Here is a 70,476-nt window from a genome sequence, read left to right as displayed (position 1 = left end):
CCCCAAATACATTCTGAGATGTTTTACTCTTATTTTATAGGTCAAAATGTGCATGCCTACAGCTAACTGAAAGAGGCTGTAATAAAATTTCTCTGTCTTCAAGTAGTAAAACATCCTGTGGATACAGTTACAAAAGACTGGATGGACCTATTCCTAGTGGGTAAGAAAGACCAAGCTATTAACTGTTGTTTTATTTGTGTGCTTTTATTTTATTCCTGTACTGTAAGTGCTACAGAACTAAAATAACTGCAGTTGCTGGCTTGGTGAAACCTTCCGTTTTTGTCACAATTTTACTGACAGATCAGGGTGATTTAAAAAAAAAAAAAAAAGTGGCTTGAGTAACAGGATGAAAAACCCCCACTTTTGTACTACAAATACTACAATTTTTACAGCTTAGTTCAAGGTCTGAGAAGAGTGTGAAGAGTAACATAGTATTGGTATTGGTCCATGACCTCAGGCCATATCTGGCTCATGTACTGGTCCCATGGGCCATGAGCATGTGGCCATGCCAAGGGGAGAAGGGAAGGAAACCTGCCACGAGGGAAGGAGGTCTATCACAAGACCATCACAGTGTGTAGCAGCAGCCAAAGAAGTGGGAAGCAGTGGCCACCCTTGGGTTTTGCCCTGTATCTTGTCCACCCGTTTGCTTTGTAGGACCAGAGTCCTAAAGAAATATCAGCGAGCTGCTGTTGTCAGACTTGGTTATGTGTGACTCTTTCAAGAGTCTCCAGTGCTGCAAGTGTTCTCCATTTCTCTTAGGCATCTGCCATGGATTAATATGTGGCCTGGGGAAGGTGCCAGTAACCTCAGGTTTTTGTAGAGGCATTGTGCAAGGTAGCTTTCTGCAATAGCTAAGGGCTGAACCCACAGGCTTAAGGAGCCCCTTTCAGTCCTTTGTTGCTTTGTGTGATGTTAGTTTATGGTTAGTGTGCAGAAAGCAAGCTGCCGGTGAATGCAGAAACAAATGCAAAAAAAACCAAAGCACAATTGTGAATTCTTTTAGAACTACTTTGTTAAATGCTAAAACTCATGACAGCTGCAGTGAGGTCCAAGCAGACAGGTTGTCTTTGCTCCAGTCTGTTCCAGCATAGAATGAGGTGCTTCGTAGGGATTTTTGCTTCTGTTTTGTGACTTACTCCTATAAAATAAAAAGGTAGCATTTATTTTTCTTGTCTACTTATATCAAAGTCTGGCTGACAGACTCTTAGAATTGATGAATCGTCAGTCAAGACAGTCATGAGCTTCAGAGCACTGCTGCATGATCAGTTTTAGCCAGAGTCTTTATCTTTTCAGTTAACTCCCTTATTAGTGCTCAGGAGGGAAATTAATAGTAGCGGCTTTGTTTTGGTAATGCATTCTTTTATGTTGTGTTTTGTTTTGCTTCCTCTTGACAGAATTTATGAGTGTAGTGTGTTGTGCAGGTGTGACAAGATGATGTGTCAGAACAGAGTTGTACAGCATGGCATTCAAGTCAGGTTGCAAGTGTTCAACACGGAGAAGAAAGGCTGGGGCGTCCGCTGCCTAGATGATATCGACAAGGGGACATTTGTTTGTACTTACTCAGGTAACAGGAGGTGACCTGGTGGAAGATCTATAGCATAATTCTTCCTCCTCTGTGGCCTGTGTCTTGGAATTTTTTTGAGAACCAAACAGGGAAATACGGGCTTGGAAGAGAAGTGAGTCAATATAATTTTAACTTGCAAGATGATCAAACGGACAGAAGAACCTTGAAGAGCTCTGCAGTGCGATGGTGCCAGACAAACTATCAAAACACTCTGGAGCAAAGCCTATCTCAGACTGTTGATTTTTACCTCACAGGTCTGTGCATCCTGTGCCAGGGCTAGTTTTCCTTCAGCATAAATGCAATCATATTTTGCTTTACCGTATAACGTTCTTGTATTTTGTTAATATAAGTTTGAGCTGCAACAGTGAGTGTGACCCATCTTAGCAAACAAACAATTTTAGAAAAAAATCTTTTGTTTTTCTTCTAGGCAGATTAATGAGCAGAGCTGAAGTTCAAGTATTGGGAGATGCTGGTCAAGAGCTGAAAGAGAAGAGTGCTGGGAATGACGGAGGCCATGGCTCTTTTCTCAAAAAAAGGAAACTTGACACTGATTGTTCAGACTCTGTGGTTGAACCAGTGCAGACTGGCAAAAATGACATTGCTGAGAAGCAGGAATCTTTGTCTCAGACTGTGGATAATGAAAATAAATCAACTGTGTAAGTTTATCAAAGCAAACTTAAGTATAATGAAACTTAGAGTAGAACGGAGTGTCCTCAGCTAAGGGTGTTCTTTTTTTCTTTGTCAACTTTTTTTTTGTTAATTCCTGATTATTTCTTCTAGTGGGATGGAGTTTTTCCTCTATATTGGTTTTACTTACTGTGTATACTGCTTGGTGTTTTCTAGAAATCCAGTTCATTTCCTGAGTGTACTTAATCAGTTCAGGGCATTAATTATTGTGCTAACTAGAAAAAATTAATGAAAGATACTTGAGATAAATGATTTAAAGATACTTGATGATGCTGAAGGGTTTGATAACAAATTAGCTACTAACTATCCTGTCCTTTGCTCCCAGTCTCTAAACCTCTTGTTCTTTGTAACATAACCTTTCCTGCTAGGGGTCTTAACCTTTCCTGTTGGGAGTCTGACACCACCTCGCTTTTACAGTGAATTATGCAAAAGTTCTGGTCCTCTTTGCATTTTACGATCAGGGTCTCATAGCCTATGAGGATTCCTAAAATAAAATCACTGCAAAATAACCGTGTGGCTTTGTCAATAGCATGCTGTAGTCTTCTCAGAAAGAAGTTGGCAGCTTGTTTTCTTAAACTTTATTCCTTGCTCTGCCATGCTACTTTGTAAATGTGCTTTGTACCACTACTTTGTGCGTGTAAATGCTTTCTTTGTACTACTCATAAATGGTTGCAAATTCTTGCCCATTTCGTAGTAGAAGACTATTGTGGATCCTTGAGAAGCACCATGGAATTGCAAATGGGAACTTTTAAAAATACCTGCCAGTGTGTTCTCACTTGCATTTCAGTATCTTGGAAACGTAATAAATTCCTAATTTTGGAAATTAAGTAATTATCAGCAATCAGCTAGATCTTGCTTCTACTAAGTGCTGTTACTAAAAATGCAGGGAAGCCCACTTTTGAAGTTGTGTTTACTGCACTGCTACCTTAAATCTCATAAATTTCCTTTCCTGAGGATAAAAATGTTTCACATGTGGGCTGTGTTTAAAAAAAAACCAAAAAACCAAAAAAAAAAAAAAAAAAACCACACCACCAAAACAAAAACCCCACAACTGTTTTTTGCAGAATGACAAATTCTGCTTCTTAAGAAATGCCAATCCAGCTGAACTGAGAAACCTTTGAGATGATACCAGTGTGCTAAGTTTGACAGGTCAGTCACCTAAGCAGGTTGCCTTTAAAAGGACAAACAGTGATATCGAGTAATGATGTCACAACTTCTTGTGGCTACTGCACCTTTGGAATTTACAAAGGAGTTTAAATCTTAAGAAAGCCTAAAGAGTAGCATTTGTTGCCATTATCAGTAGCCCAGAGAAGTACCATGATGGTTTTTTTTTTTGTCAAGAAAACACATATAAATGTTTCATGTTTGAAAGTTTTCTTCAATAAGAGCTGTCACTTATTGCTAGACATTGTACAGATAGTAAGATTAGTTTTGAAACTGGTGGTTTTCTACTGCACTCTGAACATAATCCACATGAATGTGATTGTAGATGTTTTATATGCCAGATACTGCTTCCCATCCTTCCTCAACCTTTTCCTAATGTGAAGGAGTGAGGCTTTTTTGTGGGAGAGTATTTTCTTTATCTGCCATGTGTTGCCTGTCTCCCTCTCTACCCCTTGTCCCTGCAACATGTTTGCTTTCCTATTTGAAAGCTGCACTGTCAAAACTGTTGAAAGTGATAGCAGGAAAAAGGCAAAACTCTGTAGGTGCTTTATTTGGAGATGATCTGATACAATAGTAGTAAAACAACAGAGAATTTGGTTCTCAGCAGGAGAACTGGGAAAAGATGTAAAAGCAGCTGCTGATCTCTCAAAGTACAAACAATGTTTTTTTACAAATGCTGCTGAGAACCTAACAGAGGTCCTTGATTCTTAAAGGCAAAATAGTCACAGAACTTGGGGCGAGGCCAGACTTCAGGCTCTGGTGTAGCCTGTTCTTTATGAACTAGAGACTGTTAAAAGAAATGTATGTTGCGAGAGTTACTTATGGGTCTTTTTGTGTTTTATAATTTCCTTTTGACCTTTCTGTACAGGGTTCATCCAAGGAATTTAAGTATTGCAACCGCGAGACAGCCTGGAACTGGAACAGTTGTTTTTCATAATCACCAGCTAAAAATGGTAATAATAAGTGGCTTTAATAGATTCATTTTTTGCTCTGCTGAATATGTATGTTAATTTTGATCTTTTCATCTTATGCATTTAAATAGTTCTAATGATCTTTCTTCATGAGATTGCATCACACTAAGAGCTAATCTGGTGTGCTGGAAGCTATACCCCATCCCTACTCCATTATCAGTCCTTCGACATGTTCCTTGAGACCAGCACTAACTACTCTTACAGCCTTCCCTTCTCCACCCTTCACTTACACTCCAGCCATGAGAGTCTTAAGAAATCATTCTCCCTTTCCACCCCCTGTTGTAACTAACTGCAGGATTAGGGGGTTAGAGTAACAATATTTTTGTGATGTCTCCTCAAAGAATGACGTAGCAGGGAGCGAAGAAAATCTCAGGAGCTGGACGCGGTTTTCTCATGCAATGGCGCAGTTGAGAGAATTTGATCTGACCTGGGTGTGAAGGGTTGCCTGCAAACGTGTGCAAAGGAGGGAAACTGGGGTAAACTTACTCTATAGGTTTCACTGGTTTCATTGCACTTAAACGTGTGTGGGATTTTCATGCTAACGTTTGGCAGTGTTGTCCGTTCTGGAGCTCCCATAACTAATCGCCTTTTTGTAGTGGGAGAGGAGAAATCCTGCCACATCTGTTCATTTTATTGAAACTATGTAAAAAGCACGTTTGGGCTTTGGTTCAGCAACTTACACAAACATGTTTAAATTCTGCTGAAATTGTTGGCACTTAAGCACTTACCTGATTGTATTATTCTGGTTATTCTGAAGGATAATTTGAAATTAACATAAATATTGCATTGCAGTAACTGTGAACTTTTGAAACTCAGCCATAGCCATGCATTACAATAGGTTTGAAACATCAACCCGAGCATCCTGAAAGCCACTTGCTGTCCTCTGTTGACCCAGAGTTGCATACAGCAACGATACATCACAGCCTTTTCATTATCTTTTATTCTGTTTAAAGGAAATTGATACACTGGTGCACACTGCCAGCTCAGATGAAGATAATAGTTCTCAGATTCATCAGTCAAGCAAAACAAAACTAACCAGTGGAACAAAGAAAAGAAAAAAAAGTAGGTTTGCAGAGCTAAAAATACAGCACTCTTAGTACAGTTGTGCCCCATCAGGTGGTAGACTTAAAATGCAGAAAGTGATCTTTGGATGTGGGCAGGCCTATTCTCAGAGCAGAGTGATGTTTTCCCCATAATGCGTAGGCTGCCTTAAGAGAGCTCAGCAGGACAGAAATTCTTGCTGCCTTGCATAACACGGTGCATTAGCTGGTACAGGGCAATCTTTTGCCTGCAAAGTTGATCTTGGGACGTGTTGTACAGTCCTGACAGCAGCTTCTCAAATACAGTGCAGTCATAGGAAAGTCAGTCTTGCAAATCTTACTGTGTCACACCCAGTACATATTCCAGTCAAAATTTGAACAGCATGTAACGGAGGGGTGGGGGGACCTCAAGCTGGAGAGGCAGTGTGAGACTGATGCTGTTTGCATATGCATCTTGTTTTTGTCTTAATTACAGTTTGTAATTCTCTTGGGGATTAAGGTGGAGAATGATGATAAAATGCTATGTGGAAGAAATCAATCTGGAGTGGGATTTGAGAAGAATGAGAGACTAGGTCACTCACAGGAGACTTGAGCAAGTGCTTTAGGCACCGCAGCAGGAAACAAGTCATTTGTGGGAGGATTGATGAGCGGCAGGGAAAAGGGCAGTTGTGTTACGGACTTGTAAATAGCAAGGAAGCTGCGTACATTTAAGAGAACAAAGGGTGGGTGGTTAAGAGTTCAGGGCCAAACAAGGGAAAGGCTTTGGCCTTAAACTGGTGTTAAAAAATAACTTATGTGTCCGTTAACAGAACCCACTCAGCAGCAGAAGGAAGACCTTTCAATGGAAACTGGACAGACTGAGTCTGCTGGCATGGACAGTGCAGAATGCAAAAGAAAGAGTCTGTCTTTGCAGGGTGTTGATTGTGACAAGTCAGGTGTGCTGGATGACACGTGTGTTGTAAGGCCATCCAAAAATGTGCCACTGAAAGCTGACTGCAAAGAGGAAAATCACAGGCAGTCAAAACAAGACAGCTTTTGTGAGGAGGCTGATGGTGACGGGACAGTTCTGAAGAATGCTGATGAACATATTTATGTACTGGATGCCACAAAAGAAGGAAATGTGGGTCGTTTTCTTAACGTAAGTAAAAAGCTGTATGCCTTAGCTTAAATAACTAAATGATGTATTTGCATAAACTAGAAGGATTTGCCTATAAACCCTATACATGGTAGGTGCATGACAAGGCAGGCTATGTGGGCTCCTTGCACTCTGTAGTGACAGAACAGCAGGTCGGGTCACGCTGGCTGTTAGTGCCTCCATAAGGTGGTGCATGCTACATACTAGCTGTAGGTTTTGGCACCGATAGGTTCCTGAGTGAAATATTCATAGAATCATAGAATGGTTTGGATTGAAAGGGACCTTAAAGATCATCTAGTTCCAACCCCCCTGCCATGGGCAGGGACCCCTTCAATTAGGTCAGGTTGCTCAGAGCCCCGTCCAAACTCTCCTTGAATGTTTCTGGGAATGGGGCTTCCAGTACCTCTCTGGGCAGCCTGTGCCAGTGTTTCATCACGCTCATTGTAAAAAAAATCTCCTCCTTGTATCTAGCCTAAGCCTGCCCTCCCTTAGTTTAAAACAATTACCCCTTGTCTTACAACAACAGGCCCTGCTAAAAAGTTTGTCACCATCTTTCTTACAGGCCCCCTTTGAGTACTGAAAGGCCGCAGTAATGTCTGCCCACAGCCTTCTCTTCTCCAGGCTGAACAACCCCAACTCTCTCAGCTTGTCCTCATAGGGGAGGTGCTCCAGCCCCCTGATCATCTTTGTGGCCTTCCTCTGGACCTGCTCCAACAGGTCCATGACCTTACGCTGGGGGCCCCAGAGCTGGATGCAGCACTCAGGTGGGGTCTCACCAGAGCAGAGTAGAGGGGCAGAATCACCTCCCTCGACCTGCTGGCCACACTTCTTTTGATGCAGCCCATGATACGGTTGGCTTTCTGGGCTGTGAACACACGTTGCTGGCTCATGTCCAGCTTTTCATCCACCAGTACCCCCGAGTCCTTCTCCGCAGAGCTGCTCTCAAGCCCTTCATCCCCCAGCCTTTATTGATACTGGGGGTTGCCCTAACCCAGGTGCAGAACCTTGCACTTGGCCGTGTTGAACCTCATGAGGTTCACAAGGGCCCACTTCTCAAGCTTGTCCAGGTCTCTCTGGATGGCATCCCATCCCTCAGGTGTGTTGACTGCACCACTCAGCTTGGTGTTGTCTGCAGACTTGCTGAGGGTGCACTTGATCCCACTGTCTGTGTCATTGATGAAGATGTTAAACAGCACTGATCCTAGTATGGACCCCTGAGGACACCAATAGTCACCGATCTCCACCTGGGTGTTGAGGCATTGACCACTACCCTCTGGATGCGATCATCCAGCCAGTTCCTCACCCACCAAACAGTCCACCCATCAAATCCATATCTTTCCGATGTAGAGAGAAGGAGGGGGGGTACCATGTCAAAGGCCTTACAGAAGTCCAGACAGACAACATCCATAGCTCTTCCCTGATCCATGGGTGTGGTCACTCCATCATAGAAGGCCACTACGTTGGTCATGGAGGACTTGCCCTTGGTGAAGCCATGCTGACTGTCTTGAATCACCTCCCTGTCGTCCATGTGCCTTAGCATAGCTCCTGCGAGCATCTGTTCCGTGATCTTCCCAGGCACAGAGGGGAGGCTGACAGGTTGGCAGTTCCCAGGGCCCTCCTTTCTACCCTTTTTAAAAATGAGTGCAATGTTTCCTTTCTCCCTGTCACCAGGGAGTTCACCGGACTGCCATGACTTTTCAAACATCATGGAGAGTGGCTTGGCAGCTCCATCAGCCAATTCCCTCAGGACTCTGGGATGCATCTTGTCAGGTCCCATAGACTTCGGTATGTTCAGGTTCCTCAGGTGGTCACAAACCTGATCTTCTCTTAGAGTGGGAGGAACTTTGCTCCCCCAGTTCCCATCTTGTGGCCCATCCACTCAAGAAGTGTGGGAAGAGAGGTTGCTAGTGAAGCCTGAGGCAAAAGTGTTATTGAGCACCTCAGCCTTCTCCTCGTCCATTGTTACCAGCTTGCCAGTCTTGCTCATCCGGGGGGCGTACGCTTTCTTTAACCTTCCTTTTCTGGCTGACACACCCGTAGAAGCCCTTCTTATTGTTCTGTGCATCCCTTGCCAAGTTTAACTCCATCTTGGCCTTCCTGATCCCATCCCTACACAACCGGGCAGCGTCCTTATACTTTTCCCAGGATACCTGTCCCTGCTTCTACTGCCTGAGCATTTCCTTCTTGCCCTTTAGTTTGACCAGCAGGTCTTGACTCAGCCATGCTGGTCTCTTGCCTTCCTTGCCTGATTTCTTACATCTGGTGATCGAGAGCTCTTGCCCGTTATGGAAAGTGTCCCTAAAGATCTGCCGGCTCTGTTCTGTGCCCTTGTCCCTGAGGGCAGTTTCCCAGTGGGTCCCATTGACTAACTCCTTGAAGAGCTGGAAGTTTGCTTTCCTGATATTCAGGGTCCTGACTTCACTCTTTTCCTTGCCCATATCCCTCAGGACTGCAAACTCCACCAGTGTGTGATCACTGCAGCCCAGGCTGCCTCAAATCTTGATGTCACTGATTAGCTCACTTGCATTGATGGCCATCAGGTCCAGTGTCGTATCCCCTCTGGTAGGGCTGTCTGTCACCTGGCTTGAGAAGTTTTCTTCAATGCATTCCAGGAGTCTCCAGGATCACCTACAGCTTGCCATGCTACTTTTCCAGCAGATGTTGGGGTGGTTGAAGTCCCCCAGGACGAGACTTCGGAGCGTGAAGCCTCCTGTAGCTGGAGTAAGAAGGCTTTGCCCATAGGCTCCCCTTGATCAGGCAGCCTGTAGTAGAACCCAGCCACAAGGTTCCCTTTGTTGCTTCTGTCTCTAATTCTTACCCATAAGCTTTCAGCCTCCTCATGGCTATTCTTCAGAGACAGCTCTTCACACTCTATCCAGTTCTTGATGGAGAGGGCAACCCCTCCGCCCCTCCTTCCATGCCTGTCCCTTCTGAATAGCTTGTAGCCATCGATAGCCGCACTCCAGCTGTGGGATTCATCCCACCAAGTTTCAGTAATGGTAACCAGGTCGTAGCTTTCTAGCAGCATGGTGGCTTCCATCTGCTCCTGATTGTTGCCCACGCTGTGTGCGTTGGTGTAGAGGCACTTCAGCTGGGCTGTCGGCCATGTGACCTTCTTGCAGCAACACTCCTTAATTCCTTTGAGGTATTTCACTGGTGTTTCCCTGTTGGCTCCTGTTACCTCAGGAGCCCCTAGCTCATCTCCATGAGACTTCAAGTGATGTGCTCCAGTGTACCCAGCATGCCTCAGAGCAACAGGCTGAGGGCCCTCACTAGCACCCTGTCTCTAACTATGGCGTGTTTTCCAGCAGCCTGTCACAGGTGAGCCTGTTGTTATCCCTGTCCCCTTTCAAGTCTAGTTTAAAGCTCTCTCAGTGAGCCCTGCAAGCTCCTGAGCAGAGACCCTCTTCCTGCTTTGAGAAGGGTGAGTCCCATCTTACCCCAGCAAGCCTGGTGCTGCATAGGCCGTCCCATTGACAAAAAACCTAACCAGCCCTGGAGGCAGGTATTATGGGTCCGTCTGTTTCTTCTAATGTTGCTGGCCGCGACTGGAAGGAGAGAGGAAAAAATAACCTGTACTCCAGATTCCCTCACCAATGGTCCCAAGGCCCTGAAGTCTCTCTTGATCGCTCTTGGACTACGTGTTGCAGCTTCATCACCACCTACGTGAAAGAGCAGTAATGGGTAATAGTCTGAGGGCTGTACCAGGCTAGGGAGTTTCCTAATGACTTACTTAACCTGTGCCCCAAAGAGGCAGAGGACTTCCCTCAGAGGGGGGTCTGCCTGCCATATTGGACCCTCTGTTCCCCTCAGAAGGGAGTCTCCTACAAGTATAACCTGTCTTTTCTTCCTCGTGGAGCTGGTCGCGATACAGGGGCTAGGCCTTTCTGACCTTGGCGACACCTCTAGTGTAGATGGCCTGTTATCCGTATCATCCATTGACTGGCCTTCCACATCCAGAGCCTTGTACCTGTTGTATATTGCCCAGTAATGAGTGACATCTTTCTCCTGAATTTTTGAACAGCCTTTTTTGGGGGTCCAGAGAGCAAACAGCATATTTTGTTGAATCACAAGCCTTCTCCCAGCCTCATTTTTAGTTCCCCAACCATTGTAAATTCTGTCTTGCGCTGATTTAAGATACATGTTGTGATGTTGTAGGAAATTTTTCTACTGTTCAATCGTGGGTTCAGAAAATGGTCTGTCATACTGTGTACGTATCTGCTAAATAAGCCTGTCAGTTTTAACTTGCCAAGAAATAGTAGTACCAAGTACCACCAAGATGAACGTTTCATAGACACGTCTGCATGTACTCTGCAAGTAACTTCTCTTCATTGGCCTGAATATGCGTCTTACAGCAAAATCCTTGCGTATGTTTAGGCTGTTCTTCATTGCAGAGGTAATACGGTGTTAAGATTAGTAGTGCATCTTGCTGAAACCTTTCTTCTGCATCCAGGCCCATACATGTATTCCTACATGCACCTGAATAACCTTTCACATCTTGTATCTCTGCCAACATACGTAATCATTTAACCTATTGCTTGCTTCCTAGCACTGCTCCCCTGGCTGACAGCGAGATCACATCTGTCACATACTGGTTATTTGTGGTGCATCCTGAATCAAAGATGAATTCTCACCATAAATTTCTGGAGGATGGCTCAGTAAAAGAACTTGGTTTTCCTAGGCAAGAGTACTTTCATAATAGGATGGAAATTACACTTTCAAGAGACATAGTTACTGCAAAAATAAGTGGCAATGGGACTGAGTAATAGAGATTCTGTGTGGGCCGAAGAAGGGAAGGAGAAAACCACCTTTGCTAGTGGCAGATAACTGACACAAAATAGGTTCTTCAGCCAGCGATAAGGTGTTTCGCTGTTTCTAATTCAAATATTCTTTTCTTGCAGCACAGCTGCTGCCCGAATCTCTTTGCACAGAGCGTGTTTGTAGAGACTCACAACAGAAGTTTCCCATGGGTGGCATTCTTCACAAACAGGTGAATTTTTGCAAGTTTGATGTTGTTCATTCAAGGCACTAGGGGAAAAAGCAGTGCTTAGTTATTAGGAAATAATTATGCTAAGGAGGGACAGATGAAACCATAAAATACCTTCTTTTTGGTGACTTTTTATTGTAAACTAAAGACAGAGGAATACAGCTGGTGCTTATCATTAATGAGTCTTTCTTCAGTTCTGCACTGAAATGTAAAGTGGAGAAGCTTAATTTTGAAGCATCCATTTCAATGATAGTCGTCTTCAGTGGGGAAAAAAGGTTTACCTCAGCATGGTCATTTTGAAAGCCAAGGCTCACCACTCCCAGTGTTGTGTCTCAAGGAATAGCCAGCAGATCTGGGTCCCGTAGGGCAGGGTCAGACTCTGCATCTTAATGCTGAGACACTTTGTGGGCTAAACAAGCTGGCTTCAGGCCTTCTTGCAGCTACCAAGAGAAGCAGGACTTTGTGTAGCCCATCATGTCCTGGGGAGGTGGCACTAGGATACTCAAGAGGTGAAAACTTCCTCTGAAAGCAAAAGATACGGGTCTTCCCTTAGTGGATGACAGAAGGGGAGGTACAGAGAGCTGGTGACAATGAGATACAAGAAGACAGCAGCTAAACCCGGGAGGGGAGGGGTAGATGAAGCCAGCTCCTCAGGAAGCACCGATCTTCTGTGAAGCCTTGAAGCCCTGGTCCATACTGGCGCAGACGCTGTGGATTGCACTGTGAGGAGGGCTTCCAAGAACTGTGAAGACAATGTTTTGAAATATGTCAGAAAAAAGATTTTGTTTTAGTGAGTCTTTCTTGTTCAGGTACTTGGTAAAGAAGTCTGTAGCGGGGACTGAGGCCAGTGTAGAGAGGTAATAGTGGTCATCAGAAGACACTTAGGAAAGGCAGCTATTGAAGGAATGTTCCCCTGGCTGGCCCTCTTGCTTTCTGGAAATAACCCTTTTACAACTTTTCTACATCAAGGACTGCCTCTGGATCATTGAGCTTAACTGTGTATCTTCCATGAAGTTGCACAGTGACCTTTTTAATCTGTTTTACATTTCTGGCCTCTAGAACATCCTAAGGCAGCAAGTCCCAGATTGCGATTATGTGCTGTTTGAAAAGTCCTCATTTTGTTTGTTCTCAGCTGGTAATTCACTGAATGTCCCTTACATCGTATCCAATAAGAAATATCAGAGAATGACCCTCTTTTTTGTAATACTTGTATTCTATTGTATTTTCCCTCAGTTGTCCCTCAGCATCTTAGTCTTAGGTATTTAGTTTGGCACTCACTTTGGGCAATGAATTTCCTGCCTTAGAAATTTCTTGTCTTGTACTGTCAGAGATGCTGATTCATGAGGAGCATGTGTTTAATTCTGAGTCTTAGGCTTTGTGCATATAGATGGTGCAGTTGCATAAAAACATAGCTTGTCAGACCAAAGATGAGTCTTCAGCACCACTGTCTAGATATCTGTTCAAACCTTGGTGAAGCACTGTACATAGTGAAAATAACAAAACTGCCTGTGTTCTCGTTTAGATGTATACACTTACATGTTTTTTCTTTTTTTTTTTTTTTGTTTATTTTTGTTACCCAGAATTTGCCTCAAAGTCAGAGCAGATTGTTTAGACTCTGATCCTATGGCACTGCTTGATAAATTCTTTTCTCCTAGGTGTGGGTATTTACATTCTCCATTGCTCTGGAGCTCATGTATGTGCCAGAGACTCCTTGTATCTCTTGGTTCTCTCCCAACAAGCTGCCCACGTGATACTCCCTGCCCTCTACAGTTTTGGGGTTTGCATGCGAGTCGTTGGTGACAAATTGCAAGCACAGTACTGTTTCACTTAGTTCAAACAAATTGACCAAGCGTTTTCTTTCTTAGGCATGTGAAAGCTGGAACTGAACTCACGTGGGATTACGGTTATGAAGCTGGAAGCATGCCAGAGGCAGAGATTTCCTGTCAGTGTGGAGTTCAAAAGTGCAGGAAAAAAACTTTATAGGCAAAGCTTTCCTACTGTCATCACGTACCTGGAGATTTAGATGCTGGAAGGGAGTACTATGCGGTACTCTTAAGTCTGTGGTGCTGATTACATTAAAATGCCTTTCACTGGATTGTTTTTTAAATTTACATTTAAATGTCACTTTTGTAGTTTACATAATTAGAACTGTTGGTCATAGGAACTTTCCCTAGATAATTTCTGTGCTCCTAGTCTTCCCCCCTCCTCCTCTTTTTCATTCACAAGAAAAGTTCACGGTGCGCTGGAAGAACTCGTGCTTCTGTGCCATCTGCAGCAGAGATGAGTGATGCAGAGCAACACTTAGCTGATGTTTTCTGTGCCCTTCCACAACGCTGAGTTAGCAAAACTTGGTTTTCTGAAACTCATTGCAAATGCAAGTCCCTGTTTGGGGGGCTAAAAATTATTAAAATATACCTAAGTCTAATGGATCCAGTGGGAGAGATGGTCTTGAACAGGAGTGAGATTAATGAGAACAGTTTTGCAGAGCTGTGTTTATGCTACAAAGTGAGCTAGGCAGGTCCTGCTGCTGCAGGAGAGAAACAGCTGGGGTTTTGTTGCGTTGCATCCTTCTCCACATTTGTAACACATGGAGAAATCCTTGAGGAATCCAGCGTGCCTCTTTTCAGTGCCTTATTGTGCAGCGTGGGACAAGTCGGCCACAGAAGTCCTTGCCACGTGGTTTGTTGGTAAGAGAGAAACAAGCTACCTTTGGTGCCCCTGAGTGCAGATGCAGGAGACGGCTCTGAAATGGAGCAAGGGAGGGGTGTGCAGGTGTGTGGCTTTTAAATGTCTTGGAGCCTCATGCAAAGAAGGTGATGTTGCAGATGGGTGTTTTGAACCGCCTAGAGAACCACCGCCAAAGGCATCAGCAAAGTGGTTTTATTGAAGTAAAATGTTGTAAAAGTGAGACTTAACAAGGTTCGATGGCACGGTTCACCCTTGCAGGGGATATAATGATGACTCAGAGTTACCAACACAAAACCAGACTTACCAATACAAAATCCAGTGTGCTGTAATACAAGGTTATGTGTGACACCCGTCACTTGCCAAAGATCTGCAGTCGGTAAGGGGTCTCCCAGCCTCGAGGAGCAACCTTGAGAGGCGTCCCAGCTCAAGGGGAGATTGCCGCCGTGCAGCCAGCTGCTCAGCAGGGAGAGCTCAAAGGCAGCGCGCTCCGGCTGTCGTGTTTGTGGAGTAAAGTGGTTGGCTGGAAGTCAAATGACCTGCGATGGAAAAGGTAAGTGTGAGACTCCTTGTACCCACATCTTTGTTGGTGCCTTGATAAATGAGTCTTGGAAGAACCACCTGCTATTCAGGTCTTAATTGCATGGTTTGTGTTCCACTTTCCAAGCCCCTACGCATCGGTGCTCGCCATGTCACCCTGTTCCTGTGGGGGTTTCCAGAGAACAGGTTGGATCTAGAGAAGTTCTTGGCTTGATTATGGCCGAGGCCTTTCCTTCCTTTGGAGGCTGAACCAAACTGCCACGAGTTTGGTCAAGGAGTCGAGCGCACTGTCACAGGTGGAGCTAAAGCTGGCCCTGCAGTTCACCTTACCTTCACTTGCTGAATTTGTGGGAGACTCTGTGGCAGATCATGCAGAACTATCTGTTGATGTTAGCAGATTTTGTCATTGGATTTCTTGTTGTACAGAGCAGAAAGAAGTACTATTTGCAAGAGTTGGTGATAATTTAGGCAATTGTATATGGGAATGAAACATACCTGTGGGAGACTGCCATAGCTATGGAGTAGAGATTTCAAGCCTACAGCTCTACTGCAAATAAAGGAGAAACAAGAACCAGTTCTCAGCCCTGAGGCCAAGAGGCAACGGATGGCTTATGTCCGTATGGCTTAGGGTTAGTCCTCTTTTAATTGCGTGGCATCTGTGCTGTGTAACTGTGGACAAATGTGGTACCTGTGGCCAAATGTGATACCTGTGGCCGTAAGTTGGTTTTTTGAGTTTGTTTTGGATGCTTCAGGCTTAAAAAAATGTGGGGTTATGCTGCAATGCACAATGCCTTTGAATTTCTCAACAGTCTCGGCGTGCATGAGGAGTTTAAGCCTGTTACAAATGGTCCTCTAACAGCAGTAACAGACCTGTGAACCATTCTGCTCACAATGGAACCTCAGCTTTTCTCTGTCAAGGCCCTGTTTGAGAGCTTGGCATACCCATCAAGCAAACCCCTCCTCAGCTTTTCTCCCAGTCATCGCACTATGGGTTTGTGTGTGGTTTCATCATGCGTCTTCAGGGCTAAATGCAGAAGAGCAAAGCTACCCCCAATGTTGCCACAGTACCCCTCTTCAAAGGGTCAGAGCCACCTACTCGTGCCCTGATCAGTCCCTTCCACCCCTCTGTCACTGAAGAGCATTCAGCTCGGTTGCTTCTTGCTTTCTTGAAGATCTGCCTCAGAGTATGCCTTAGGATGATGTCATGCAATGTAAAAACCTCCAGAGACATGGCCAACTGCATGGCCAGCCTGCTGGTAACCCAGCACAGCCTTTTAAACAAGCGAGGCTGCAGAAAATACTTGTCTCTAAGCTTGGCTTGAATGTGGAAAAGCAAGATAGAAATGTCATTAAAGCATCAAAGGGGAAAAAAAAAGTACATTTTACTGCTGTTGATTATATTTCCCAGATCAGTGGTAGAAATTACGGTACCGGGCTGCTGAGGAAAAGCTCTGTTTCTTGCTGCAGAAAACAGACCTGATGTTCAAAAGATAAAGCACTGACTTGGTCTGTGTGATCTGTACCTATCTGAGAGCCTGCTGTCAGTGTGGGGTTTACAGTAGGTGTGTGTATGACAGGGCTTTTTGGCTAACTGTTTATCAGGTCTGTCATCAGGTTGGTGCTTCTTCGTTCTCCTCCTCCACATCTGGAGTGCCTGATGGGAACTAGTTGCATCGAGATGTGAAGCAGAGCTCTGGAGATGCCCTGAAATCACTGTTTCTATTGACCCGCAGGGGGGCATAGGTTTTACAACACTGATGGAGGACCAGCAGAAGGGAATTCTGAAACCAATTTAGGCTTTTTCAGGGTGGTAAGTACCTTGTTCCTGTGAAATGGTGCCATTCAGCCATGCAGTGTGGAAATTGCTGATGCTGTTATGGTGAGCAGGTTAGTGAGCATGAGTGTCCCAATAGAGGGACGCTAGGGGTGTGAGGACATACAAGGGCTCCATGACCTCCAGGGAAATAAATATTAGTACCCAAGGTAAACATACAAATGCAAAGATAGCTGAAGATCACCTAATGATACAGGTATAAAAGAAATTAGACTAGAGCACATTACACTGATTTTTTTTTTACTTTAATTTTTTTCAAGAATGTTACTGAACACTGATTTCCAGCTCCACCTATTTCAGCAGAACTATATGGCTCTATAGAGCAGGGGTTTGGAAGAAGAGATCACAAGGGATTTGCAGTTGGTTTTCCTCCACAGAGAATTATTTTTGCTGTGTTGAAGAACAGACTTGTGTTAGGAAAATTTTCCTAGCTTAAGATTTACGCACTTGTGAGGGCGCTTGAATCCAGTTGACATATTCAAGTACCGTCTAGATAATACATTCAGGAGCTGGTGTTGCGTAGCAGCATCTGGCTAATAGATGCAATCCGATTGCAAGCCTGCACACAGAGGCTGACCTTAGCTCTGAAATGCTGCACTTGGGCAGGCGCAAAGGGATTTGGGAATTTAGCTGGAGTAACGCCAGCAGTGCTAACAAGCCAAAGCTGTTCTAGCCGGTAAATGAAACGGGTCTTCTTCGAATGCTCCATGTTGTGTTTGGTGTGGCCTCCCAATGGGCCAGAACATGCCTGTTGTGTTGTCTCTGGTGAGCTGTATGGGGGTGGAAATCTAGGGTTTGTTTAATTATCCCATGCAAGGCAGAGGAACTTCCTGTAGGCCTAAACCTTGGTCTCACTGGCACGATTTTGCTGTAAGCCTGGTGTTGCTGATATTCAAAGGGCTTGTGGGAACATTGCGCTTGGGTATAGCAGGAAGAGGAAATCTCTCGGTGGTGTGTGTTGTGTTGAGACCTGCAGAGCAGCGAGCTTCTCCCAGCGCTGCTTACGCTTTGTGGTTGGCTGGTGTGCAGCCGTGTGTTCACACAGGCAGCGGGCAGCTGTTGGGGATCAGCCTAGGTGTGAACCGTTGGGTTTATGAGCAAGGAAGCACCAGCAAAGCCACTCAGCGAGGAGCTGGCATGGTAGGAAGTCTTAGAGCCCCAGTTGCCCGAGGACAAGCCTGTCTTTGAAGTCCTGACCAGGGAGAGTGCTGACTAGTGGCGCTGGAACAGTCCAGTCCTTCTTGTGCCGGGTGAGCACTACCATGGCCAGGTATGAAGCCGGCATACTGCAGCAGCCTCCTCCTCTACCACGGAAGGGCTGACTGACCAAAGGGCCTGATGGCTGCAGGAGGCATGCCACCTTGTCCCAGCCTTTCCTGCCCATCTCTTCAATCGTCTCCTTGCTCAGGTGTCACCCTGCCAGCCCCACATTAGGCACTGATTGCCACCTCCCCATCACATTGGGCCCCTCACTGGCTGTCCTGCTGTTGTGGTTAAGGGACATGCAAAAATGAGTGAGGAGTGACAGGAGGATGCAGGGTGGATATCAGAAAAACTTTCTTTACTGAAAGAGTGGTCAAGCGTAGGAACAGGCTGCCCAGGGAAAGCGTGGAGTCGCCATCCCTGGAGGTGTTCCAAAAACATGTAGATGTGGCACTTTGGGACGTGGTTTAGTGGGCATGGTGGTGTTGGGTTGATGGTTGGACCTGATGATCTCAGAGGTCTTTTCTAACCTAGTGATTCTAGGATTCTAAGTCCTCTTCCCTGTGGGGAAATCCCTTGGGAAATGGCTGCCCGACCGCGGCCACCGGGAGTGCCGGGCGTCGGTATCGAACCCGCGGCCACCGGCCCCGCCACGCCCGAAACCGCGGGCAATAGGCGGAGCACCGGTCCCTCACCACGTGACCAGCGGAGCAGCGGCGCGCGCCCACCCCTATCCCCTCCACGCCTGAGCCGCAGCCAATCAGCGCCGGCTGGGGGCGTGCTCACCATGTAGAACACTCTTCCCTCTGCCCGGCGGGCACCTGCTGCGCATGCTCTGTGCCGCGGCTGGGCACGCCCACTTCCGCGCGGGAGAGTTGCGGGGCGGGTGGGGGGGGATGCGAAGGGGAAGGGGAAGGGGAGAGATCGCGGAAGTGGCTGGTGGTGCGGGCCGGACCGTGAGGACGGGGGTGGATGGTTCCCACCGCCCCGCGGTAAGTCTCACTGCGGACGCAGGGGGGGGGGGAACTGGGGGACACCCGCTGCTTGGCCCCCCCTCCCCCCGGAGTCTCAATGAATGGGCCCGGCTGGAGCCCGGGGAAGAGCGGGGCTGAGGTGGGGGGGGGGGGGGGGGAGCTGTCAGGGCGGCGCAGGGTTTCCCTCGGCGGCGGTCGTTGTTCTAGAGGCCCCCTGCGATCGGGCCTGCCTCGGCCCTGAGCCTCCCGGGGCGCCGCCCCGGGAGGCTCAGGGCCGAGGCAGGCCCGACCAGGTGATATCTCGCCCTGCTAGGCCTTGAAGCGCTGGGGCGTGAGGGAATACATCGCCTCAGCAGGCCCCATCGCAGCCCCGCCTCAGTGCCCAGGTGTCCAAATCGATCCACGCCCTTCCTCCTCAGGTTCTGCCGTGTGGCACTGAGCGGTCATAGCAAGGCAGGAACTGTGAGTGTGTTAAAAACGACCCTGCTGCGTTTAAAGTGCTGGGAGCGGCGTGTCAGTAGAGGGTAAGGTGTTACTGTATGAAGTGTGTCAGGGAGCAACTGAGGAGCTCTAGTAATAGAAGTCCAAACGTCTCCCACCTGGAATGTTGCGTCTGGTTCTGGGGTCCCCAGTACAAGACAGACATGGAGCAGGTCCAGAGAAGGCCACAAAAATGATTAGGGGGCTGGAATACATATTCTGTGAAGACAGGCTGAGAGAGTTGGGGTTCAGTCTGGAGAAGAGAAGGCTCCAGGGAGACCTTATTGCAGCCTTTCAGTATGTGAAGGGGGGTTATAAGAAAGACTGAGACTTTTTTTCAGGTCTTGTGATAGGATGAGGGTTAATGGTTTCAAACTGAAAGAAGGCAGATTTACATTAGATGTTAGGAAGAAATTCTTTACTGTGAGGGTTGAGAGGCACTGGCACAGGTTGCCCAGAGAAGCTGTGGCTGCCCCCTCCCTGGCAGTGTTCAAGGCCAGGCTGGATGGGGCTTTGAACAACCTGGTCTGGTGGAAGATGTCCCTGCCCATGGCAGTGGGTTGGAGCTAGATGATCTGTCAGGTTTCTTCCAATGCAAACCCTTCTATGATTCTGTGATCTTGTGAATAGGTGAGAGTTTAGATGTGATGAGGAACCCTCCAGTCACCCCTCTCACTTGGATCAGATATGTTAAAATATACCTTTATAATGAAAATATTTTTTTATATTCTTAAAAATATTTCCTCCGTAGCAAGTGAAAGGTGATCAGAAAGACAGATTTCTTTGTTTTGTTCTGAAAGCCTTGCAAAGGCTGGGTGTGTTTATGCTGCTAATAGCTTGGGGGAGAATGGGGAGGGAGCTTGTGTAGGTCATGCCCAGCAGCGTTGCTTTCCCCACAAAGTGCAAATGGAGGACACAGGGAGTGTAGGGTAATAGGTGTATGGTTTCCTTCTCCCTACTTCAGTAGTTCAAATCCTTCACTGTACTGGGGTGAAGAGGAGAGCAGAGCAGGAGCTAGAGCTGTAGGTTTCAGCAGTGCGCTGGTAGTCAGGGGACTTGGGTTCTTTTCCTTACCCCTACTGCAGATACACTGAGTGACATTCTGTGCCTTAGTTTCCTCCTGTGTAGAATGTGTGTGTTTACATGCAAGGATGCTTTCAGAGTTGGTTCTGGAGAGGAAATGCTTAGACTAACTGGTAATGTTTCAGCAAGGTGTACTTGGAAATGGCACAATCCCCGTGCACTTGCCAGCAATGTTCCTGTCCCTTTTTACTTTCTGTTTCGTTTCTTGTTTTCTTCCATTTTGTCACTGTTGCACAAAAAAAAAAAAAAAATCCACCACTTGCTTGTGGGAAACGGCACAGGTACCAGAGAAGCAGTCAGGGGCACATGACTGTTTCTTTCCCTCAGCTGCTGCCTCTCTGTCTTCTGTTTTGCAGCTTCGTTTGCTCTGTCATTAGTAGGGGGCAGTGGAAGGGCCTCCAGCTCTTACAAATGAATTAGTCACCTTAGGTGCCCACAGTCCACTTCTGTGGCAGTGAAAGTGAAAGCTGGCTGTGAGGAGTTGCAGAAGGACTTTGTGACAGCGAGTGATTTGACTGTAAGGTAGCAGGTGAAAATCCAGCACTGATAAGTGGGAAACGATGCATGTGTTAGAGCAACAGTCATAATGCTTGTGCCCTCCATGCTGTCTGATACCACTTGGGAAAGAGATCTGGGGGACTGTAATAGACAGTTCTATGAAAGTGTCAGCCCCAATGCTCAGAAGCAGTCTAAAATGTGATTGGAATATTAAGAATTATTAAGAAGAGAAAAATATGGAGTGCCGCTGTGACTTTGCGTTGTAAATGGTAGCCCACCCTTTTGAAGGTCCTTTGCTCCTCTTGGGGCAAGGAGGAGTAGAGAAGAGATTGAGAAGTGACAGGGATGATCAAAGATGTGGAGCAGCTTCTGCACAAGGAACAACTAAATAGTTTCAGGTTCTTCAACTTGAAAAAGAGACAATAGGAGAAAGAATAACAGATCTAAGCTGTCATGGGTGTTACTGGAGGAGCTGAGTAAGGAATGATTTGTTGCATTTTCAGACAGATCCCAGGGTGTCAAATGGAATCCGTGAGCAGCAGGCTTTTAAGCCCTGTGAGAGGAAGGGTTGTTTGGGTGAAATGTAATTAAACTATGGAACTGGAACCATGCCCTTAGCCTCTCCCTTCTCGCCTGAGAACAGCCAGTCAGATCCATCGCCCCATCTAGCTCAGTATCCTCTGCCTGGCAGTAATCTGTAGCAGAAAGCTGGGGAAGAGTGCAGGGCCAAAGCAACGCTCCTGTGGGGACAGGATACTGAGCTAAACGGGGCAGCGGGTGCAGGCTGGCTGCTTCTGCAGTGCGGAACAGCCAAAAGCTGTCCTTCCACTGCTTCAGGGTTCCTGCAAAGGCCCTGGAGTAACCCCACGGCTGACCTTGACGGAGTATCCTCTGTTCTCCTGCAGCACCAGGATTTCTCCTGAGCCTGTGAGAACACCAGGGACTGTAGACTCCATCTTTAGCCTCTTCCTCACGAAATTCCCAGAGCCCCCAGAGCTGGATCCTCTGACTGGGCCTGAGCAGGGCCTATGTATCTGCATCGACTCCAGGTATCAGCTTGCTACAGAGAACTTTTTCTGAGTTCTAGACCATTGAAACTCTAGCTTGGTCTGCTTTTTCATTTCTTTCTGTCTTTTTTTTTTCCTATTGTATTTCTGCTATTTCTATTTCTATACCTTTCTGTTTGTTTATATCCTATTTATTTAATGCTGAAGTTCTGAGACTGATGTGACGGTCACTGTATATTGGAAATCAGTCCCTACCCTAACTTGCTTACAAGAGGTAGAAGGGCGGGGAGGAAAAAACCCAGATGTGTGTGGAGGCAAAGTGACTTGCTGTGATTAAGTAAATTCTCAGTGGCAGAGCCGGGGGGGGGGGGGGGAGGGGGGAATCCCCTTCTACTCTGGTGGTGTTCTCACTTGAGATCAGCCCCTCTGTTTTACGGACAGGAGATGGGAACTAATAAAAACAGAGGTTGGTTGTTGAAAGGCACAGAAAGGTTGTGAGATTTGCTGGACTGTGAAGTGTCCTGCTTGTTTTGTACTTGGACCTCACTGCCTCTCTCTCACTAGAATAATTTAACTTCAAATCTTCTTATTTCTTGAAAGTAAAAGCAGGCTTTTCTCACCCTTATCCTACAGGAGTTTGTGCTGTCAGAGGTGACGTCTCCAGCAAAGGGCAGTTTGACGTGTCATACCTAGTAGGAGTGGGAAATTATTGAAGATTTCTGCGGTGGACTTGCACAGAAACCACAAAGTAAAATTTCTGCTACCAATGTATGGTGTGATGCTCTAAACTGCTAGTGGAGGATGCGGGTAAAGGCTTATCCAGAAGCATTTAGACTGTTTTGTGAAACAAGTGGCTGGCCTTAAAATTTTGCAGCTGCTGAGGGAAAAGAGAGACTGTGTGAAGAAGAACAATTAAGACTTGAGTGGATATGGCCAGAAAAAGAGAACAGATGTCCATGGGGCAAATCCCAGGGTATAGAGAAAATTGTGTCGCTCTGTTAGTGCTCTGCCTGACTGAGAGATTGTTCAGATCTCTCGTTTCTGACTGTCTCCTGCCCCCTTTTGCTTGCAAGCCTCTCCACGCTTCTTTGCTACATCCTTTTCTCAGTAAGGATTTAGTGTTTCTTCCTTGTTTTCTGTGAATTCCTGGAAGGCACTGGAGAAGTTTGGGGACAGCTATTTTTCCCTCATCAGTTGACTTGCCGACCCACATGTGGCGGAACTAGCTGAAGGAAGGCACTGCTATGAATGATTGACCTCCTCCAAAAAAAAGAGGTTTCACATCTAGGGCACGATTTGCTGGCCTGCTCTTGGGCCTGTCGTTGGGGCAGATATTGCCGAGCGAGCTTGAAAACTCCTGTATTACCCCTTATGACTTGTTAGTGACTTTCCAAGAGAAAATAAACAGTTCTTCTCCTGCTGTAACTGCTGGAGCTCCTGGGAGCTGGTTTCCATCCCACTGCTGTCCCAAGAGCGGGCTTTGCCTTTTCTACTGGTAGTTGTTGCTGGAGGAGCAAAGCACCAACATTCAGGGGATGTAGGTGAAGGAGCAGTTAGAGGGCAAATGCTAGCAAGCTCTGCTTTCCCTTCTTCGTCCTGCTTGACATATGATCGTTACATCCATTGCTTTGTGTTTTGTCCCAGTTTTCCTACTCTAGGTGTTTTCTGGATAATGGCGAAGATGGTGAGAAGAACGTGTGCGTTTTGTTCAGAAGGGGAGGCTGGTTCTGTAATGTATATTGCCAAAGAGCGAAATATTGCAGCTCATCAGGATTGTCTGGTGAGTTGCTTTTAGTCGGTCGGTACTGAAGAGAAATGGAGAAGAAGGGCTAAAGGGGAAGTTTTCCACTGCTTGTCTGTTTTCGACTCTACAATGGTCTCTGAATTAAAAGGCTGATTACCCAAACCAGCAAGCTTATGTTAGACTGAAAAGCAACAGGGCTTGGCCAGAATTTTGGAGAGGGGGAGGACACAGCTGCACAGCTGGACTTGTTGGTTTGTGGTGTTTTCATGTGTGTCTGTTCAATGGTTGTAGACACACATACAGCCTAACAGCAGGAATATGTCTTCTTGGGACGCTAAATTGAATGAGGCTTCTCAGACCACAGAAAGTTGTGTACTTAAACCTTTGCAGGAGAATAGTCACATCGCTTGATGTGTCAAGGTAAAAAAACTTTCCAGTCTGTGCCTTATATAAAATAAGGAGTAAAAATATTGGAAGTCGATTATATAAAACCATCTGTGAAGCTGTAAGCGTGCTGTGATCCTAGAAGTTATTTACGCTTCTGACTGTCAAAATGCCTCCCCTTTATTCTGGGATTTTAGTGGAGATGGTTCTTAGTGTGCAGAATCAATTACAGGTGCCATACTTTCCCTTTCATCGTTTAGTCATTTAGTGCAGGAGATGCGTCTGCCGCTAGAGGAGCTTTGAGTTTCACTGTTCCAGTTGTCTTATATGTTCTCGCAGGTTTTCTGTTAACATTTTTATTTTTCTACTACTTTTTTTTCTTTTTTTTTTTAAGCAGAATGTTTCAGAAACGTTTGGTGCCTGTTTTACAGTGTTACTTGGATGTTTTTGTTTGAAACAGGTTTTCATGTTTTGCTAGGGCTACGATGTTGCTCCAGTGTTGAAACTTTATCCCGCCCCCACCCTTAACTGATTTCTCTGCTTTAGACTTCTCTGCACTGTTTGGGTTTTTTGCAGTTAGCTATCGCCAGACTGTGCCTGCCAGTTGCCGTGAGAGTAGCTCCCTTTTGTTTGGAATTAGCAATATATAATGATTAGAAAAAAGTTGCTAAGAACTCCCCCTTCTTCACTTATTGTCATGGCTCAGCACTTCTATGGGAACTGAAGTGGCCCAAATGTGCGTGTATACATTTTTTGTGGGTTTCTCCCAGGCTTGTTCTGCGTTTCTCATGCAGTCAACTGTTGTCAGCATTGGACTGTGTGGAAATGTTATTACAGAGGCGTGTTGCGTCCAGCTGTAAGGCTGAAAACTGAGCAGATAACAAAATGTTCAAGGTGTGGAGGTCTGTCAGCTGAAGAGCTTCTCCTCCTTGCGCTGGGCAGCCTGGACTTCCAGACTTTCTGCATTCATGCTTCTAAGTTCACTTTCTCACCTTGTTGTCTTTTCTTAGTTCACCTTCAGGTCATGTGAAATCTATATAGACAGAGGAACTTCTTTTGACTGTGGAAAGGTTTAAGCACAGCTCATTTTTCAATGTAGGTGAAACCTCTTAAAAACACAGAGAAAAATCAGCCTTCTTAGGCAGGGCAAATGCAAGAAGAAAAGATGTACCCTTCCTCTCTTTTCTGCACTGGTGACTGAGTCCGTCTATTAATTTTTAATATCTCTTTTGTCTTTAGTTATTTTCCTCAGGATTTGTGGAATCTGAAGAGTATAACCCAGAAAATCTGGATATAAGGTTTGATGTGGCATCAGTGTTGAAAGAACTCAAGAGAGGAAAGCGGCTGGTAAGGAGTTTCTTTCTGAATCTGCACTTAGTCCTATCTCATAGTACTTGAAGCTTGTCTGGCCTGTTTTATGCTTGGGGAAAAAAAAAGCAAACAGTACTTGGTCCTGCTCTACTAAGTTTAGGGAAATTACAGATTTAGAGTTAGAAGCATTGATTTGACATTATATTTGGTGAAATGTAGTTCATTTTGTATTAAAATGTGTTGAGTTTTCTGGCCTTTAGACTAAGTTTCCTGAGACGCTTTGGTAACGGACTAAGCCAGTGCCTGAAACAAAATTATGCAATCCTTAAGTGTGAAGGGAAACACCTTCTGGTTTTAGCAGAAGGAAGATTATTTATATGAGGTTTTATTATTGGCTTTGTCTTTAGCTGCCCACCTCCCTTACCTCCTGGGTGGAACTCTCTTTGTTACAAAGTTAGCCTGGAAAACATAAATACAAGCACTAATACCAATAGGTATTGAAATAACTTAGGCAAGATTTAGAGGAGGGGGGGAAGTTGACCGCTGCCCTCACATGGCTCTTTGCATCATTTTACAAATTCATCAGTATGAAATAGAAGTAAGATAGCAAAAAAGTGGCTGAAATAATGACAGGGGTAGGAGTTTGCAGGAGTGAACTTGCCTGATGGGTTATACAGAGGTGACTTGCAGCAAAAGATTTGATTTTTCCCACAGAGGATAGTATTTGCCTCGCATGGCGAGGTTTGCAGTAGCTGTCTGTAATGCTTCCCTGCTAAACCTCGTCCTGTTCTAGGTTTGCAACTTCTGTCGCAAGAAAGGAGCCACCGTGGGATGCGAGGAAAGAGCCTGTCGCAGAAGTTATCACTACTTCTGTGCACTCTGCGATGATGCAGCAATGGAAACAGATGAAGTAAATGGAGTCTACCGGTATTTAACCCAAGTATTTTCTAACTAATTATTGTCACGATTTTGGTGGTAGTGTCAGGAAGAGAGACTTAAAAATTGTGTGACTTTTAAAGTTTCTTTTAAAAAGGAAGTGTGTTCTCCTCTCTTAGTGATGCTTGATCCTCTGTTCACAAGCAATGGGGGCACTGGTTTCCTTTCACAGGAAAACATGACAGCAGTGGGAATGAATCTATTCATTGTTCAAGCCTGCAACACACCTGAAAGATCCCTAGGCCAAAACTGAGGCAGTCAATCCTTACTAGCTGTCACTAGTGTTCAAGGACCAAGATTTTTGTTAATGTCACTGAAGTTCTCATTTTCTGTGTTCAGCGGCTTCAGTAAATGTGGTCTGAGCACAGAGCAGGCTATAGCACTTCTAGGTCTGTTCACATTAGGCAAATTCTGGTAATTTTCCCTCCATATGCTAGCAGAGAACTTTGCATTCCCTCCGAAGACCACCTTATATTTTAAGTACGTTGCTAGCAGTAACGGGATTGAGCAGACTTTAAGTAAATTTTCTGTCCTGATCATGCACGTCCTGGTGTCCGCTGCCCTTGGGCTGCCTGCGTTGCCATTAGTAGCTGGAAGGATTTATTTGGAAAATGCAGGCAAAGGGGTTGAGAAATTGCGATTTTAGGGGGACCTTGTGAAATGCTGAAGCTGTAGTAAAGTCTGAGGTGCATAAAACCCCCGATGTCCATTTCTATGCAAGGCCAGAGAGATCACAGCCCATGTTCGCCTTAAGTGTAGACCATCTAATCACTACTTGTCTCGGGAAGAGATGGACTACTGCAATCCTTAGTAGCAGTGGAAGATGGATCTTGTGTCAAAACACTTGCACTCCTGGCTGCTTCACTAGGGCGCTCAGTCCAAACTAAATGCATTTTTCTGCACGGCTGTAAGCCAAGGTGATCTGTTTAGTTTATGCTTATAAAGTCTTTGGGAGTCTGCAAAGCTCATGAAAGAGTGTAGCTGGGAAGATGGGAACTTTCTATGATCACAGCTTAAGTTGCTCTCATCATACAGCTTTAGAAAGGATAACTCAGGCTGAAGAAGACTGAGCTTCTCAAGATGTTGAAAAATGAACAGTGCTGATAACAGTCTAGGTATGAACCGGTAAAGAAGTGGTTGAATATATAGTTTGATTTGGTGGTTTTCTGAGCTGGAGACTGTGGAGGTTTGGAAGAAGGACCCTTAAAAATATGTTGTATTAAGTCACTGTGTGAGATTGGTTGCTTGTCCTGTATAGAAATACAGCAGGAAACTAGGCTGTAGCAACCTGTGTTGAAGAGACGAAAAAGGACTGGATTAGAGAAAGATGGTGAGTCAGGTTTCAGGGATTTGAACCCAAGGACTTTTGAACAGTATCCGTGGCATAAATAAAGCACAAAATTTGTGGCTAGCCTGAAATCATTAGAGAGAAGATGAATAAGATTTGAAAAACAGTGGACATGGATTAGCAGCCGCTGCACTTTTTCATGGTGAAATACAACATACTGAAAAGCATATCAAAAGAAAAAATTCCTGAGAGAGAGCGCACTGGTGTTTTTAAATTCTGAGGTGCCATCATTGTGATGTTGAGCAGTGATTATCAAAACAAACAGAACAAAAAAGAGAAGGCGTACAGTGCTATGGAAGTGGCTAGTAAGAGTAGAGGTGGAGAAATAAGCGTAATTTATAAGTTTGAAAAAATGATAGCAGGGAAATGCTTCCAAATAAAGTGGCCTGAGTAGTAAAAGGTATTGTGTGTTCTTTATAAGATGTTCTTGTACTTAAGAACGTTGTTTTTAACTGGAAACAAATAGAATTAAGGGGAGGGGAGGAAAAAACTAGCCTCCAAAGGGCAATATTAGAAGTTCGGAGATGTAAATAAGGTGCCTCCACTACTTAGCTTTCTGATGGAATTGTTAGGCTTGCATAAATCTGTTTTTTGTGCATCAAAATGAATTTCATGCAACAAAGCTGGCTCGTCAAGGAAACAGTCTGCGTTTGGAAGGTCAGTGCTTCTATTTTGTTAAAGTAAAAGAATGGCAGTAATTAGAAAACGTCCTAGCAAATGCAGTTCCCTTTAAGAATTGCTTGCCAGCGCTTGAGCGTTAGTCTTGGCGCATAGATTTGTAACGAAGAGATCAGCTAAACCATACACTTGACAAGGCAATTTTGCTTAAAAAGTGATTTGGGATCCTTCTGTAAGAAAGGCATGTTATAGAAGCTGGTTCACATTCTCTACACATTCTTGTATCCAGAAGATAAGGAATATTTCTGGCTGTATTTGTTGCATTTTGCCTTTTCCAAGGAATTCACAGTGCTCTCCTAGAACCGGAGAAAATATTCCCATCTCACATATTACTAGTCTTTAAGGAATGAATGGATAGAGCAGCTTTAAGCTGCTGGATCTCAAACGAGGTGCCCTGCTTCCTCAGGGTTTGGGGACTACCTCATCAGCACTGGGCAGCAGAAAGGGAAGGGCACAGCGATCTCCAAGCAAGTAACTGGTACTGTGCGTGGCGGTGCAGTGCCCCGTGGCTGTGCCAGCACTTCATGCAGGGCTCATAAGTTCAAGCTGACTGTTAAGCAGATGCATCTAAAGGGGTTCTGGACCTGGCCTGAGCGGTGCAGGGCCAGCGGGCAGAACTGCAAGTAGCTACAATCAAGCGACATTAGTGCTGTGGTATTTCATCTTGACAGCGTTAATCTCATTTTGATAAGAGTACCTCTGCCACAGGGATCGCCACACCAGGTGAAATGTGTCTGACTCGGGATTTGAACAACAAACAAGTCCAGACAGAGTGGGGTGATGGAACTGGTAATTCAAAGCATCAGTGTTCAGAGTCCGCTGAGGCTCTGGGAGTACAAAGACAAGCTTGTGCATGTATGTGACTTTACAGCAGGTGCTTTTCTAGGTGGGTAATGCTGAACGAAAATCCTGATAATTTTTTAAGCATCTTTCAGTTTACATTCAATGAAAGAGGGGAAAATATCTGTTAAAATCAGTCAGCATAATTATGTTTACATCTTTATTAATACTTTTTCTCTTTTTCTTAAAATCGAACTTAAATTTTAGAGTGTTCTGCCCAAAACATGACCCAGGCAATAGGACCAATCTCTATGGTGAGTTTCTTTAATGGCTTCATTGGTTTCATTTGTTTTAAAAGTTTGCATCCTACAGTCGATAACTCGTTTGAAGAAAATAAATGTTGCTCCACCTTTATATTGAGCGGTGGATTTCTAATGTTGCAGGAGTCCTTTGGTTGGGAACCATGCGTATGCATAAAAATCGAGAAGGTTTTTTTTTGAAGTAGGAAATGTTTATATTTGATCTTTCCTTGAATCTCCCTCCAAACTGACTTAAAACACTGTGGACCTGATCCTTCATGGAATTATTCTAACTCTGTGCAGGGAGGTAGGCCCAAGCAGCTTGTAAAATCCATGTGAGAGATGAGAGCCACACCAACGAGTGATGCACAAGCTTGCACTTGGTTGGCAAAGAGAGGGTTGTTACCAGAGTGGTCACCTTGGGATTTTTGTCAGTAGTTATGTTAAAATGTTCGCTTTTGCATCTTCTGTATTCACTGCAGTAGTTTCTCAAATAGGGCCTTTCATTCTGAAGGATCCCAAAGAGCTTTTTAAGTGTGACAAAAAGGTTATACAACCCCTGTTTAAGGATTGCTTCCTTTGCTACAAAAATGCAGCTTAATGTGGCAGCCCTGGTCCTAGCTGATTCAGAGGTAGTTGGGAACCTCACTGAAGTAAACAACCAAAGCTGTGAGTTTGTTAACCCTAATGCATACAGTCCTGCTCAAAATGGAGTGGGTCCTGGACTGGCCTTCACGTTGAAGTTAAGCTCAATCAAGGTGTGAGCACTAATGCTAAGCGTGGTGTGCTCCCACTGAAGTCTAGCAAACTTTGGCTAATCTTCTCGACAGAGTCTGGCTCCACCCGAGTGCCACTCAAGGGGTGGGTTAGGTGATTATCGTTTAAACTTCTAGTCGTAGGGTCTGGGGCTTCTTAGCCAGACATACAGTCCGTTTAACACTCGATGTTGCTGTGGTTCACTCACAAAATGCAGCTTCTTATTTCACTTAGTAGTTTTGCTCTTTACTTAGCCGTAGTTCTGAGGCCTGGCATTCCTTCCCTTTTTAAAATTAATTTGATTTCTGTGGTCTAATGGTTGTCAGTCTGTTAGGTCTGCCCAGAGTCCTAGGTGGTCTCCTGCCCAAGTACTAGACAGGGCCAGGATTGCTTTGTTTCCAGTGTGAGATGAGCTTAAGGCATTAGGTCCAGCCCTGTAGACCACCTCCTTCATAAGGAACACTTAAATCGTACGAGGGTAAAGGTCTTCGTGTCTTCAAGTGCTGCACATACAATGTATGGCCTGTTCCCTGAGAAGAGAGTTTTTTCCTAGAGGAGATCTTCCAGAGGCACTTAATTTGGAGACCTTCTGTTTACAAGGGGTAAATGGATTCTGCTGGCAGTGTCTCCCCTGCCTCCTGAATGAGCTTCTCCCGCCTCTGAGAGAGGAGCTGTGTGCCAGGAGGTGGGGAGCAGCTGTGAGAGTTGGGTAAATGACACTTGGTTCCCCAAGCCCAATGTCTCCTGCCTCTGAGCAGCTCTCAGGTGCATGCGTGGCTCTCGGAATAGCCAGGGATACCTGCAGGTGAGCTGGCTGAAGCAGCAGGTACTCTGTCTGGCCCACTCCTGGCCCATCTGGGCGGGCAGGGGACACCAGTGCTGAGTGTGCTTGCAGGTCCACACGGGGTGGGCGAGTGAGACAGGCTGGGATGGAAGCACTGTGGCTCCATGGTAGAGTTTTGACTTTCAGGATCCAAAGAGGAGGTAGGTCAGCCATTCCTCTGGGGCAGGCTGAGCCAGTGCTGCGCTGTGTGGGAGCAGCAGGAGCTGGTATGGAAGGGCTGCCTCTCCAGGCTTGTTTTCCCTGGTAGCTTGGAGAAAATGGGGTCAAGGACCATCCCCTTGTTCTTGGTTCAGTCGACATTCCTATGCTGAATGTGTAAGGGCTCTGCTGTGTGTGATCAGAAGGGGATCGGGTGCCTTAGGGGCCAAGAGGTCTCCTTGCAGCTCTCTGCTGCAGGGATGAGAGGTCAATTTGGGCTTGGAAACAGGCTGCAATCTCTGCTTAACTGGAAACATTGGATGTGCCCAGAGTAAAGGCTGTCAAACATCGAAGAGTGGAGAACACTGTGGGGAGTAGGAAGAGTTGGGCTGCTCTTTTGGACTGTGTTCCTCTTGTTTTATAAGGCATCCCTAAAGCAGACATCAGGAAGAGCTGAGGAAATCGTACCACAGGTCAAAGATGTCGTGCTAGACAGCAAGGAACACTTTGTGCCTACACCACCGTCTCCTGGACTGCTCCAAATTAGGCCACCCAGCTTTATTTCGGATGAGGCGAGAGGCTATGATTTCCTTTCAGGCCATGAAAAATCCAAATGTACAGCACCAGTACCCAAAACCCAAACTTGTTTCAACAGCCTTCCTGTCCCAACAGTAACTCCTCATTCCTCTTAATAGGGTGATTTCTGACAGGAAAAACCCAAAGGATGTAGAGTTAAATGGGAAGGGGGTTGTTGTGGTTTAACCCCAGCCGGCAACTAAGCACCACGCAGCTTCTCACTCGCTCTCCCCAGCCAGTGGGATGAGGGAGAGAATTGAAAAAACAAAAGAAAGGTAAAGACAGTTTAATAGCACAGAAAAGGAAGAAAATAAGAATAACCATAATAATAATTTTTAAATTTACAATAATAGTAATGATAGAATATACAAGTGATGCACAATGCAATTGCTCACCACTCACTGACTGATGCCCAGTCAGTTCCTGAGCAGTGGTGTCCTCCAGCCAGCTCTCCCCAGTTCATATACTGGGCATGATGTCACATGGTATGGAATATCCCTTTGGCCAGTCTGGGTCGGCTGTCCTGGCTGTCCCTTCCCAGCTCCTTGTGCACCCCCAGCCTCTGCTGGCAGGGCAGTATGAGAAGCGGAAAAGTCCTTGACTTAGTATAAACACGGCTCAGCAGCAACTAAAACATCAGTGTGTTATCAGCATTGTTCTAGTCCTAAATCCAAAACACAGCACTCTCCCAGCTACCAGGAAGAAAATGAACTTTATTCCAGCTGAAACCAGGACTGGGGCATAAAACCCCACTGCATTTAAAACCCTCTGGTTTTGGTGGGTGGTTGAAGTCCTCTAGCTTGCCCTGTTCCTGCCGTGTCATCCTTGCCAGAGTTACCCTGCTCTGCTTGTGGTGCTGTGGCTGTTTTGGGCAGCTGCCAGTTACAGTGTTGGAGAGGCTGGTCCGTGCTGATAGAAAGGACAGGGTGAAAGCAGATGATTTTGCAGAGATCTTGTACTGTGTTACTAAAACCACTTTGTAGCATAAATAATACTCAACTTACAAGTCAAATTGCTTCTGGAGGTTTTCTAGCAGGGTCATTATATCCATGAAAACCCTAATGCCATTTGTATGTCTTTGGGACACCTAAAATAATTCCTTATATAGTCTTAGTTTTGAGAGTGTATCAACCTAAAAAAGAATTGACTGAAAAATCCAGTCATCTTTCATAAATTTGCCTGAAATGTTTTCAAGCTAGAGGTAGTGCTGCTGCCGGGGAGAATAAGTTCATTCTGCCACAATTAAAAATCTCATGTTAAAAACTGGGGTTTGCTTTATACTGAGTTTAAAAGGCAAAGTGATATTCTAATGCTACAGTGATTTGCACTTTTTCCTAATGGTTCAGACTTGTAATTTTTCACTTGAATTCACATTATTTCCGTGTAAGAAATGTCAGGTATTTAGGGAAGTTGAAACATACTCCTGCCTTGCCGTGCGAAGTGCCTCACTTCTGTAGCTTTTTGGGAAAAGAGAGAATTTGAATGATGTGAAATTGTCAGTCTGAGGTTTACACATTTGTTACTTCATTGTTTCTTCATTCCTAGATGCGCCTAATAAGAGGAGAAGACATGCCTTGAAATCTTCCACCATCACGAAACAAATGGTAATCCTGAATTTAAGTAGTTCTAAAACAGGAACCTATGTCTGCTGCAGCGAAGGACTTCTTTAGTGAAAGATTTTGACAGTGTATCCAGAAGGAGTCTTCCTCGCAGCAGCAGTAACTTTTCCTTTACAGCTGGCTTGTTTTGGTCTTGTCGTTCTGTTTGCATTCGGAGCTGCTTCAGGCAGAGCCAATGCTGCCCTCGGGTCACGTGGCAGAAGTGCGATAGGAGCCTCCGAACCAGGCCGAGTCGGTGGCTGTGAGCTTGATGTGACCAGGAAGAACTTCCGTTTGGGGGATCCTTTGAAAGTCCTACGGCCCTCACATTTGCTTAGGGCTTGACACAGTTTCCATGAAAAACTGCTGTTGATGAGTCACTTGGCCTTTTAAACCGACTTACTCGTTTGTGAGCCTGGGCTTATGGTAAACATGGAACGTTTTCACTGCAGACCAGGCTGTTCTCAGCACCTGGTGAAGATGTCTGCCCAAAGGTTCAGGAGCTGTCAAGCAGAGCATCCCTCTGGTTGCAGGGGCAGTTGTTTTAGAGGCCACTGTTAGAAAACCTGTGAATACAGCTTATTTTAAGTTTTGAGGCGCTTTTCTTGGCTCCACGGAAGTATGCATGGGGACCCCCATTGACTTTTGGGGGCATTAGGATTTCTCCTTTCTAGATGAATTAGCATCCATCTTTCCTTGGGAGAAACATCTGCCTTTCCCAGGTCTTGAGTTTAAAGGGAGGTCATGTGAGGGGACATGACCATCTTTGCAGCTTTTGTGTAGTGCTCTCATAAGGGTAGGTTATTTGTCTTCAAGGATTTCGTAGCTGTAAATCCACGTCCCTTCCTGATATTGTAACTGAGATTCATTTGACCTGTTACCCACAGCAATGTGCTGTTTCTGCTGCTCTCCGGTGCTAGCAATCTCAGATATAGGTACCAATACTGCAAATAAGAAGCTGAGGGACTCCAGGATTTATCACTGCAGGATAAATTGTTGGCCCTTGTGTAAGCAGTGCATTTTTACACTGGGGGAGTTTTGCGACAGAGCTTAGGAATTATTTGCAGTACTGTGGTGTGACGTGGAACAGCAGAGAATGACTGTGTCCTGGCCAAAGGAAAAGAAAAATATTCCCCCTCTCCTCTCAAATCCTGTCTAGAATTGCATCAGGTCTAGGGAGGTAAACATCATTTTCACGGGGAGGTGGCAGTAGGCGTTCGTTAACATTGGTGCTATTTGCAAATGCAATAAATAAGGAGGGCGGTGTCCCAAGTGTCGGGCTTTTCTTAAGGAGTTGTTGCTTTGAAGCAATTTTTGCTTCCTTTTTTAAAAGCAGAATGTCTGGAGTGGGGTGGCGTTAGCTGTGCAGAGAAGCTGACTGTATTCACAGAAAGATGGGCTGCTTTTTACCTTTCTGCTAATATAAAGGTAAGAAAAGCAGTAAACATCGGTATGATGTAAAAATTTGTTGTTTTGCTTTTCTTACAGAGCACAGAAGAGACAGAAGAAGAAAACAGTTTACGTATACTAAAAAGAAAAAACAGGCATAAAGGTGCAGCTCTCTTTATAGAACAGCTGGGAAGATACTGTGATCGGTTGTGTTGCAGTTCAGAGCTTGGGGGGGTGGTTGATCGCAGCGATGCTGCAAAGTCACCTTTATGGTCCTCCCAAGACAAGTGCCTCTCCGAGCCCTGGCAAGGGAGTGGAGGTCTGATTTGCAGGGTGACTGTGCGGGTTTTGATGGCTGTGCAGCAAACAGATCCCTCGCTTTGGCCAAGACTTGGTGTGTGATGTGAGCTGGTGAAGTTACCTGGGAATGCCCTGGCTCTGGCTGGCTGCTGTGTTCAGCTGTGCGGCTCCAGCAAACAGGGCTGCCTCAGCCTGACCTCCCACCCCCGTATCAATCCAGTCAAATTTAAATTTAGGGTCTGGAGAACAGACCTCTTGTAAGGAGCAGCTGAGGGAACTGGGGTTGTTTAGTCTGGAGAAGAAAAGGCTGAGGGGTGACCTCATCAATGTTTATAAATAAATAAAAGGCAAGTGTAGGGAGGATGGAGCTGGGCTCTTCTCGGTGATGGCCAACGACAGGACCAAGGGGCAACGGGAGCAAGCTGGAGCACAGGAGGTTCCATGTTAACATAAGGAAAAACTTTTTCACTGTGAGGGTGACAGAGCACTGGAACAGGCTGCCCAGAGAGGTGGTGGAGTCTCCTTTTCTGGAGACATTCAAAACCTGCCTGCATGCATTCCTGTGTGATCTACTCTAGGTGGGACTGCTCTGGCAGGGAGGTTGGACTAGATGATCTTTCGAGGTCCCTTCCAACCCCTAACATTCTGTGATTCTGTGAAAGAGTGGTCAAACATCGGAACAGGCTGCCCAGGGAAGTAGTGGAGTCACCATCCCTGGGGGCATTCAAAACGCGTGTAGATGTGGCACTTCGGGACACGGTTTAGCGGGTGTGGTAGTGTTGGGTTGACGGTTGGACTTCATGATCTCAGAGGTCTCTTCCAACCTTAATAATTCTGTGGTTCTATAAAAGGGAATCAATCAGGTCCTTCTTCACGTCGGTCTCCTGAGCCCCTCTGGAAGGGGAGGGTGCAGCTCTGCCGGCGGCACTCTGGGGCAGGTCAGCAGAGGCTGTGCTGTGAGGAGGGGCTGAGCAGTGACCCAGCGGTGCGAGGGGAGTTCAGCACACCTCGGACAGGAGCTCCAGCTGGCTGGGTAGGCATGGGGCTCGCTCAGCACTGCGACAGGCTCTGCTGCCACCGCCTGCTCCTCTGGCCTTTGGAGCCCTAGGTGTACAGAGGGTGCTTAATGCAGTGTAGTATTTTACTGTCTAAATACAGTATTACAACAGTGAAATCAGCCACTGGACCCATCCTTCAGTTCTGCAGTTTTCATGTTACCCCAAATGTCCTGCTGCAGTTGCCTGTCGGGATTATGCTGTCGTTTGGAAGGTGTTAGTGGTGATTATTCACCTTCCCATGGCTGTGCTTAGTATATGGGCACGGTATTGTAACAGTAGGTGGCTGCCTAATGTTGTTTCTGAATTTTTACTACCGCTATAAAGAACTGGGAACCTATAAAGAATCCTGGAATACTTGCAGGGCATCTAGTGAAAGCAAAATGACATTTCTTTTCTCACAAACGTCCCCAGTAAAAAGTAATGTTTTTAGTGGAGACTGGCAGACTTCTGTGAGCTGTCTGATAGCTCTTTCCTTTTGAACAGCCCGTTGAATTGATCTTACTAAGACCTGTCACTGACCTGCTGCTCTGAGATGAAGAAAAAATACGTAGTTATTTCCCTAGCAGTCCAAATCTGACAAACTAGGCATATAAAATGGGCTGTAATAAAGGGGTGTAATGTCTGGATCCCTTGGAGTAAAAGTAGCCTTAATTCTCTTACCAAATCCAGGACTGATTCCCTTCTTGCACTATTTTCTATCCTTCAGCCTGTTCAGTCCATGTGTGGTCTTGAGGACTGGAAGGAAAAAAAAAAAAAAAGACAAGACAAATGACTTACTTTCCTATACTGGGGGTGTCAGCAGGCATTAGAAATGATGCATTTAGAGTTGTGGAGATCACAGAATCACAGAATATGAGGGGTGGGAAGGGACCTCGAAAGATCATCCAGTCCAACCCCCTGCCAGAGCAGGACCACCTAGAATAGGTCACACAGGAACGCGTCCAGGCGGGTTTTGAATGTCTCCAGAGAAGGAGACTCCACCACCTCTCTGGGCAGCCTGTTCCTGTGCTCTGTCGCCCTCACAGTGAAAAAGTTTTTCCTTATAGAATAGATTTTTTTCCTTACTGCTTGTGACAAATGAAGCCAAATCTAGAGCTTAGGTGATTGTACACCCAGTGCAGTGCTTAGGTGTGCCTGACCACGTTTGTGTTCCCACTGGAAAGGCCTGAGTGGGTAGCTGGAGGAGCCAGGGATTTGCACAGGCATTTGTTACTGGAAGGGGGACTTCAGCCACAGTTTTAGTCTCTGAAGCGAGCGAGTGAAGCCCGTGTTACAGGTCACCTCTGTACAGGAGTGTGTGGTTTTGTGTTTTACCAGTCCGAATAGACTTTCTCAGGAAATGCAAGCAAGCCGGGCTTCTGGATGACATATTTGAAGAAATGCTGGACACGCTTCACCTGGCGCAGGAAAAACTGATGGATGACAACACTTCAGAAACAGGTACGGGGAGCCATGAGTGGAGCAGAAAGGCTGATCGGAATGCCGGGCACTCGGCCCTGGGTCACCTTCCTGAGGCTGCTTCTGTAGTGTCGAACGGCTGCGTCCTGTCTTATTTCTGCAGCTGCACAGCAGGCGGGGAGAGAGTATTTTTTGGGATACCCTTGTCAGCAGAGGGGAAGAGCTGCCGACTCGGCGTGCTCTAGTGAGGCCTTCTGACTTGAGTGTTTGAAGCCACCTTTCGCCCGTTGGCATAAGGAGAGGTGGGTTCAGCCAGGCCTCTTCTCGCAGGCACTGAAGAAGAGAGAGGTCCTGAAGAAAACCGGGTGGTTTTATTGGGATCATAAGTCTATGTTGTTCTTGCAGCTTCACAGAGGGACCAGCTATGTGTCAAAATTGGTACTCTTTTGAAGGGAAAAATCCCTGATTATGTACATTTTAAGCCTTTGGATGATTAGTTAGAACTTCATTGTCAGCTGTATTTGGGGATTTCATCCATTTAAGTATCAGCGTGTATGAAGCACTTTGTTCTTGGAGGATTCCACTCTAATGTTGCTTTGTCCACCACACAGTTAAAAAAAGAAAATTTCAAACCTTCCTCTCCTGTTGTCCTCCCAGCTTTACAAAGTGACGAACCATACCTTTGGATAAAGAATGCTGATTTATGCAAAGTAACTGAGCACATGCATGGAAAGTGCAATGTCCCACCTGGCTGAACCTTCCTCACGAGCAGCTTGTGCGTAAGGTGGCAGCAGCTGCTAGAAGCCCACAAATAACTAAAAATCTGATGAAATCTCAAAAGTGCCCCCCACTAAGCAAACCTCTTAACGGTCATGCAGACTCTGTCGGCGTTTTGTCTTTTGTTTCAATGGGAGCCTCAGGTATGAAACCGAGGCTGGTTTTTAACACCCAGCAGTGATAGCCGCGTCCCACGTTGTCGCATGATCCGCCAAGAGGGATGGGTACGTGCTGTTACACGTGCAGTCCTGACGCGATGGAATGAAATCTGACTTAAGTGTATTGCTCGTTTTTTAAATGGACTGTTCATGTGGTGCAGACCCAGGAGGGGAATTACAGGTCTGTCCCTTTTCCTGTTTTCTGTATGAAACTAAAAAAAAAAAAAAAAAGGCAGAATTGACAAATTGATCCTTTCTCGGTGTAGATTACACGAAAAGGAAGATGTCCTAAAACCTCAAGCAGTCGGTATAATATAAGTAATCAGTGTTTTGTGGTGCTTCTGCTGTCGGGCTCCGCATTAACGTGAGGGTTCTGTAAACCTTTACTCAGTAGCACTGAATCAAATGATCTCTTTCCCCAGAGTATGAAGAGACAGTGATGTCACTCTTTGACTGTGGGCTGTTTGAAAATATACTGACAAATATTCATTCAGGTATGTAAAAAAGCAGTCAGAGCAGTAGCAGTTGGCCTGGGTTTTGGCATGGAGGGTATTCTTCTGAGAGCTTTTATAAAATGAAAATTCCAAGGAACTTTTTTCTCAACATTGTATAAATAATTGAATCCAAGCCACCGGTGCCTGAATCTTTAGAAATACAGTGTTATGTCTAATCTGGCCGGCTGACCTGAAGGGGGAGGCAAGTCAGAGTTCCACAGCTTGAAAAGACCCAAGGGTCTCCACCCCCGAGGAACTTCCCTCTCCTGCAGGGTGGACTCGTGTCCTGTTTCTGCGGGTTACTTCCCTTCCTTCTCCACAGCCTCCCTTCAGCGGCTCGCCTGCGTTACAGCCCCTGGCTGACGAACCTCTTCACGCTGGCTGTTGTGTTTCAGTTAAGAGCATTAAACGCCACGAGCAGGACTTACCTGGACCTGCTGGCAGTTGTAACGTGCTTTGATAAACAAGCTGAGAATGCTGAGAGTGAAATGAAAACAAGGGCAGGAGCGGTTGCTTGGGACCTCCGCTGTGGAAGGAAGCTCTGGGGCTTGGACTCCGCTCTCAGCTGTTGTAAGGAACAAGGTTAAAACTGTTTTTTGGATAGGCAAGTCACTCGCCCCCATCTCTCCCTCTAACAGTTAGCAGCCTCGCTCTAACTTCTGCTTTAATTTATCCTTGTGAAAAGGGAAATGGGTTTTAATTGGCTAACGCTGAGGTTCAGTGCATGAAGGTGATGTTTGCTAATGTTGGCTGTTTCCCCTTTGCTCGACTGAAAAGGCCAGGGTTCTCTTCAATCTCCTGTTCTCGCATTTAAATTCCTCTCTCGGAAATGGGAGTGACTGGTGTTGCAGTTATCTGGCATGGGGTTCCACCACTGCCTCCTGAGGGCGTTAAAACATCTCTGCTCAAAGCTTCTCATGTGACACAACCTTGGATCACACTTGTTTCTTTCACAGCTGCATCAAGTATTTCATCCTCTCCTCAGCTTGCAGGAGAAATTCGTGCTATTGGCACCTACGTACGCACAACCGTGTGATTCTTGTGTGTAAAAGTTGGCCCCTCTCCAGCTCCCCACTACTTGAGCAGCTCAGTTCTTCCTGTACCACAGTCGTCTTTTCTGATGCCATCATTCTACTGTTCATTTCAAGGTCAATAATGAAAACACACATCAAGGAGGGTTCCAAAACTGATCCAGGAGGAGCTCTTAAAGTGAACCAGTGAGAAAGGAATGAAAACCATGTTAGTTACAAGTGAAACTGTAGGGAGGGAAGGAAATCGCCAGCTTTTTTCTTTTTTTAGTCCTAATCTGGCTTCCAAGCTCTAGCTAGCGGATCTCTATGATGACGTGCAAAGTCTAGGACTAAATAAAGTAGGACTAGTAGAAATAGTACTGTGACGTCTTTGATCTTTCTCCTGGAACTGATGATTTTGGGTCATCTGATGTGCTTTACCTTCAATCCATTTTTTCATTTTATCTTTTTCTCACTTCTTGGATGATCATGCAAAACCTTATGTGTCAGCACAGCGAGGTTACCCTGAGCTGTGACTGTTGCTGCTGCTTTTTGAAATCCCTTTTCTACATAGGGATAAACGGTTCTTCTGCAGCGTGCAGCTTTACTGCAGACTTGACTGCATTTAGAACTCTTCCTGTGGGACCTGCTATCGCCTCAACAGCAGTTCCACATTCCTAGGTCGGAGGTTCTCCTCTCCTCCAAGGAGAAATGACTGCCTTTAGTTTTGCTTTCTGTTCTGTTGCCCCGTATCCTGCTCGGGGCGATACCTCAGTCAGCTTTCAGTCTCCCCTCTCTGCTGGGCAGCAGCCTGTCCAGCAGCTCCGGAGCTCCTCGGTGGCATTGGCTTCCAGGGGAGCTGTAGCAGCGAGTGCTGCCGTGCAGGCAAAGGCGGCGAGACTCCGCTTTGAAACTCTTGCGCAGAACCTTCACCGGGAGCCCCTTGGCACTTGTCCCGCGGATGCGCGAGTGCGGTCATTCCACGTTCCTCGGGCCGTCCCCGATTTCACAGAACTACATATTCTTTTCCTTTAGGTCATCTCCTGTGTGGGGTGGAAGGTTCCCAGTCTGTTACCTGCCTTCCGATGGAAGTGCTCCTGTAGGCCAGTGGTTCCCATCACCGACGCCTTTCTCTGGGCCATTTCTGTTTCTGGGAGGAGAGTAATGGAGCTGTGTGTCTCCCAGCTGTAGGAGTGCGGAACGCAGTAACACAATCGCCGTGTTTCCTCTGTGTTTTGTTTATTTCTGACAATTTATTAATTTGTATCCGGATATTCTCCAAGAGCTTTTTTTTTTCCTCTGGCTCCCACTCATACATGTCCAGCTTTTCCTTCAGATACGTGCCTGCCAGTTCTTTCAGCCACCACCCCTGAAGGCTGCCTGCGGCGCAGTTTTACTGCTGTACAATTAAATGTGTTTAACATTAGGAAAATGGAAGTGGCAGAAACGCTGTCAGGCAGGGCTTTGCAAATGAGGTAAAGGATGTGGCCAATGCCATCAGCACACTGGCAAGAACTGTTTTGCCAGAAGCAGGAACATTAAATGCTCTTGAGTCGTGTTTTTGAGAATCTGGATGTTGAATGCAGTTGTCCAAACCATCTTTTTTTTTAGGTTTAACTTTGTTGTTGTTGGCTAAAATCTGTTAGGCTTGTAAATTTGCTTTAGGTGTGTAATTCAGTGATGTTGTATTTAAAGATTTAAAACGTATCTTTACTGGAGGAGTCCCCATACAAATGGATTCTGAAAATGGAACTGTTAAAGCTCCTAGGCTGAGTAACATCGGGTTAGTGACTAAATAATGATTTTTACATTTGCTGTGATGGTCTACATTAGATCTATAGTGTAGCTGGTTTTGAGATTAAGGTATATGGATGACGAAGTATGTGACTCTGCTGCTTTGTGTGTTCCTTTGAGACTGCAGCTGGTCTCCTTCACACAACGCACAGGCTGTTTCTTCATGAAGAGACCAAGCGCACCGGTGTGAAGCGAAAGGCTGTGCTTCAGCAAGGCAGGGCTTTCACTGTAGGGTAACCTAAGCGCTAGAAGCCTCTGCAGCGTCCATGTGTAGGTACCAGGTATTGTAAATTAATGATAGTTGCACGTGAGTAAAAGCTTTTATCCCTTTCTTTTTGCTGATAGGAACAGAGGAAAAAATCCAGGAACTTCTGGAAAGCAGAAAAAGACTGGATAACAAGATCGAGCTACTGCAGGACTTAAAAGAGGTCGTCCTTCCTACCCCGGAGAACACCGCTAGTACGTCTAGTACAGTGTCTGAATAACCCCCCAGTCTGTCTGTGATGGTGTCAATATTTAGGATTTTCTAATGATAGAAACCATAGAGCACGTCTGGTCAGTGTCTTAAGTAATCCCCCCCCGCCTCCTCCCCCCAAGATAGGGACACAAGCAGGAACTGGGTGTTTTACTCATTTTTATACCTCACGGTTGCAATAATTTTAAGTTGTCCCTTTCCTTAAATTTAAACCATGGATCAATGAGTGTTATACACCAAATTTAGCTTTTTTTAAAGCTCTACAAAACCCTCCACTACAGACTTTTTTCTCAAAAACAAGGGAGGATCGGCTGCCCCAGGCACTTTAACTGTGGGAGCCCTCCGACTGTGTGCGGTAGCTGCTTCACTGTCTGCATGTAGACAGTGATGTTTTAATGACCACATGGCTGCTTTGGCTTTCCAAAGAAGATAAATGAGCAGAACTTGCACTCAAAGAAGCCTTCTGAATTATATACAGGAGTTTGGTTTTTTAATTAAATGATTCTTGAATGACTGCCTAATGTATAACTAGTTCTGCTGTAACGGCAGTGGTGAAACCGTGGTTGCAGGCAGACCAGAAATGGCTGAGCATCATACTCTATAAACAACACATACAGTGTAAAATGGATCACACAGGGGGTTGTATTTTCCTTTCTCCAGTCTGAGAGGATACAACTTCAGTGTGTTTTGTCTTTAAAAGAATTGTTTGAATACAGAAAAGCATTGTTTAGCTACAAAAGGGTAAGTTAACAAAATAAAACATTTCTAAGCAAGCCCTGGATGTAGTCGTGCTCAGTAGCACCCCTGTGGGGGCTGTCCCATTGCTGTGTAAAAATTCATAACCCGAGCTTGTTCTCTGGAGGTGGAGAGCAGGAGCCACAGCACAACAAGTTTCAAAACATAAGTGCGTGGGGCAGAACCATTAGCTGTGCCCCAGGGAACACAATACTGGTGTTTTCACTTACTGACGCTGCTCGGGCCTGCTGGCTGTCCGGCACTGGGAACACAACTGGTTTGCTGCCTGAGCCAGGGCCTCGAGCGCTGCTTGTGGCTACTCTGCCCAGAAAACTCCTATCATCTGAAACAAAAGTGTATTAGCACAGAGCATGGATTTATCTGGTGTTGGGGAACAAAGGCAGATGCAAATCCACTGTCATGGGAAAGCCATAAAAGTTCATGTGAGCTCTTTTTCCCTATGGCAGTGATCTGACTCACTGACAAGCCTCAGAGCAGCTTAGAGGGCAAGTCCTGTGTGCTCTGTTCTCAACCTTTGGCCTACTCTGCCATCCTGAACAGGTTATTTATTAGAAACATTGACAGCACCTTTGGAAGTGTTTTGTCAGACTAGTGTAGACCCAACTCCCACCATCGCGCTAGAGGAGCTCCCTGGCCTCTCCCACCCATACACCGTTCTAGGCTTCACCAGGCTTAGCAAAGTCAGAACCCCCTTGTAGCCCTGGAGTCAACCTAAGCTCCAGCTCTCAAGTTCCAGGTTCACTGCTCTGCCCTGGGGTGGTGCCTATGTGACACCTTCAAAGCCCCCACCCCACCCTGGCTGTCCAGCCCCAGCTGCCCTGAGGTTACAGGCGCAGATGGACTTACTGGTGAAAAAAAGCAGATCCATGGACTGTAAGCAGAGGGGGCTAAAGTAGCACCTACAACTCAAAGTGCTGTTTTCTGAGGATGAGGGCACAGGCATTTGTCACAAACAGTAAAATCAGTAAGATTCTGTACTACAGAGGCTGGGGGGGGGGGGGGGTTGGGGGGTTTTTTGCCTTTTTTTTTTCTAAAAGCAACTTACAGGCTATATGTAACACAAAAAGCTTGCAATTTTCTTCAAAGGCCAAAGAAGTCTGCCAGTGAACAGGTACAAAAAAGGTAATTTTATTACATGGAGTTTAAGTTTATACAACACAAATGCAAACCCCTACTTTCAGACCAGTGTATCCCTTCCCCTCCACGAGAACCAATGTAATCTGAAGTCACCAAGGAGGGAATTTTTTCCATTAACCATTATAAATATTGCTCAGACAGATTACACAAAGTACACATTACAACTTCTATTAAGGTATACCCAAATACAGAGATTTACTTCCAATTAGAGTTGCTAGTTACCCCTTTCTTCAAAGCTACTTGTGCAGGCTTTGAGGAGATACTATTTTTGCACACTTTTCTAAGCACTGAATGGACTTGGTTAATTACGCACAGCAAATGGCAAATTCATTCACAATCATGCAAATGCAGTAAGAGATATCCACGCCATTTGCTTCTCCATAATCCTGGGGAGTTAATGATTTAAGTGATGTCAGTCCGTAGCTCAGGTCAGACCATTCTCCAACCCTAGAAAGTCAACTGAAAATATTAACAACGGGTGGTGCTAGAACAAGATTTCCTAGGCTAAAAAGGCAAGTCCTTAACACCGGCCAACATCCTTCGCACGCTACAGCTGAAGTCTTGAGCTGGTTCCACCATCCAGGTTTGCTAAATGCAAGTGAATCTTTTTCTTGACGGTTTTACAACGATTCACTTCGGAGCACGGAAAGTGTTTTCACTGTGGCCTTTCACATCTTCTGATACAAGTGACACTTGCTTTTACCCGCGCAGTTACAACATTCTGTTGTAACTGCAAAAAACCCTATACACACCCGTAACTTCCAGCCTCCTTTCAGTTCTTAAAGGCTCCGCATTTACTGGCTTTAGCAATGAATTCCTTTAGCAGGGGACCATCCATTTGCCAAAATGCTGTAGTTTGTGTCACTTCCGTCAAATGATTGACACAAAACTTAAAGCAGAATTCCTCTAAGTCCTAAACAGAAAAAAAAAAAAAAAAAAGGAAAATATCTTATTAACTTTGCTTTCATCACAGAAAATTACATTCAGGCACCAATGCCTGTATATGCTTTATTTTTGCAGAAAATTAGACAAGTACATTAACCCAGTGGCTCTCAATGTTTTTCCCCCACACAGTCACTATGTAAATGCAACAGAAAATAATAATTCTACCCACATAACATGGTTACAAGGGGGAAAGTACCCAGAATTTGGTTCTCACTATACAGTCACAAAAATCAGCTGTTCTGAGCAACACATATTTCAAGTTTTCCCACTTGAAGAGTTTCACTTGCGTTCACTGGCAGCTATTAAAACCCAATACAAACAGGAGATCTTGGGGTAACGGTATATAACCAAAACTGTGGATTAAGAACATTCAGCTCCCCTGTTCCACGATACAAGCTCAAATCGATATACATGTAAATAACATATTGCTTGTCTTCCTGCTTCGTTAAGGGCTGAACTACAGCCCTGAAGTTGCATGTCACCAGGCTCGCTGCAAACATATACTAACTGGGTGGTTTTAAAGCCAAGTTTCAGCAGAAGGCCTTTCTACACATTGGAAACAGACTCGTGTTGCAATGTATTTCACAGATGTCCCAAAAATGGTTCAAAAGAAGTACTGTGGCACAATACAGCACAGCAATTCTCGCTGCAAGTGGGCTCCAGATATCTGAGTCTACTTAGAAGTGCCTTCCACTTAACGATTAGAAAAGCCTCACAGCCATCATTGCACCCGCATGGTGCCAGAGAGAAAGGATGTCTAAAAAAAAAAACCCACAAGACACAGTTGTTGTCAATGTGAGGTTGACCACAGAAAGCTTCCCATTCGGATTATTTGTTTCCAACTCCTCTTTTGAGGAGGAAATCTACTTTTGTGGTGCTGTAAGGAAGATGCTGCAGTCCTTACAAAACGGCAGCTCCCCACCCTGTTCTAATTTCTTTACTCCGCTGTGAGTTTGTAGAACTAGTACTTTGTATGTGAGAACACCCTTCCTTGGCTGCAGGCTGGGCGCTGCAGTAAGGCATAACGAATTTGCAGAGCTCTTTAAGCCACATGAGGTAGGAAAGACTGATTAATATTCTTGTTTTCTCTTAAGGAAAATACTGAAAGCTAGAGCAACTGTGTGCCAGTGAGAGTTCTTGACACAACAAGAATATAAAAATACATCCTGGCCTAAAACCAGGCATTCTGAAGCTGCAGATCTTGGCTTGTGTGGCATCTGTGCAACAAAAAGAGACAAGCTTATTAGAACTGAACACTGATGTTTTTTTTTTTTTTTAAGTAACAGAATGAACCAGCATTTTAAACAAAATTACATCATACACATTACAATAGTTTGCACTGCTTTATTTAAAAAATTCGTATTCCAAGTCAACGCAACAGAAGCATACAATAAACAGAAATACTGCAGTATTAGTGAGTAACTTTGGAAAATTGAAAGTTCTGTATAAAAAAAAAAGGCTGAATTTCATTTGCAGCTGGGTGCACTCGCAGCAAGCTGTACTTACTACAGGCTTAAATGAACAAAGGCACAAGGTACATCCAATGATTATTTTAAAAGCTACAATAAGCAGCCAGACCTGGCCTAATTCTAGCCACTTCAATTCAGTCACCAAAAGAAAGTACAGGGGAGTTTCATGTCATGGAGGTATTTTTAATCAGTGAAGCAGCTTCCTTTAACTGTTGTCTTCCAGATGCGCAGTCCCTTGAACTAACTACACCACCCAAGCAGTTTCAAGCCCTCATCTGGCATTACTGCATGTAAAAACCACTTTTGGCTAAAACCCAGCCCCTCAGTGTCACCCATTCTCTCCCTGATGTAGCATTTAAGCCTGTGGTTCTAACTTCATTTAGCTAGCAGGGTACGGCCAAGGCACGGTAACTGGATTTCTTCTACCCGCTACAAGCGGAATCAATCACACATTGAACACCCATCCTGCAAACAATCTTTTGAAGCTAAAATATGGAAATCTTCCTATTCTCCGTGAACTCCCACCAAAGAAATCGTTATTCACAGCAGCCTGAAGCCGCAATTCGGACACTAACTCAGCCCTTTGGGTTAGGTGCATCAAACAAGCAACACACTACAGGGCTCTGAAATAAGTTAGGGCATCTGCATGCCAATCACCAGGTTTGTACAAGAAAAAGTACAAGAAAAAGAAAAGAGTACAAGAAAAAGCGATGAGCTGATTTACCGAGTACCAAACTGCTTTAGAAGCATAAGCAGCAAGTTAAAAACTAACCGACAGCGAAGCTGCGAACACGATGCACAGATACTTCGCTGAACGAACAGCTGAAGGAAGCCCAAGAACACTTCCTGATTAGTTCACGAAGCAGCATGTCAGTGCCCCAGCAGAGGAGTCAGGCATTCTGCAGCAGGGACGTTTCACTAGCCTTCCCCCCTTCTCTCACACTGTTTCTCTGTCTTCAACATTAGGCCCATAAAGCAGTTCTTAGCCTGCCATTTCACTAGTATACTGTGAAGACTGGAAGTGTGTATTTGACTAAATAAATAAATGTAGCTAAACAAAATAACAAAAAAAAAGCCAACAAAAAAAAATCACCTCTCCAACCAAAAAAACCTCCAAATGCACTCAATCCCCAAGCCTACCACCATATGATATCACACACAACCTCACAAATAAGCAACTTAAGGCTTACAAGACTGCTTTTCATGATGTTCTGGTTTTTGCTTTGCATTTAAACCCTTCCCTTGTTTCAGAGTTAGTTTTCATCCTCAGAAATATATTGTTACAGTTCCCCCTCCCACCCCAAAACAGCAATTCATGAAGCTTGGCACAGTGTCAGAACCTTTTACCATGAAATTAAGCAACGCAAACGTTTACAGATACTGAGTCCCAGCCTGGGACTTACATCATCTCTAGATATCTGCGCACTAGCTCACCTTCTCAGTACTGGTTTGAGGGGAGGGGGGGGAGATATATCTGATAGCAAATACAGTTATTATAAGTCCAACATTCCTAATTCTGAAAACGGCAAATAGTATTATCTGATAGTGAGAGAGAGCTTATATGAAAATATAACTGGATGCTTTTCTCCATAGTTTGTCAGAAAGCAGCCACCTATTTAAGAGATTGAAGATTAGTTTACCTCTGCATCATATCTGACAGCAGCAGAGAGCAATGAAAATGCATTTTCCACAGTAATTCCTCTCTTGATAATGTGCTGACACAGTTTTTTCAGTCTATTTTCACAGTATGAAGTAGCCAAATCCAAAAGCCCTGCAATTAAAATGCCAGCGTGTTAGTCAGTTGTAGTGGTCTCCGCTCTTTCAACAACAGTTTATGTCCCTGGGGTACAGACTGCATCTGTATTCTATAGGCAACGTCCTGTACGTCTATAACACACTTTTTGCAAGTAGGTCAACTGTTCATAAAACTGTATTTTACCATTACCCAGGAAAAAAGGCCTTCTATTACCTCACGCCACAATCCTGTTAATCCCTGTAAATACACAAGCTGTTCCACTGATTTGCATACCTAACTGCTTACGGGAGCAGAACTGTCACAAAACAGTCACAACACGAGCGAAAAGCTACCATTACAAAAATCTGTGCTGAGTTACAGCTTGCTGTTTGCTCTGCTGTCCAAGTTCCCCCTATCAGATCTACTGAGAGTTTTTTGATATTATCCTAAACAATAGTTGACTCAGCTTAGTAAAATATGCAAGTATTTTAACTCAGAGAAATAGTTTCTCTCCCCATCTTGAAAAAACCGCTCATAGTTTATTTTTAAATACGCACCGTTTTGCTGTAGTAAATTTGCTACAACAGTATTTTAAAGACAGCTTAATTAATCACCAGTAAAATGCATTACAGACTAGACTAGAAGACTGTATTAAAACATTTATGCTGCATCCCCTGTCTCAGTTTTTCCAGATGCTGCTTTCTAACATTATTGGACCATAAGCAATACCTATTGCATCTTCAGGCGGAAGGTCAACACTGTCTGTATACAAGTACTCAAGAAAGGCACGATACACAGGATAAGAAAACTGGTCTATTTCTATCACTTCCTTCATATCCTCATTCCAGTATGACTGGAACATGGTTCTGAAGTGTTCACACCTAAGAGACAAAGACATCATCTGGAACACTATTATATGAACACACGAACATTACATTATAGTCCCCCTGAAATACGTATTTGGAGCACTCATCAATATTCACAAATATTTTACCATACCCCATGACAACCAGTGGCCCACATTGTGGTTCCCAATACTGTGGGCATTATTACACTTATGCATCAAGATAAAACTCTTATTTGATCTATTTGATTGAAACGTCTCCACGTACATTGCAATCAGACCAACTTAACAGAATTTATTACCCTGGGAACAACAAATAGGCTTAATGAAAATTGAATATGGACCATTTTAAGACAGAGTTTTAAGTCAACTCCTTTTACAATCACTAATTTAAAGTGATTATGGATACATAGATGCTATACTTTACAGGTTTAGGGGTCCCTCCCTACCCCTTACTTCTTTTACCCCCTTAGATGCAACACTAAGAGGTTATTCTGTATAAAAAAAGAGCTGTGAAATATGACCACTACCTGATTTTCAGAACAGCTTTGTGGACATGGATGTACTTTCCATCCACACGGAACTTTAGGTCTGAGGTTTCTGGGCTGTCAAACTCTTTCTTCAGAGACTCTGCTACTGTTAAAAAGTCTTCATGCTCTACAGAAATGATTTCAAGACACACAAAAAAATAACACGTTAAGCATCTTAAACAGAACACACGCATCAGTAACTAAAGCTACCAGCTCAACGAAGAGCATGTCAAGGAAAACAGGTCAGTATCAGGGCTCCATTGCCGAAGTGGTCAAATGGGAAGCACGAATGTTGCCAAGGCCTGCTCCACAACGGCTACAGGCAGCAGCAGGCAGCAGCTCCCCTTCCAGCTCGTTGCACAGAGCCAGCACAGCACCAAGGCAAGAACCCGGAGAACTTCCTTTCTCCTTCTCTGCCTGGGCACCACCCATGACATTGCCAGCCTCCTGGCAGCTCAGTGCTAGCGCTGGGTCAGCTCAGCTCTGCAACCTGCAAACTAGTCTCTGCAGCTAACCTGCAGACTGCCGGTAACGCGCGTCTACAGCACCGCCTGCAACTCACTCGAGACACAGCGTACAGTACTTCAGCCGCGCTGACACGGTGATCTGAGCCTAAGAGTAAGAAGACATGTCACCAGTTGGCCAATTTTTTGCGCTGGCAGATCTGATATAGCCTGCAGGTTGTGTGTTAAGGTCTTTGCCAGGGCTCACTAACATGAACTATCACTGACACCATTATACTCAGCTTATTAGTCAGTTATGACAACACAAAATCCAACAGCAGTGCTGCTGAAGAGAGTCAGGAGTTACTGGTACAACCAAGTAGGTTCTCAGTACAACCAAGGACACAGTACTTCAGCAATTTCGGAAGTGGATTAAAGCTGAAATATCACAGGTCTTTGGCAGTTCAGTCTATTAAGGCCTATGGCACTGATACCACAGAGGTCCCATTCAGTGTCTCTAGAAATCATACAAGAGCTGCAGCACATGTTGGCTAAGGCTTGTGGTAAAGCAAGAACGCTGAAGTTTCAGAAAGCGCGATTTAACCCACTATTCAAAGCTTCTGCTGATGCATCTTAAAAGTGTGTTTCAAAACACGTGGCTTCTAAGAAGCAAAGTATGGAAAAGAAAAATAAGTGGACTTCCACTATAACAGGATGTGGTCTGTCTCCTGTGTCCCACAGCACTGCCTAGTGTTCATCCATATACAATCCACAAATTACTCTTCACCATTAGGGACAGGTAAATTAGTTGGTATTTAAAAAGAAATACTGCTGTAACAGACAAGTCATATTTGTGCCACAAAAGATCATACACTCCTCTGATTTACACGGATCATCCACAGATCCTGCATCTCATCAGGGCTAACTAAACTGTGCTCCAATCCCCCTCCATTTGCTCATGTGATTTTTTTTTTCTAGGTCATCAGCTTAGTTTAATCTATGCAGTAGATCAACTTTCACTCCAAATACCTTAAATTCATTCCTCAAAAAAGGCTGCAGATTTTTATTTCACCACAGCCAATCCCAAGTGACAGATTCATTTTTTTGGCAGAGCCATAATAACTGGAAGTAGAACAATAACCTTTATGCAGAGTTAGCTCTCATTAAGAAAAAAACCCACAACAAAACAAAAAAAAAAAAGAGAAGAAAAAAGGGGGGTTTTAACCTACATGAATAAAAAAACTGAAGAAGGAAAAAATTAATATGGAAAATGGAGATTAAAAATGCCCCCAGAATTAATGCTTTTTATTTAAATATTCAGTAAGTAGGATTATCCAAATAAGAGGGAAAGAACCCCCAAAGGCTAAGAGGAATTAAAATGCAGGTACAAATTTCAAATACCTTGTTATACTCAGTCTGGGAATACTTCATAAAAATCAAGAACTTGAAAGGTACTGAAGCTGGGGAGATGTCATTTAGACAGCCTTCACTATTAGCAAAAGGCAACAGCTCTGGACAACCATCAGACCTCTGCAAAGGGTGAGCCTAACATATCGCAGAGGATTAAAGAATGGCGAAAGTGAAAAGTGGGATAAAACAAGACTTGGATTTACCCAGAAGCAGATCACTCCGAGCTAATCTTCTCTCTTTAGTGAAACTATTCAGTTTTCCTTTATAGACAAGATGCTGTTATCTGGACCTCTATAAGTGTGATAACATGCTAAATGAGAAGTTAAGGTGGAGAAGCTGGGTTAGGACAAGCCACATGCAAAGATAGTCTGAGTTTGGAGAAAGGTTACTTAGAATGTGATCCCTCCACAAAACCAATTTTGTACAGGGACTAACAAAATTAGCATCTGTTGCAAATATGAAAACAAATTAGATCTCCTAAATGACCTTGAGAACTGAAATGGCAGACAGTTGAGATGAAAACATAGTCATGTTTTGAACACAAAAACACCTTCATGTTTTCAAGAAAGTGCAAGCTAAGCATATATTTGGAGTCAAATAAGAATTAGCAGCATGTGAATCACAGATAACCAAGAAGAAAGGCTTGGGCTTATTTGCTGGTCACAGAGACTGCATCCCAAAGTGTAATCCAAGGCGGTATAAAAAGAGTTCCAACAGAGAAAACAATTATATTAGAATCTTGTTTTACAGGGATTATTATTTACAAGTCTGCCCGTCTTTGGGGAAAGTCAAACTAAATTCAGTTGAGAGAAATCATCTCACAAGATGAAGATTTGGAATTCTGTTACTTTCCTAACATGAAACACAGGAGAGAGATTCACTCTTTCACATTCATAGTGGAAGGGTAAATACTAAGGAGGGCGTCCTGGTTTCAGCTGGGATAGAGTTAATTTTCTTCTTAGTAGCTGGTACGGTTGTCCTAGTGTGGCTGCTATAGAATCATGGGCCAGCCATGCTAGGCAGGCCCTTAGCAGTTTTGAGTCATCTACAGGTGTAGCCCATATGATAACATCGTGCTCATTATAAAGGGGGAAGGTTTGCTGAGGAGAGGGAGCTCCTGTGGGGTTCCTGCTGGGGTTCCTCCTGCTCCTGAGGACTGCTCTCCTCTGGATTGCGACTGCTGCATATTCATTTGGCTGGGTATAACCGTGTATACCTTTGTTGGTGTTAGGGCTGTTTGGTTAAATCTGTTTTCACTTCAGCCCACGGGTCTCCGCTCCTTTTCCTGATTCCTCTTCCTGGCTGGTGAAGGGTCATCGGGTGACAGAGCAACTAGTATGAAAACATGTTGTTGACACACTGATGTTTTAGCTGTTGCTAAGTAGCACTTACCCTAAATTAAGGATTTTTCAGTTTCCCATGCTCTGCCAGCGAGCAGGTACACAAGAAGCTGGGAGAGAGCACAGCCAGGACAGCTGACCCGAACTAGCCAAAGGGATATTCCATACCATAGAACACCATGCTCCATATATAAATTATTCCAAGTAGGAGTAGTTTTAAGAGGAAAAAAACCCCACCACCTTATCTTTAATAATCCAGGAGTACTTCCCAGTCCTGAGCTGGAGCTCAAACTATACAAGTGTAGGAAATGCACAACATTCACAGTGCAATAGTAAACCAGGGTTCTCTCCAGATGTATACTGGCAAACAAACAATCTGGCTAACCCTTTTCTGGATCCTTAGCTACTGAAGTAGACTGTTTTCTTCAGAAGAAAAAATCCTTCAGAAGAAAAGAGCTAGTTTTAATTGCTGGTTCTCCTTAAAGCAGGAACCATCCTGCCACAGGAGTGCTATCCTGTACTACTCACTACAAGTGACACAGATTATAGCACTGGCTGCCATATCAGAGCTTGTTCTCACCTACTGACAGAAGACGCCACATAACAGCAGGGGTAGCAAAGCAAGCAAACACATCGTCAGTGCAGGCAAAGTGAGTGAGGTGGGGAAGGATCACGGACTGCCCACGGCACTGGCCCCACATGTACACCTGGCCGCTCTGGGTCTTGGCAGCCGACGTGTGAGCAGAGTGGCAGGCTGCGATCTCCACTACCCTGTGAACAGAAGAAACCTTGTAAGATACAGGCACAGAATCAAGTGACTTTCCAAATGCCTCACCAAAATAACTGCCAACCACGCTACGCATCTACGCTCCTGTACTTCTTCCTTTGTCCTGCATGAATATGACTGTTCAAATGGATATTTAAGAACTGCAAGCAGTTCGCTTGTAGACTTTACTGTAATCAGATACTGCTTTAATTATGTCATTCTCATGAGTTGATATTCCTCTTCTTCCATAACCATGAGACAGGGATGAAGGAAAACAAAATTTTATTTTTCCCCTTTAAAACCAACGCACATCAGACACTTATTCTCAAGAACAAATGCTTATGGAGCTTATGAAACTTCCAGTTAGGGAACAGGCAGGAAAGTTATATTACTAAGATTTTTGCAGAGCATTTTTCAGAACTTCTTACAAACAGCTGTAAAAATGTTCTCATTTTGTGATAATTTCCTATGTATTTTTCAATAAACCCTTTATTAAGAAACCCTTCTACCCCCTCTTTTAATCTGTGTTGTGTTTTGGTTTTTTTGTTTGTTTGTTTGTTTTTAATGTAGATCAACTACCTGTATTCCTGACTTCTTATTTTGCTGTTAGTTTCCTTTCCTCAACACTGAAATTCAGCATGGAACAGGGACAGTGCTTCATTCAAGGAGAGGTGAATACACCCACTTAACTCCACATTCTTGCAGAGCTATGGTTGTTTTTTAAATAAAGTCTATATGGTATTCTCACCCACCTCACGTAGTTCCTTAAAATATTAGAGCTGCTATAAGACAACTTGGAATTCCCTGAAACAATAGCAGCCTAAGAAGGAGGGAGGAGGGGGGAGCAGGGGCAAAGGCCCTCTGAGCCTTCCCAAGGAATGTCTCAAACACTCGATGAACGATGCAGACCTTGTGCTTAATAAACTGATAAGGCTAACACTTGCTTATCTCTTGTGGGCCTGGATAGCACAGGATGCAGCTGGAGGAGGGAGTCCTGCTGAGACAGGGCAGCACTCCTCTGGCCCAACTAATTTGTCTTTGGGGCCATCATGTCCCATGAATGACTTTTGCCTCATTATCAGTGAAATGCATATTGAAGCTGACACCCATCTATATGCTAATGAAGATTTTAGAGATGATGCTAAACATATATGATTATAGCACTAGTCTCTCCACCTCGATCATGTTACACATCACCCAGGGGAGAGGGGGGGAACCTGAAACGAAGTAGTGGGGCAGGTTGTACTGGTACAGCAAACATAAAAGGGGGAGATAAAAGCCACAAAGTGGTGAGGGGAAATAAGGGAAGAAAACACACAGAGAAGAACGCTCCTAAGACCAGAGACACACAGCCCCGCTTGTTGGCTGGACCGATGTGGGAACCAGGACCAGTGATCTCTCTCTCTCTTCCTCTGTTTCCTCTTTTCTCTATAGTTGTCAAGTAATGCAAGGCATGCCTTACCACTTGCTATAGTTTGTTACATAACTAGGTCCATGGCAATTGGATATGTAAGATGCATATTAATCGCTGTGAGTTAATAAATGTTTGTGTGTGGACCTTGAGAGTTGTCTCAGCTTAGTCCACACCGCGGGGGATTTGCAAATCTGAGTCACATGCCCCCCCTCTTCTGAGTGGGTCGTGACAGCTGCTGACGCACTCTTATCTATTCTGTTCTCCCATTGCTCAGGCAATCCCTCTCTTGCTACCTGAAATGTTAAAAGAACTGAGAAGAATCATGCTTCCATTAAAGGGACCACAAGGACATTTGCAGTGTCTCCGTTCACAAGATAGGCAAAAACCAGGGGAAGTTCCAGCATTAGTTCAAAGTAAGAGCTATGTTTTCCTGTTTTTTCTCCATGCTAAAAATGCCTCAGAGGATTTCATGGTTTCGTGCCAGAAACAGATTGACTGGGACAAATAAATGTCTTTCCAAACAGTCTAAGAATATACGTATCAAAACATTTGCTCCTTTACAGAACAATATCCACAAAGAGTTAGCTTTTTAGGCAAAAAGCTTTTTTAGCACAAAGCCCACATTTTAGGTGCAAAAATTGTTTCAAGATAAAACACAGAAAGAATCTACAATTACTTTCAATATACACATTGCTAATTTCTGGCAGGTAAAAGACTAACAGATTGTTTTACACTGTTATCAACTTATGAACCTCTATGCAACATTGAGACCTTTCAGCTTCTCCACAAGTGACATCATGAAGTAATTATTTTAGGGACAACTTACTTCCCATGATAGCTATCCACCTAAACTACTTCCTTCCCCTACTTTCTTTCCTTAGCAGAACAGATTCTTATTTTTAGAGTAACTATACTATAGTTAAGTAGTATAGTAGAACGTGTGCTATAACACATGTGTAGTATACGCACAGGATAACACTGTAAGCACACACTTCGCATCAAAATTCAGGAAGCTCACCTTCATAGGTGTTCCTCCAAGCTGACACAAACTAAGGTCTAAAAGTTCCTTACAAGCTGTATGTGCAATATTCTTCAAGATAGCATCAAATGCCACCTCCTAAGGAACTGTCATCAGCATTACATACAAATGACAAAAGTGTTACATAAATGAAAAGATGAGGAGAAGCAGCAGAAATATGCTTCATGGGAAATGACAGCTGACCCACTTACAGCACTGTTTCCAAGGCAGCTGAGTCAAGCAAGATGAGTAAGTTCAAGTGACTTATCTCTCCCTTAGAGCCCAAGCAGAAGTTTTATGATATTTTCTCCCTCCTTTAGTCTTTGAATAAATGCCAGTTTTATTATAATCCCGTGCTTGAGTTCACATGCAGTTCTAAACGCAACAGTTCCCTTTAGTTCACACTAAGGAAACAAAACTGATCTATTTGCAAACATACACATTTCTCTTCCAGTGCTTTTAAAAATATTTCACCTTCCTTCCCTAGTGTCAGTTCCTTCACAGACAAGCCAGCCTCACCTCAGTGGCTGCTGTTGTGATGGGTCCTTTCTTCTTTCCCCTCACTGATTTTTTTAAGATCTTAAATAATCTCAGTACTGTGCAGCTTCTAATTTAATGTTAAGCGTGAGAAACAGGAAAAAATACGAACAACTTCCCAGAAAGACAGTTCAGAAATGGAGGAGAAAAACCAGCCACAAGTGTTTCCTAGCTAAGAGGAGATTACAAATTAAGAGATTTACAGGTTAAGGGATTTATAGACTAAGAGGTTTCCATACTGAGGTACATTAATCTATAGGTATACACATGGGCCCAGAGAATGGGACTGAGGTCCCAGTTTGCAGGTGAACAGCAGAAGAGCCACCCCAAGTAGGAGGATGACAAGAGGGTGGACAAGGGTTAGGGTTATTCTTTTATAATCCAGGAAATGAAGAAACTGCAAACTACTAACTGGTACCACTGATAGATGTGGTACTATCTGTCCTCAGCTCTAGCAGCCTTGCAAATTGAGTTCTGTTTACATGGGTGGCTATTGTCAGGATCTCAAAAAATCGTTTTTTCCTCACACGTCACTTCTTACAAAGGTGGTCCTTCCTCTCCCCCCCCCCCCCTTTTTTTTTTAATGTAGGCCTTAATATAGCTCAAAAGCTTGGCTTATCAACTTCATAGCTCCAAGTTTTTAACCAAAGGAACCATATTTAGAATAGCTTAACAGTCATTCATTATCTTTCAGGATCAAGTAAATACAAAGTATGTTTACTTTCAATAATCATTACAGATAGCAAAAAGCCCTTAGTCTACAGTAAACAGTAAGTTATCATCTTTTTCTGTGTTTTAATGTAAGCAATAGAAAAAAAAAATCCACCAAGCCCTACACACACATGCTTCCAGTGCTAGAGACTGCATAACACATGCTCAGACTTATCAATCCAGAAACAGCTTCAGCAAGATTACCTTTCTTTTTCCATCATGATCTGCACCGGGCTTAGCTGGTTACTTTTATTGCCAGTTCCCAGCTGCCCGTAAGTGTTAGCTCCCCAGGCATAGAGCAAACCCTCATCTGTTAGTGCTAGTGTGTGCGCATAGCCACAGGCAATCTGTAAGTAAATGTATAAGCGTTACTACTAAACAAAACAGAGATGAGAAACAAAATTATCGCACACATTACCTTGGACTAGCCGATGTTAAATCTCTCTGGCATTCTTCGTTTAGCACTACAATGTGGTTTCTTTCTCAGTACTTAAAGCAAAAGTCCCAACTTCATTAACTTAGTGTTCATTGGTTGCTTCTGAATAATTTACTGCACTCTTGCAAAGTCTCCCTAGCCTTTACTTGCTTTCAACTGCAGAGTCTTCACACAAGGAACAGTGAAATTCATCATCACGTCTTGCAACTTCGAAATACTTTCAGAATTTGATTTTTGAATACTGTACAAACTACGAGAGCTGCAGTTCAGCAGTCAACAACCATTCACCCCAAGCTACCACATGAAACTCCACAGAACCTTACTAAAAACCCAGGAAATGCCCAATTTAATTTTATTCTTTAGCTGGGGAAAAAACAAAACAAAACTAAACTAAAAAAACCCAAAACAACAAAGAAAACCCAACCACCAAACAACCAAACTTACACCCATGACTCATCTTCCCTCTCCCCTCACTTCTGGAGAGCTAATTAGTATATTGATGTAGAATCTAATTTCGACATCTTGTTCCCCTTCGGTTCTTGTCTTTGCCTAGTGCATTTCATTCCTTCAGCTTTGTAACAAAGATGCAATTTGTATCCACAGCAAAATTTACTTATAGTTACACTAGCTAACTTTAAATCATTCAGAACATTCACAAAGCAAGTATTTTACAGCTTACTTGCACTTTCTATAAGTGCTCCTATTCATAGGAGCTAAAAAAATTCAGTATTCGAACCGTGAAATCTAGAAGCAGGTATGAGATCCCAAAGATACAGTTCTAGCAGATGCTAGCAACATGAATGCATTTTCATTTCCACGTTAGACATACCTGGAGTATACACACACCATGTAGTGCTGCCACTCTGCATGGCGTTAGTTGATTGCCATTGTTTCCAAGACCTAGCTGACCATTTCCATTGTAACCCCAGCCATAAACCTGATTGCAAAGGGAAAACAAGATTAAGCCAATCCTGAGAAGTACAGAACATTTAAGACTCAGTATCAAGCACAAGTCAAAAAAGTAAGTCTTATTAAAAAACTGTACACTATTTCAAGAGCAATATAGAGAAGGGTGAAAGATACTAAATATACTGCAATGACTGACTGTATTCAACTTTTCAATCCTGCATTTACCTTTTAAAAAGCTTTCTAAGGTATATTTGTCTTTGAAGCACCAAGAATTTTGCAATAAACTTAAAATACACCAAAATCTCTCTGTTCAAATTCTTACAGTTGCAGACTCAGTAAGAATTACATTCCAATACAGTCCTTGCCATAAGAAGGAATGTTTAGTATAAAGACAACATCTGCAGTTAACTGCAGATGTTGTCTTTATACTAACTGCAGAGTTTTTGTAAAACTGATCTCACAGAAGTTATCAACAGAACTCTAACATAACTATCAATACAACTCTATAACCTGAGCACTCCACGTCAGCATTTCTCAATGTTCAGACATTAGCTTCGTAAGTTCAGGTAACAGAGAGAGAACGTGAGAATGCAGCAATGCTTACCTCACCGTTACTTACTACAGCCATGGAGGAGGTCTGACCACAAGCAATGCCAACCACCATTTTACCCTGTAAACAGTTCGAAACTCTACGAGGAGTTGGCTGGTTTGCTGTAGATCCAGATCCAACTTGACCACAGTTATTATAGCCCCAAGCATACAGCTGTCCGTAAAAACAAACCAAAATCAGTAGTTTAAGCCTTAAAAATAGTAATGATAGTAATAAATTATAGTCTTACTATATTCAGCATCAGATTGGGTAAACTGTCCTATCTAATGAGCGAAAATGCTTAAAGTTAAATGCTTCTCAACAACTGAAAGTTACAAACAGCAACAGGCTTGATCTAGTAAATAGGAACACAGCACTTTTTTCAGCTTCTTGCTACAAAACCGGAGCATCTGACTACAAAGGAACATATTTCCATATAAAACATGTCAGGCTACAAGACAAAGAGCATAGTGAGTGGACTGTCTTCATACTTTCATGATGTAATTTTTCCAACATTCTGGCTTGCACTTCTTTGTTTCCCAGACAAGCTGAACTCCCAAATTTATAGCTATTTGGTTTTCTTCATAGAACTCTAAACCAGGTCATTGCTGGACACTCATCATACCCCTTCTATATCTTTCAAGAGCTGTGAAAGGAGACGGTTTTGTCAGCCTGTGTTACACAGTAGCAAAACTCTTACACAATAGCATTAACAAAAAAGCAGCATCTCTGACAGTTCAAAGTTTGCCAGTGGCAAACTAATAAAAAACAAACCCAAAAATACTGGTTCCTTTCATCTAAAAGTCCAGATGACAGGGAAGTAGTTTGCTATAAAAAACATTTACAGCTTTTTCATTTCAGTTCGTTCAATTTTGATTACATGCGTACATACCCATAGCTTCACATAAAACTTTCTGATAGTTCATTGTCTGGTGCATCACCCAGTTAAAAAGTCTGTCCTCTTGAAAATACCCAGCCACAGACATGCTAGCCAGTAAAAGCACACTGACAGATAATCTAATGTCAAGTCTGCACATCCTTTGGTGCCCAAAGCCAGCAAACCAAAAGCCACTCATTAGAAACGAATGCCTCCACTGCCACACACAAAAAACCCAACCAAACAAAAAGAGCCACCAAAGACAAGAACAAAAAACCTCCCACTGATACAACTCATTTACCATGTCTAACATGAACAAAAGAAAGCACTGGTCCTTTGCTTTTTGTTATTTATATTTGCTTGATCTTTTATTCCTACTGAATATTTGAAGATGCTCTATAAAACTTCTTAATTTCAATAACAAAAGAAAAAAATTGAGGTAGAGAATCTCAGAAGGTAGATCAAAATGCCAACAAGCTAATCAGTTTCCTCTCTGAGAAGCACAAATGTCTGCAATCTAAGTCTCTCATTAAGATTTTTTTTAATTTGCACTGCATTAAAATTGCACTGAAACAACTGTACAAATCAATTATGCCACGTACTTCCAAAATACTTCCAACTTCAATGCCCCTCTGAAACTTCAGATGTATCAAGTCACAAGGGTTTTTGCAGTCAAATCTTTCCATAAATAAAACTGTACTTAACACATTTCACTGCTTTCAGCGTGGCACAGACAAAACCTCAGAGCACAAATAGACTAAGCTACCGCAAGGTACTCTACAGATGGATTTATAGTACATTAACTAGCCACAATGACGAGCATGCTGCAAATACCAACTGCAGGGTAAACGAAGAAACCTCCTCGCTTCCACTGAGATTTCAAGCATGTTACATTTATTCCAAGAGGCAGCATGGCCATCATGGGCAGCAACCACACAGCAGCTGGACCCACTAGTTTAACTTACACATGAACACCCTCTCTTTCCTGCATGCGCACCAAATTTGACAGTTTAACCAAGTCAAACACGACAGCATGAAGATCTTTCCTAAGTGTAGGCTCAGATACAACACAGACCACTTAAATTCACCCTACCCCCAAAATACTGGTTTGCCACTTTGTATTACTGTTGTACTATGACTCCATTCTAAACCATAACACAGACATGGTCCGATGACCAGGATGGAAAGAACTGGAGTTTGCATTTTTATTGTTAGGAAGATTTTAAAGTTAGAACTCTTCTTTTCTTAAAGCAGAGCTGAAAGCAGGCTTTCCTCCATGCAGTAACATGCAACTCAAACCAGAAACGCACACATTGGTCAAATCTGACTAACTGGAAACTAATTGCACATGCTTCCCATGATGCACAGCCTTAAGCCATGTAAGCAAATAGCATAAAGCAGACTTGGATATAAACCAAGTGCTCTTTCATTAGCTACACACAAAGGTATTCAGAGGTGTGCAGAGCAATGCTTTTTCACAGTACCAAGGTGGAAATCAGGAAGACTACAAGAAACAGACTAAACACTCACCAGTGAATACAAAAAACTCAATATACCCCTTAAATAACAGAACTGCAAGCAAATAACAATGTTCCGTTTTCACCTTACAAACCATTCTTTCACCTATAAGTGGCACAGCTTTCTGGCCTCATCCCTGTGAGACATACAGCAAGTCAAAGAAACAAAAGTTTACTAAGCTTTTATTCCCTTGTTTTTGTGGCTGGGTTGGGTTTTTTGTTGGGTTTTATGGGTGGGGGTTTTCTTGAGTTGTTTTCCAGGCTGCTCTGAAGAAAAGGATACCCTAGTTTGAGGCAGCAGGAGAAAAGGTTATGTTGTAACCACACTGTAGAGAGAACTTCAGACTGCAAGGTCACCTGCACTGTTTGCTTCCAGAAGGAGATTAAGAGATTTGAACAGGTTTCAACTTACATCCCCATCAAACGACAGCGCCATGGAATGATGAGAGCCACAAGCTACTTCCACCACTTTCTTTATTAACAGATTTGTGCAAACTTGAACAGGAGTAATGCCCTGATTGGTTGTGCCGTTGCCAAGTTGGCTGTAACCATTATGTCCCCAAGCGTATACTTCACCATCTGCAAAAATATTTGTGAGAAAAAAATACCAAAAATTCCAAGGAAGTTAAGACAGGCAGAATTCTAAGCAATTGGCAAATGCCAACACGAAAGTGAAAGGACATTAATAAATAGTGAAACTACTACAAGAATCATCTGTATACTAAAAATTATATACTTTGTATACAACTTTTATATGCACATATCACAGTATAACTTCAAGATTTGTTGTGGAAATACATGAAAGTGCACAGGTAAAACTGAGTTTGTCATAAATGATAGAGTAAAACCCTACAGCTGCAACACAATGGAAATGGAAACTTACTTTATCTATTACAGAATACATTTGGTTCCACTTAAGACCAATGAGCGTACAGTAAGACCCTTAGTGTACATTACTCAATCAACAAGTTACTACAAGTACACCTTAATCCATTCTTGTCAAATGCAAGTGGAACTTAAAGTCTGTAACTTCTGTTTCTATACTAAATGTTCATTTTCTACCTTCAGTGCAAAGTACAACATGGGGTCCACTTCCATAACTGAGACTGGAAATCTTCTTTCCACATAAGGCTTCTAATTTCTTTGGTACTATTGTGCTCTGATTATCTCCAGTCCCCAAACAATTGCTGCAATTCAGTCCAAAGACAAATACCTAAAAAACCAGAATAATACTCATTTCAAGTGATTTATACTCAGGTATGCACAGACGTGATAATATCCAGGTCTTTATAAAGCCAGGACAGAGCTTTGCCATAGACTCCCCTCATGGGAGTTCATAAGCTCAAGAGGCAGCATGAGGACACTTTGGAAGTTAACTGATGAGTCTGAATTCTTCAGATCCATGCAGAAGCTAGGCTTCTCATTTGCAGGAACCGTACTATAAAAAGTACTAAACTGTGAAAGTGGAAGGCATGATCTTTTAAATGCAGTTTGTAAAGAGCAGGCGCGGCTGTACTGTGGGAAGCTCATCCTACAGGCAGATTTCATAGGACTTAGGGGGGGAAAAAAAATAAAAATCCTACTCTACCCAGTCTTACAAGAAACCTTCCCATTAATACATTCCAGAACATCTGGCTTGTTTTCTTCCAGCAGCACACTGCTACCTTGCATTCCAAATCATCAAGATCAACAGATAATCTCCCACTGTATTGTTATTTATCAAGCCATAACCTTGTTTTTATCTTCATATCTGGAGTGCTTGTACTTAATTTCAAGCTACCACAACTTCTTTTGAATTCTTCAAAAGTGTACGTAATCCATCCTGGCCTTTGCCATTTGCAAGTTTTCTAAATACTCCATCTATATTGTCCCCATACAAGACAAGAAAAAAACAACAACAACTAAGTTACATCCAACATGTTTTAAAATATACAAATTTCACACAATGCTTTTGAGAAGCTATTAATTAGTAAGTATTCAGTGGACTCTGAAAACAATTAATTGTAGAGTATATGTTCCACTTTATTACAACCTTACCTCATCATTGTGCGTTATGTATATAGCTTCATTGGCTGATGTACCAAATACACACGCTTTCCGAATAGATGCTATTTCTTGAGGTGACAGTAAGGTAAATATTGGCCACTTGCCTACATCCACCATGATGCTGCTGTGTGTCATGACGTTTCTACAAGTAAGATGACATTGCTGTAATGAAAACAAAAGCTTATTAAAAAGTGTATTTTGCACTTTCATCAACAGGCAATAAGATGATTTCCTTTAAATGAGATGAGACACATGTTGTGGCTCTGAAAGTACAACATTCTACTCTATATGAAATATGCAATTATATTTCCATGTACTAAGGCAAACAAATAGCAAACCACTGGTAGTGCATTGGAAAAAAATAGACCTTTTCTTATTTAAGGATATTTAAATAAACTGTATTCAGTCCAGCTGAACATCTGCTGTTCCACAAGCAAACTTATCAAAAGCTTGTGAACTAGCAAATAACTACTGGTTGCAGAGTGGATTTCTGTCAGAATTTTCAGAGGGAACTTCAGTTTGAATTTCCATTTATAAAATTTTCACTCATGAAATTTTTTTTTGTAGTTTTACAACTTATATATGCCATGTAAGCAAGCTGTTGATGTACATGTGAAACCTGCAAATAAAAATAAAGCTGGGGCTGTTGAGCATATGACCCAAGTTCGCCCTCTCTTGCATAATCAAAGGCTGTTGTTATGGTCAAAAACTGTTTGTGAGAGCACAAAAGCACGTGATAAACTCGTGAGTTTGTACAATTAAGCAGAGAAACACATCACAGAAGAGTGATTAAGTAAAATTGTCATAATCTGTTACTTAGAAACAAGCTGGACACCATTTAAAAGCTGGAAACATGGCTGGGTATAAACATCCTCTGTCAATGAACACAGATGTATACAATCCATCCTTCCACAATGCTCCTTCTTCCCAGTTTCCTCAGGACAATTGCGCCAGCTCAAGAACAAAGCTGACAGTCAACACAAACATACAGAGCTTATCTAGGCCTTCATTCCTGCACACAAAAATTGTAACATTGCTCATACCCTGATGGGATTCTGCCACTGACAATCTATGATCTGTGCTCAGGAGTATCAGCAAGTTTTGTGAAATCTGAAAAGCACTAAGTGGAGAATTCCACAGAATGTCAGAGACATGACACAAATCACAACAAACCATTTAAAATAAATAAACAGAAGGCTAAAGAATTATTCAACAGGTAAGAAATGCAGTCTCTATCCAGATGCCATCCTCTCATCAGCATTTAGTTCTTCCCTTTTCACTTGTTTGCTCCAGTCCTATCCTACCCACTATTCTTTGTTCTGTTGCTTTCAAGTCAGGCTGCTTCTTGATGATGCCTCGGTATTGGATACAGACAACGGTGAGAACACAAGAGAGCCTCTTTGCTTTGCTTCTGATGCTTGGTCGTCACAACTGTGCTGACAACCAAGACATGGCTTTGGAAAGCTATTCAAGACCAGCAGTCAATCCTAAAACACAGGTTGTTCAGTGCAGATGTTTTTTGGAAGAGGTTTATTATTATTTTTTAAAAAGTTTGAGAAGCACTGAGTGGAAATGTGTACCAAAAAAACCCCAAGATAAACAAAACACAGACTTGTCTCCTTATCAGATTTCATAACCTTACTCCAACAAACCCAGCTCTGCTCTACAGGCACCTCTCTCATCGAGAGCCTGACTTCACTCTACATTTCACATTTGAAGCAGGTCTTGAAACCACCTGAATTCTCCAGATGGCACACTCGTAACAAATTTGTGTTGAAGAGCTTCTGAAAGTCTGCCTGATGCCAAGACCACAGCACATTCTACACAGCTAAACAGATTTGAATGCATTTAAGCCTTCTTAATTTCTAGTCCAGTTACAAACTCAGGCTAGTTAGCTGCTAAGATTTGTTACCTCACTTTGGCAAATCTTTTAACATATGACAACATCAATTAAAAGGAAACAGCGACAACTTGTTCTTTTGAGCAGATCAAGCACTTGTGCCTTCCTATTTAACTTGCCTCATAAAATATGCAATTGGCAGTGCACAAACATGTCATAAACTGGACATTAAGAAAAATATTTTCTTCACTGAAGTTCTTTTTAACACATCCTGTTAATTTAAGACATGAAGACAAAATGTTATTCTGATGGAGAATAGGGTAGCAAATTAACAAGTTGTACAGAACCCTGGAAACCTATTCTACTGTAAAGATGGTGTGGTTTAACCCCAGCCGGCAACTAAGCCCCCACAGAGCCACCTTCTCACTCCCCGTCAGGTGGGATGGGGGACAGAATCAGAAGGGTAAAAGTGAGGAAACTTGTGGTTTGAGATAAAGACAGTTTAATAGGTAAAGCAAAACCGTGCATGCAAGCAAAGCAAAGCAAGGAATTCGATCACCACGTCCCAGCAACAGGCAGGTTTTCAGCCATCTCCAGGAAAGCAGGGCTCTGTCACGTGTAATAGTTAATTGGGAAGACAAATGCCATCACTCCAAACCTCCCCTCCTTCCTTCTTCCCTGAGCTTTATACGGTGGCATGGGAGATCCCTTTGGTCAGTTGGGGTCAGCTGTCCCAGCTGTGTCCCTTCCCAACTCCTTGTGCACCCCCAGCCCACTCGCTGGTGGGGTGATGTGAGAAGCAGAAAGGGCCTTGGCTCTGTGTAATCACTGCTCAGCAGTAATGAAAACATCCCCGGGTTATCAAAGCTGTTTTCAGCACAAATCCAAAACACAGCCCCATACTAGCTACTATGGAGAAAATTAACTCTATCCCAGCCAAAATCAAAACAAAAGGTAACCAGTTCAAAATGAGCTACTTATCTCCCTTTCTGATCTTTGCACTACATTTTTAATCCGCTTGGCCTATTTTCCACTACTCTGACACAGTTTAACACCCATCTTTGACAAAACCTTCCCAAGCACTTCCAAAACCTTTGCGAGTTACACTGCTTTTCTCATACCTCAAAGCTCAACTAGATATCTTGTCTGTGATGGGTTGACCCTGGCTGGACCCCAGGTACCCACCAAAGCTGTTCTATCACTCCCTGTCCTCACAAGGACAGGGGAGAAAAGTGATGAAAGGCTCATGGGTCAAGATAAGGACAGGGGGATCATTCAGCAGTTACCATCACAGGCAAAACAGACTTGACTTGGGGAAAAATTAATTTAAATTGGTACCAATCAAATCAGAGAAGGGTAATGAGAAATAAAACCAAGTCTTAAAAACACCTTCCCCCCACCCCTCCCTTCTTCCTGGGCTCAACTTCACTCCCTATTTTCTCTACCTCCTCTCCACCAGCGGCACAGGGGGACAGGGAATGGGGCTTGTGGTCAGTTCGTCACATGTTGTCTCTACTGCCATTCCTTCCTCCTCAGGAGGAGGACTCCTCACACTCTTCCTCTGCTCCAGCATGGGGTCTCTCCCATGGGAGACAGTCCTCCACAAACTTCTCCAACATGAATGCTTCCCACGTGCTGCAGTTCTTCATGTACTGCTCCAGTGTGGGGTCCTCCATGGGCTGCAGGTGGATATCTGCTCCATCATGGACCTCCATGGGCTGCAGGAGGACAGCCTGCCTCACCATGGTCCTCACCAGGGGCTGCAGGGGGATCTCTGCTCTGTTGCCTGGAGCCAGCTGGCATTGGCTATATTGGACATAGGGGAAGCTTCTAGCAGCTTCTCGCAGAAGCCCCTCCTGCTACCAAATCCTTGCCACACAAACCCAATACATTTGTCACACAAGCTAATACCAGTAGATAAAAGAAAATCTTTCAAGCACACAAGACTTTCCAATTGAAGACACGAGCAATGAACTGCACCCGCAGATGAAGATCCTTACAATTTTTGACAGGTGTAACACTGCTTTATCTAAAACAATGCTGTATATTTCAAACTTAAACTGTTACTACAATCCTACAAAGCTATTTCAAGGGTTTTCCCTAAAATGTTTTTAATGACAACTCATCTGCCACTGGCAAGTTAGTTTCTTTAATAAATCTCAATCCTAAAGCCTCTCCAGGTTTAGCAACCAAAAAAGGTTCACAGAAGTCCTTAAAACAAAACCAAACAAGCAAAGAACAGAAAACATCTCTTGCCTTTTATATAATATGTACGATTTCTCCCCAAACACACATCCTTTCCCCCTCCTCTACAAATATCAACTATTGTCCTTAGATGCTGCCATTTGCTGGAGTACCTATCATCATTCAGTTGCAACAGCAGCTACTTTTGTTTATGCTTATGTCTAAATGAGTGAAAACATACAAACCTGAAAGTTCTGAGCCTTATACACGGACTACTGTTTCTTAGCTTTAACGGTGCATAGAAAGCTGTTTTCACTACTTATTCTCCATTTTCCACAGAAAATAAATGCCCAACCTAGGCATAAGCACCAATCCCCTCTAAAGACAGATTCCTTAACAACCTTAGCCAGTTCCCTAGTTTTCTGATAAAAGTTCTAGTTGCCACAGAAGGGGGGGGGGGGAGAAGATCTACAAAGGGAAACAAAGTATTTGGGGAATATATATTTATATATAGTACTGTAAATGGAGTTGTCAGTAAAGTTATCAGTGTTATCAAAGCAGAAACCAAATTAATATTAGCATCCTCTAAGACATACTGCACACTTTCCAAAAGGGTAGACACTCTGCAATGCTGTGACTGACGTCTCACACCAGTCGCACTCCAACTTCATCCTTGCACGACATTTGTCCGAATACGGGGAGGAAGAGACGTGCGCAGTTTCCTCTGGGCAAATCCTTGCTAGGAAAGGCTGATGTAGGAGACTTCAGTCATGTCGCGGCAGCAGTGGCACGAAGAAACACAGTGTCCTTCACTCACCCTTCCTGTACTGCATCAGTAAGAGAGCTAAGGTCATTGTTTACTTCTCCCGATAATCATGGAGAGGCCTGGACCCCGCCACATGCCATACTGTGCAAGGACTGCACCTAAACTGAAAGTTTGTAAGTGCAGCGTAGTAGCAAACATAACAGATTGAGTCCAAAGTAACTAAGCTATTTTAATCTGTATCAAATAGCTGTGTTTATATATTGGCTCTCAAGCTACCGTTTAGATTCTGTATGCAACGTGGCAATAGCAGTTTTAGAGAGTATCTGTCACTTACAGATCAACATCTAGGTTTTAAGTTAATTGAAATTAAAAGCCTTATGAATACAAGAGTCATAAGCTTAAACTTGGTGCTCTCACAGACAGTTGCTTTTAGAAACACTTTATGTCACTGCTTTTAACCGTCTTCTCGCTTCTGCTGCACGATTCAGAGATAAACAACTATACACCATAAAGCTTTGTTTCTACTGCAGAACTAACCAGCAGAGGGAGCTTATATCAAAAACATCTCTTCTAACTGCTTTGACATCTTTGAAATTAACCAACAATATCAGTATACAAACAGGAACAGAAACAAAGATGATTGTTTGGATTTCAGTAAGGCTAAAAATAAGCAAGAAAGGTTGACTTGTGGAGAAGGAAACTGAACTGGCCACATATTGTGGTAAAAAGAAATTGAACTTGGAGCAGTCACCAACATTAGCGGGGAAAAAAAAATCTAGATCTGCTCATAATTAAAAAAAGTCACATGCTTTCAGAGACAAAAATTCTGAGCTAAACTGCTGCCTATGCATTCAACTTCTCACTAGTTTGCCTTCTACAGAAAAAGCATGCAGGCTGGTTCTCAGTGATACACGTAAGCAAACACAAATCTCTGCCCTAAGAAGAAAAAGGTGTTTACAAAGTATTTTGTTAAATGATTTTAGATAAAGTTTTACAGAGTTTATAGTTCAGCTAAACAAATCCATGCTGGAGAGAACAATAGCCTAACACGACATCCTACCAGGAAAACAGTACCAATTGTCATTGCAACAAAAAACTCTAGTTAACTCCTCAAAGGTTATCCCTTTATTTGTAAAGACTATTTGAACACAATTGCATGTTTGTTTCACTTTTTCCTCAGGCTCCAATGCTGCAGTTTATTCTAGCGGGGCAGACTTACTTCTGCACAGAAAGAAACTGCAGGTTCAGGCCTTTGTTTCTCCTAATTGTCTAGGGGAATTATAAACAGCAGTGAGAACACAAAAGCTGGGATATCTGGCTTTAGAACAGCACGAAATGACTGGCACACTTGACCCTTTTTTAATTTTAAGTGCAACTCAACCAAGAAAGGGTCAAATTCTAGACACTACACTAATCTTCCCCATGTTTTCTCCTGTTTGTTTTGTTTAATCTCCTATTTCAGTATTGAGAAGGAACATGGAAACTACATACTATTGACATTAATCAGATGCATGAACTGAGTGATTTTATTGTGACTTACTCTCTGCCCACAAAAAGCTATTGCACTCTCTGAAATCACGTGCCTTAATTTACTTTCCTTAGACCTTACATAAGGCAAGATTTCTATGACAAATTCTGCGTGTTCAAACCTCTGCACAATTTCTTTTTGAATGCCTTTTATGAGCAATACAGGGAAAGAAAAACCTGCTGATCTAAGAACTGACAACCAGACATCCTATCTGCTTTGAGTAACCAGCTGAAAAACAGACAAGCAAGCAAAAAAAAAAACCCCAACACACATGAACACTATTGAACATAACACTGTTTTAGCCACAGGAAAAAACCTTTAGTAGGATGACAAACCATAACAAAACTGTAATTATAATCACAGTATGCCGCCTTTTTTTTTTAAAAAAAAAAAAAAGCTGAGCCATTACTGCAACTTACTGAAGCTATTCACTTGGGACAATACATCTTGTAGAGCAATACCTAGATTTCAAACTGATGCAGACAGAGATGAGCATTCAAAGGAAAACATTCATATTAAGGCTCTGAAGAATACTGCATCTTCCAAGCACTGTTTTTCCTAAAAAAAAAAACCAAAAACACAACCCTGTGTTCTAAACACATTTCTGTTTACAATGTTTAGTGTCTTTTTCT

The 70,476-nt window shown here is 43.7% G+C and overlaps 3 protein-coding genes across 4 annotated transcripts in view; 2 read left to right on the top strand and 1 right to left on the bottom strand.

Moving 5' to 3' along the window:
- Positions 1-13,643, top strand: part of SETDB2 (SET domain bifurcated histone lysine methyltransferase 2) — a 22,467-nt gene extending 8,824 nt beyond the window's left edge. The window contains exons 7-14 of one of the 2 annotated variants that reach the window (XM_086481936.1): positions 41-160; positions 1,395-1,564; positions 1,992-2,220; positions 4,284-4,368; positions 5,340-5,448; positions 6,236-6,564; positions 11,463-11,551; positions 13,414-13,643. In XM_086481936.1, the coding sequence (XP_086338062.1) occupies positions 41-160; positions 1,395-1,564; positions 1,992-2,220; positions 4,284-4,368; positions 5,340-5,448; positions 6,236-6,564; positions 11,463-11,551; positions 13,414-13,531 (1,249 nt within the window). In that variant the 3' untranslated portion in view covers positions 13,532-13,643. Of the gene's footprint in view, positions 1-40; positions 161-1,394; positions 1,575-1,991; positions 2,221-4,283; positions 4,369-5,339; positions 5,449-6,235; positions 6,565-11,462; positions 11,552-13,413 lie in introns of both variants that reach the window. The other variant, XM_086481937.1, reaches the window with a different exon arrangement.
- A 9,860-nt stretch (positions 13,644-23,503) lies between these two features.
- PHF11 (PHD finger protein 11) lies at positions 23,504-42,725 on the top strand. Its single transcript, XM_009955319.2, has 9 exons — positions 23,504-23,632; positions 25,220-25,327; positions 26,085-26,218; positions 29,301-29,347; positions 33,192-33,250; positions 34,733-34,796; positions 37,309-37,431; positions 38,747-38,818; positions 41,968-42,725. Exons 1-9 carry the CDS (start codon positions 23,525-23,527, stop codon positions 42,105-42,107), a joined length of 855 nt encoding a protein of 284 aa, XP_009953621.1. The 5' UTR covers positions 23,504-23,524; the 3' UTR covers positions 42,108-42,725.
- Positions 42,726-43,965: 1,240 nt separating this feature from the next.
- RCBTB1 (RCC1 and BTB domain containing protein 1) lies at positions 43,966-63,661 on the bottom strand. Its single transcript, XM_009955317.2, has 11 exons — positions 63,518-63,661; positions 62,543-62,693; positions 61,893-62,059; positions 59,102-59,260; positions 58,418-58,525; positions 57,357-57,499; positions 53,287-53,477; positions 49,514-49,640; positions 48,869-49,020; positions 48,045-48,175; positions 43,966-44,903 (listed from the first exon to the last, which is right to left on the bottom strand). Exons 1-11 carry the CDS (start codon positions 63,659-63,661, stop codon positions 44,763-44,765), a joined length of 1,614 nt encoding a protein of 537 aa, XP_009953619.1. The 3' UTR covers positions 43,966-44,762.
- Between the last annotated feature and the right edge of the window lie 6,815 nt (positions 63,662-70,476).

This window comes from Leptosomus discolor, chromosome 1, assembly GCF_034619465.1.
Source record: "Leptosomus discolor isolate bLepDis1 chromosome 1, bLepDis1.hap2, whole genome shotgun sequence".
NCBI lineage: Eukaryota > Metazoa > Chordata > Aves > Leptosomiformes > Leptosomidae > Leptosomus > Leptosomus discolor.
This window is presented reverse-complemented; position numbering and strand designations above follow the sequence as displayed.

Excerpts from the sequence above, each read along its gene's own strand:
- PHF11 (XM_009955319.2), top strand. The coding sequence starts at position 23,525 with ATGGCGAAGATGGTGAGAAGAACGTGTGCGTTTTGTTCAGAAGGGGAG. Across the intron at positions 25,328-26,084 it reads TCAAGAGAGGAAAGCGGCTG|GTTTGCAACTTCTGTCGCAA; the intron begins GTAAGGAGTTTC and ends GTCCTGTTCTAG. Across the intron at positions 29,348-33,191 it reads CAATAGGACCAATCTCTATG|ATGCGCCTAATAAGAGGAGA; the intron begins GTGAGTTTCTTT and ends CTTCATTCCTAG.
- RCBTB1 (XM_009955317.2), bottom strand. The coding sequence starts at position 63,661 with ATGACACACAGCAGCATCATGGTGGATGTAGGCAAGTGGCCAATATTT. Across the intron at positions 62,694-63,517 it reads ACATAACGCACAATGATGAG|GTATTTGTCTTTGGACTGAA; the intron begins GTAAGGTTGTAA and ends CTGGTTTTTTAG. Across the intron at positions 62,060-62,542 it reads TGTTGTACTTTGCACTGAAG|ATGGTGAAGTATACGCTTGG; the intron begins GTAGAAAATGAA and ends ATATTTTTGCAG.